Genomic DNA, 68,326 nt, shown 5'->3' on the forward strand with positions numbered 1-68,326 from the left:
ACGCTGAACTAGGCGGTGACATTACTTTTTGAGTTTCGCTTACGCAAAAAGACTGAGACCAAATTCTGTTCAGCAACTCGAAAAACTCTTTTTTCCCCCTCCGTTCTCTGGGCTGCCGCGCGTGTTAGCCCCGCTGGGCTGCCGGGCACGGCGGGAGCCCCGGGAGCACGGCGGGAGCCCCGGGAGCAGTGCGGGAGCCCCGGGGGCAGTACGGGAGCCCCGGGGGCAGTGCGGGAGTCCCGGGGGCAGTACGGGAGCCCCGGGGGCAGTACGGGAGCCCCGGGGGCAGTACGGGAGCCCCGGGAGCAGTACGGGAGCCCCGGGAGCCCTCCCGGCCCCGCGTCCTCCATTTCCTGCGCCGCCGCCGCGCCCGCGCCCTGCCAAGATGGCGGCGGCGCCTGAGGGCCGGCTGAGGGCGGGAGGCGGCCCCTGCCCGACCCTCAAGGCCGTTCCAGCCCCGACCCGCACCGCGGGCAGTGCCGAGCGCGGTACCGGCGCCTGGCGGGGTCCGGGCAGGGCGGAGCGGGGAGCGGGACGGAGGGTAAGGGAATCCCGCCTGGTGGAGACTGCCGGGGGACGGGGCAGCGGCAAGTCCCGGACAGATCTCGCTGGGGCGTGGGGGGTTTCCCCCCCGGAGGTTTTGCCCTGCCCGGCTCGGTGCAGAAATCTGTGCGGGACAGAGGAGAGGGCTGCGCGAGGCTCCTGGGTACAACATGGAGTCACCGGAGCGGACTAGGCCGGGCCGGGCAGCGACCGGCAGGCAGTGAGGTGGGCAAGGGCCGTGACCCTCCCGCCATGCGTCCGGGTGCGTGCGGTACCGCGCCGCCGCTGCCGCGCTGTGCCCGGGCTGCGCTGTGCGCGCCGCGGGCAGAAGCGGGCGGTGAGTCACGGGGAAACAGCGCGAACCGAGCGCCGCCATGGCCACCCCGCCCGCCCCCGGCCAGCGCGCGGGAGGCGCGCCCCGCCCACCCTCCGGCCGCCACGGTTGGGTGTCCCCGTCCGCCGCTCCCATTGGCCGCCCCTCAGCGCTCCTGTGCGCTCATTGGCCGAGGCGGGCTCCGGTGAGCCGTGCGCACAGCGGCGGGGCGGGGTGAGCTGTGGGGCCGTGTGCACACCGCGTGTGGCGCAGGCAGCGGGACCGGCGGGGCCGAGCGAGCGAGCGGAGCCGAGTCTTGCGGGGGCCGCGGCGGCGGGGAACCGGACCGCAGGTACCGCCTGGAGGCCGAGAGGGAACCTCAGGGGAGCGGCCGGGGGTCCTGCGGGGCCCCGAGGAGGCAGCGAGGGCACTGCGCGGGACGGTGATGGCGCTGGCGCACTCCGGCCTAGCGCGCGGGAAAGTACGGCCGGGCGGGCGCCGGCGCCATTCCCGGCCCTGTGGCGCGCCGGGGAGGCCGCGAAGGCCGCTAGAGCCGTGAGGGCCGCGGGCCTGGAGAGGGCGGCGGGCGGCGGCGGGTGAGTCAGGTCTGGGTTCCGGGAGCGCCCAGGGAGCCTGCGCCGCTCGGGGGAGGGAGGCCGGGGCGCTGGGCGAGGGGGGAGCCTCCGCTCGGCCCAGGATCGGCCCGGAGGGGTCCCACGCTCGGTCTCTTGGCCGGGGCTGGTGGGCGGCGGGGCCGGGGCAGCGCTGCACGTGGCCGCCCGGGCGTGGGGAGGGGGCGCCCGGCCGGCCGTGAGCCAGCGAGTTTATGGTAAAGAACGTCCTGTGAGTCTGGGGACTGCGGAGAACGAACTGGAATGAAATCCTTTCTTCATTCAATTGTTTTTTCTTTTTTATTATTATTTGTAATTTGATTTTGAGTGCCCGCTAAACTCCCGTCGGCGGGGCCGAGCGGGGCCGCGGCCCGCACACCACGTGGTTCCCCACGTGTGAGGCGCTGCCGGAGACCAGAGGGGTCGAGGTGTCGCAACTGTTTGCTCCGACCACAGGCACGGATGGTGGCCTGCTCTAAATCCAAATGTGACCTATAAATGGATAGGAAAAACAGCCTGTGCCATCTGCAGATCGCGGGCTGTGGGGCGGCCTTTTATTTGAGTTCCTGTCGGGCGTAGTTCTCAAGTAACCGCTGTTAGTCATTTAGGAGCCAGCATTGTCACAACGGTTTATTAAACCTAATAGTGAGTTCTGATTTCCTGTGAGCACCCAATGTGATCCAATTGCCACGCAGCATTGGGGCTGCCTAGTCCGTGTTTCCTTCTTCATTGCAGACTTGCCTAGAGAAGCAATCCTGCACGCGTCCTCAAAGTGAAGAGGTTAAATAAGTTCACTAGGGCTCTGCAGCAGCCCTGAGAGTTACAGGTTCAACCTGCCATTTAAGCTAACTTTGTTCATGTCTGGGCTGAATGTTGTGTTTAAAGCCTCACATGTTGCTCGTGCTGTTTAAGTTTAAAATTTCGTACACATAGACATAAAAATTAAAGGGGAGGATGGTAAAATGTGCATGTTTGTTCAATAAGGGTTTATCCCTTTCCCCATTAGCTAGTATGGATAGGCAGAAAGTGCTACTGAGTCACTCCTTGATGAACTTTTGTTCTCTTTCTTATTTGTGTCAACAGAGTTAGCCAAGAATTACCTGTCAAAGTAGAGTCATGATGTCCTTTTGTCCTGGTTTCTGTCCCCTCTTTGAGTCTTAGTTAATGTTCAGCAGTCCTGGGTCAGCTTGACTGTGAAATGTGTTAAAGGGTCCCAAGTGGAGTGTAGGGATTGGCTTCTCGCTTCAGCAGATTTCCTCCAAAGCTTTATTTCAGAAACTGGGATGTTGCTACCTGCTGGTCAGAACACTTAATTTTGTATTATTTTGCTAGTGAGAGCAGAAGAAGGAGACAGGAGCATCACTAACTCTGCTGTAGCAGGCTTTCAGGTTCCAGTGTGGAAATTACCTGCTAAATACTGACTGCCTTTGGTATCGCTCACGTGTCCTGAGTTGAAGAAGTCTTACAACACGTTGCTCGGGTAATAAAAACTCCTCACAGATGGTATTTCTTGTAAAATGACTAATGCTTCGACTTCTCTTTTGAAACAAAACGCTAGATTGTGATTAGCAGGTGGCTTTTCTGCCCCTCCAGTGCTGCAGAGGACAGCAGAGCTGTACTTCCTGTCCCGTGGGGCTTTCATCATGCTCAGCTCTTGTCCAGTTCAGGTGTGGTGCTGTGGGCTGGTCCCAGCAGCCCGGGATTGCTGATTTCCCAACGGGTGCCTCTGACAGAGCTCCTTGCTGGAGGGCTTTGCCCGTGCTGGCTCCAGCAGTGCCTTTTATCTGCTCTGGCCTTTGCTTGAAGGAGTGAAGTCCTGCTGATAGCGCCTGCAAGTGCTGTTGGTAGGTCAGAAGAAGCACTGGAGTAGAGTGAGGGGAGTTGCTCCTGTTCTCTTGGATCCTAAGGAACTGCTGGTATCCAGAAGAATCCTGAGTAATCTCAGAGGTGAAGTTCAGCTTCATTTTTACTATAAGGAACCCAGGTTAATTGTGTTTTAGTTTAAGGCAACTTTTTGTTTGGAGGGCATCTAGGCTAGAAGCCATGAAAGGAGGAGTGTTACAGTGGAGCTTTGAGCAGTTTTTTACATCATCAGATCTAGAAGGGCTGCTGAAAGAGTTGAATATTGCTGAATCTCCTGCATGAAGGCTGGAGATTAATAGCACTTCTCCTGTTCTAAGAATCTTGAAAATGTTTTAATTGCAAAGACACAGAAAGACACAGTCTTTCCCTTCAGAGTGTGAGAGGAATTGTCTTGTGTCAGAGGTGTCTCCTACAGCTAGGAGGATCAGCAAGAAACTCCCACTTCGAGGTCTGGTGCTCAGGTTTCACTCAGAAACTTCAGATGTGACCTGGGAAAGTGCTGTGGTGGCACAGGGATCTTTGTCATCACTCCCTGCTGTCCAGGGGCTGATGTATGACCATCACAGAGAACAAGATCTAAAATTCATTCTTAGTAATGTTCCAGCTTCCAGCTGCATTTACAGAGGTCTTTAGGAGGAGTTCAGGTAAATGATTGCATTCTCCCTTTTCCAGAAAGGTGAAGTTTACAGTGAGAAAGCAGAGCTAGACTTGAGTTTCTGGACCAGTTTTGGGAGCTAATTCAGGAGGCAGTGCCTTGCTGGATCTTGCAGAATGTGACCTGTCTCAGAAATGCTGGATGAGGCTGGAGTTGTACTTTGTTTTCCATTACTACTTTTCCTGCCCTGGTGAGGTAAAAATCTGTTTGTGGTATGTAAGAAGGGAGGGGACGATGACACATGGACAGACAGGACAGGCTGCTTTGTGTAACACATCTGAGCTGTGGAAAACAGTGATAGCTGGGACTGAAAACTTTCCAAGAAGACTTAGGTAGCTTTCTTACAGAAGGCTTACTTAAGGTGGCCTTGATAGATAAAAGGAACTGCTGGAAACTTGCCTGTGATGACAAAATGGAGGGATATTGACTAACAGAGAAGTGTTTGAACTTGGGTGGCTTTTACTGTGCTTTTTTTTTTTTTTTTTCTCTTGGAAGTAACTGAAAACTGTAATGGTGTCCAGAGTGCTTGGAGGCTCTCCATTTAAGGACTTGTCTTCTGAACCAGCCTTTTCTGGATGTTGCTCATTGAAGGTGGCTGTTGGCTCTCTGAAAACAGCATCCTTAGGGTTCACACTGCTGGGGCCTTCTGGCCTGTGTTGGGCTTGGTGGGATGCAGGAAAGTAAAACCAGTGTCAGCTGCTGCTGAACCCATTTGCAGTTCCAGATCCTTTACAGGAAGGATGTGGAAGTTTAACGTGGAAATGGTGGTGAAGAGAAACTTCAGGCAAACAGTTTGGATGTGTTTAAGGTGTCTGAGGATGGAGCAGCATGCTTTATAATCACATTTGTATGGCAGCTGTAACCTTCCACTGCTCTTGAGCTCAGGGGGGAAAGGGGCCTCTGGAGAGAGAGGGTTTTAAATGAATCTCAGTCATGAAGGATTTTTGCACAGAGAGTGGTGTTTGGCTTTGGATTTCTGCTTCAGTTTGTGTAATCTTTACCAATTTTCTGTATAGCAGAGGAAGAGAAACTTGAGGTTTTCTTTTTGAAGGGATAGTTAAAAAGGAAAAAACCTCTGAATCAGATGTAAAACTTCTCTTTTGACATTCCTCTGGGGCAGTGAAGAGTGAGCTTCTGTCCCTCGTGCAGCTCCTGACCCAGACTGGCAGAAGGACAGACTGGCTGTAGGTTGCCATTAATGTTGGTATAAAAGGTCCCCCACTGTGTGTCTGGAGCAAGTCAGACATTTGTCTTTTCCATGTGCTACCCTGGCTGGTTGTGTCGGTGCTTCCTGTGGGCACTGCCAGCAGCACTCAGCCCTGTCCCCTCCTGCTGGAGTCTCCTGGTTGGGAGTGAAGTCTCTTTGTAATAGATTTTATGTTGCCATTTGATAATGCTTTAATGTGAGGACTGTTAAAAAGAGTTGTAATGAAGTGAAGAATATATATATTTTTTTCAATTCAGAGACCCCATTTTGGCCCTCTTGCCAGTGAAAAGCAGCATCCCCTCTGGTGCCTGAGCCCAGCTCCTGCAGTTGGCTGTGCCTGTGTTTTTCCTGTTCTGCAGTGTCAACACGGTTGCTATGAAAACAGGCATAAACAATGGCACAGCGAGTGCCAGCTGCTGCCAGCAACACAGGCAGTGCTCAGCCCTGGGAGTCCTCAGAACAAGCTGGAAATCTTGAACACTGAAATGAAGCAGAAAAGACTGAGTTGTGTGTGAAATCTAGTGACTCAAGTGCTCCAACAACCACTTGCTTTAACTTTTTTTTTAGATGTGTCTAAAGTCTTATTGGAGTTTTTCACTCCAGAACTTCATTTTGAGGGCAAAAACCATCATCTGGTCCAGCTGGAAGTTAGCTACAGGATTACAGAAATGACATGCTGGAGTGTGTACCTCTGGTATTTTAAATTCTCAGCCATTTACTGAGGTTGGAATAACCACTTCTGTGCAAAAGGCCATCAGAGAGAGGAACTGTTTTGAGGGAGGAGTGGGTAAAAAAAAACACAGTAAATTTGTGAAACACTGAGGTACTTCAGAATAGCTAAATAACAATTCATGTTCAGATGCATACTCAGTATGTAAGAGCTAAATGTCAGGATGCTAATTCTGGTTCCTTCTGGAGGTCATGTGTTGTTCTGCTGCTCCTGTAGTGGCTTTCTTCAAGACTCAACTTGTGGGATGTTCCTGTAATCTGGGCTGTTGGAGGTCTGGGAGGAGGGGAATCCTCCTGCAACATAAATAAACTGCAGGGTTGGAGGGGGATCAGGTAAACTGCCAAACATGCCAGAGAATGAGTCTCCTTCTGTAGGGTAAAGAATAATGAATTAAGAGAGAGTGTGTGAGGTATTTAAAGTTCAGGAGACTTCATCAAAACAAAGCTTGACATGCATATTTTTAGACCAGCGTACTTTAAACGTGTCTTGAAGCACGCTTTAAAAAAGACTCAGTTTAAAAGTGTAACTTCCTTGTTGGTTTCTTTCTGGCTCTGAGAGTGTTGTGTGAGTGTTGTGCAGCCCAGGGGAGGAGTGGCAGTGTGAGCACAGTGCAGAACCTGCCCCATCCACCGTGGGCTGTGCAGGCTGGCTCTGCTCTTGCAGTGCTGACCTCCATTCCAGTGGGCAAAGCAGGGATCCTGCCTGTCTGCTGCTTCCAGAGCATTCTAAGGATGTTTTTCCCACTTGGCAAGTGTCTGCTGTGTTAACACCCTCAAACATTTTCTTTCATGTATACCTGGAGTGGAATATGCATCCTGAGCTATAGGTTAATTACAACTTGTAGTTTTGCTTTTCAGAGTTAAACAGCTGTTTAGGTCATAAAAGACCTAAACTCTTCAAATGTTAAGCTAAAGGGCTTTTGAATGCTTTAGGTTTAATACTCCCTATTCTTACACTTGACTTCCAGTCAATAATGGTAGTAGCTGCCAGGCGGGTGCTTCAAGAGAAAATCAACTACCAGGAGGATACTACTTGTAGAGATTAAGTAACGGGCTTTTGAGTTTAACTCTCAGCAATAAGGGAGAAGGTGCTTTAGTGGAAGGGATAATTGCATTAAGGCTACTACTACAGTAGTTAAAGGGACTTCCTTCTCTTTTTTCCCTTTCTGTGAACATTTTGTAAGTTCCTGAAGTAAAAGATGGCTACAAAACAGAGGAATAGTAATATAGCACTCTGTCTGTTCAAAGCTGTCTTACTCAAAGCGAAGTGGAGGCAAACTTTTATCAAACTCTGCAGTGGTTTCAGTAGTGATGGTCAGATACTTTACAAGAAAGTACTGACTTAGCTGGAAGCCCTGTATGGTTTGCATTGCCTTTGCTGAGGGGCTGCGAAGCCCTTAAATCTCTCATTTCGATGTTGCCTTTGGCTGGGGAAGGTGCTCAGAAATGTCTTTGTTGTTCAGACAGGTGATCTGCAGCCATGAGCAGCAACGAGTGCTTCAAGTGTGGCCGCACTGGGCACTGGGCCCGGGAGTGCCCCACTGGGATGGGCCGTGGCCGTGGCATGAGGAGCCGTGGCAGAGGTGAGTGCTGCCTGTGCTGCTCTCTTGGTGTGCACAGCACATCTCCTGCTGCCTGCTCTGTTTACTGAGGGAAACAACCTTTGGCAGGCCCAAGTGAACAGGTTGAGACTCAAATTGACAATAAGAACCAGGGAGATTTACCTCTACCTGAGAGGTCATCCAGGGGCTTTGAGAGTGAAGCTGACTTGTCAGTTCAGTTTGTGATTGATTCTTAAAAGTATTCTGAACTTAATAGTTACGCCTGTTTTCTTTCTTCTCCCCATTTCAAGCAGGCTTCCAGTTCATGTCCTCGTCTCTGCCGGATATCTGTTACCGCTGTGGTGAGTCTGGCCATCTTGCCAAGGACTGTGACCTTCAGGAGGATGGTAAGTATCACTAAATATTCCATCTCTTCAGTGCCACAGGCAGAGCTCTGTGGCTGAGGAGAAGGGTGCTGGGATCCCCTGGGAACAAGCTGTGCGTGTGCCCTGTTCACAGCACGCTGCCCCTCTCGCTACCAAGGTTTTTTAGTCTTGTTTGGTATGTTTTTCTTATTGTGGAAGCCTGCTATAACTGCGGTAGAGGTGGCCACATTGCGAAGGACTGCAAGGAGCCCAAGAGGGAGAGGGAGCAGTGCTGCTACAACTGTGGCAAGCCCGGGCACCTGGCCCGCGACTGCGACCACGCAGACGAGCAGAAGTGCTATTCTTGTGGAGAGTTCGGGCACATTCAAAAAGACTGCACCAAAGTGAAATGCTATAGGTAAGGAGGCAGCTGGGAGAGGCACCTTGTGTGCTGGACGTGTTCTCTGTCTGGTTTGGGTTAGGAAATAGTTTGTTTGAACCCGTACCCACTCTTGCCCAAAAGTAAGGCTTAAACACTTCTTAGCAAGGTGGAGTAGATTCCATGATGCATCTCCAGATGGCCACCCAATGCCACCACACACACAGGTGTCATTTGAGCTGTACAGAAAGGCTCGTGTCCTTTTGCAGAAGGTAGCAGGAGGTACGTGGCTGTAGCACAGAGTTGGGTACCCTGTGTCTTCTGCAAGAGCTAAGAAACCCCAGCTGTCCTGCCCAGCTGACTGGCACAGCCAACCCCTGCAGGAACACACTGAAGATGCTTCGGTTATGGGAACAGTGAATAGAAGTGGGTGTTAAATTGGTTTGAAATGCCATCTTCAGAGTGCTGTCTGGTTTTTGAATGCAGGCAAATACCAGAAACAGCCTGTTCCTGAGCGCAGGATTCTTCACCCCCACCAACATTCCCTTTTGTGGAGGAAGGAGAGAGAACATGGTGTATTGGAGTTAAAACTAATTATTCTCAAAACAAGGCTAAACTGCAAGCATAAGCATTGGGAATAGGCAAAACCCAGTGCACAATTGGGAAAAAAACCTGCAAACACACAAAGCTGATGATGTAGAGTGATTCTGGCATATACAGTGATTAATGTGAGTTGATCATTTGGGAGCAGTTCATGGCTCTGCTGAAGACAAACTTGTTTGATGTCAGAGAATTCCTGAATGCAGAACTAGCGTTGCATGAAACCGAAGTAGACAGTGTCCCGGACAGAGTAGGGCTGCTCCTGTGAGTGTTGTGGCTGTTGTGACACAAGCTTTGCTTTTGCAGGTGTGGTGAAACTGGCCATGTAGCCATCAACTGCAGCAAGACCAGCGAAGTCAACTGCTACCGCTGCGGCGAGTCAGGGCACCTTGCACGGGAATGCACAATTGAAGCCACAGCCTAATTATTTTCCTTTGTCGCCCCTCCTTTTTCTGATTGATGGTTGTATTATTTTTCTCTGAATCCTCTTCACTGGCCAAAGGTTGGCAGATAGAGGCTACTCCCAGGCCAGTGAGCTTTACTTGCCGTGTAAAAGGAGGAAAGGGGTGGAAAAATCAACTTTCTGCATTTAACTACAAAAATGTTTATGTTTAGTTTGGTAGAGGTGTTATGTATAATGCTTTGTTAAAGAACCCCCTTTCCGTGCCACTGGTGAATAGGGATTGATGAGTGGGAAGAGTTGAGTCAGACCAGCAAAAACCCTCTCTGGGTTACAGGGAAGTGATCCTATGCAGGAGGAAAGAAATTCTGGAAGTGTCTTTACTTCCTCATAACTTTTATTTTATTACAATGGCCTTGGATTGTCTGACCTCAGTAGCTGTTAACACCAAGTGATATCTGCATCAGGCCCTACCTAGAGCATATAGCTGAGTGGGAGTAAACAAAGATGCACATGCCTGTTAATGGCCATGAGAGCGAGAGAGAGAAATCTGAAATAAATCTAAAAGTAACAGTAATTCAGTCAGTGAATGTTAATGTTGGAGATACAGAACGCAATGGGAAGCTTTTGAATAAATATCTCAAAGTCAATCTGAAACCCAGACATCAGTGCTCATAGTATAAACAATTTGGAGCTATTCAGGAGTTGCAAATAAATGCATTTTCACAGAAATCAAGATGTTATTTTTGTATACTATATCACTTAGACAACTGAGTTTCATTTGCTTGTAATCGGTTTTTAAAGTAAGATGGTAAGAGCAATTGAAGTCCTAGAACATAGAAAATGTAATTTTAAACTATCAATAAAGCTGGAGGAGGAAGGGGAGTTTGGCTAAAGTTCCTTTTGTTTATTTTTGGTTTTCCTGTACACAGTGCAAAACAACATATTAAAAGGGGTATGTGGAGGTTCAGCTTGGCCTTTTCTTTTGTATTGTCTCATGTTGAAGTTCTGTCTGCACATGTTTGTGGGAGTGGGCTCTGGGTGGGGGGCTGGGTGCATCTGTGCTGCTGCAGTTCAAGCACTTAATGGGAAAACCATCAAAGGAGGAGGGTGCTGGAGGTGCAGGGAGTTCCAAACTCTGCCTGGGTCAGTTCTGTCCAGCAGTGCTTTCACAGTGGCACTGAGAACTTAAAGCATCTGCATTTGCCCTGTCCCTCGGTGGTTGTGCGGTGTTGGGTCCCTGAGGGTCAGGGACCAGCTGAGGCAGGAGCCGAGGAACCCTGGATCTGCACAACCACTCAGTGGATAAAGTCCTGGTGTGCAGCAGCTCTTTGGCTGCCCAGTGCTCCACCCTAAGGCAGGACCGGAGAAGGGCTGTCCTGACGTCTGGTGTGAAGGGTGGCCTTTGCCTGGATGCCTCTGAGCTGCTGGCCGTGCTCAAGCTCTGCCAGCTCCTGTGCAATCTGCAGTAGGGGCAAGGATGGTGTGCTGGACTCTGCTTGTGTAAGAAAAGATTGAAAAGCTGAGGAACACAAACCAGGCTGGAAGTTTCAGAAGGAGAAAATAACTTCAAAAGGGGATGTCTCTTCCTTGGTCATCTTTCTGAGAGAAAATCGGTGCTGCTGCTCATAGTCAGTTTTTCCCAAGTGAACAGGCACTGGACAAGCAAGTGTTGATTTCATGCATTGTGGCACATGGGAAGAATAAATTCTTCATGTGTTTCATGTTGATGTGTCTCGTTAGTACTGAGGCATCTCCTCATTCGTTGTGGCAAACTCATGAAGTGGTTACAGAGGAGGACTGTTCATCGGGAACTGAGTGACAGGACAAGGCCAATGGGTACAACTGAAAGCGGGCAAATTGAGGAGTTTCCTTGCTTATGAGGGTGGGGAGGCCCTGGCACAGGGCGCCCAGAGAGAAGCTGTGCCTGCCCCTGGCAGTGCCGCAGGCCAGGTAAACGGGGCTGCGAGCAGCCTGGGATAGCGGCAGGTGTCGGTGCCACGGCAGGGTGGCACCGCAGTGTCCCCAAGGTCCCGTAGCTCCGAGCCCCGCCGCGTTCCCCCGCCAGCTCCAGGAGCGCGCATGCGCCGCTCGGGGTCACCGCTTCCTGCCCGAGCGGAGCGCGCAGGCGCGCTGGGACCGGGGCCGCCTTCACTTCCGGGGCGGGCAGCGGCGGGCACGGCGCGTTCTGAGGGACTGAGGGGCTCCGGGGCACGGCGGGACCATGGTGAGTGCGGGACTGAGGGACTGAGGGGCTCCGGGGCACGGCGGGACCATGGTGAGTGAGGGACTGAGGGACTGAGGGGCTCCGGGGCACGGCGGGACAGTGGTGACTGAGGGACTGAGGGACTGAGGGGCTCCGGGGCACGGCGGGACCATGGGGACTGAGGGACTGAGGGACTGAGGGGCTCCGGGGCACGGCGGGACCGTGGTGAGTGCGGGACTGAGGGACTGAGGGGCTCCGGGGCACGGCGGGACCGTGGTGAGTGCGGGACTGAGGGACTGAGGGGCTCCGGGGCACGGCGGGGCGATGGTGAGTGCGGGACTGAGGGGCTCCGGGGCACGGCGGGACAATGGTGAATGCGGGACTGAGGGACTGAGGGGCTCCGGGGCACGGCGGGACAGTGGTGACTGAGGGACTGAGGGACTGAGGGGCTCCGGGGCACGGCGGGACAGTGGTGACTGAGGGACTGAGGGACTGAGGGGCTCCGGGGCACGGCGGGACAATGGTGAGTGAGGGACTGAGGGGCTCCGGGGCACGGCGGGACAATGGTGAGTGAGGGACTGAGGGGCTCCGGGGCACGGCGGGACCGTGGTGAGTGCGGGACTGAGGGACTGAGGGGCTCCGGGGCACGGCGGGGCCATGGTGAGTGCGGGACTGAGGGACTGAGGGGCTCCGGGGCACGGCGGGGCGATGGTGAGTGCGGGACTGAGGGGCTCCGGGGCACGGCGGGACAATGGTGAGTGAGGGACTGAGGGACTGAGGGGCTCCGGGGCACGGCGGGACCATGGTGAGTGCGGGACTGAGGGACTGAGGGGCTCCGGGGCACGGCGGGACCATGGTGAGTGCGGGACTGAGGGGCTCCGGGGCACGGCGGGGCCATGGTGACTGAGGGACTGAGGGGCTCCGGGGCACGGCGGGACCATGGTGAGTGAGGGACTGAGGGGCTCCGGGGCACGGCGGGACAATGGTGAGTGAGGGACTGAGGGGCTCCGGGGCACGGCGGGACCATGGTGAGTGCGGGGCTCAGGGGCTCGGAGGGGGCCGCTGGAGGCGAGGAGCACGGCGGGGCCGGGGCTGACCGGGGCCGCTCTGTTTGTGTCTTGCAGGCTCGGAACGCGGAGAAGGCCATGTGAGTGCAGCGGGGGCACCGCTCCAGCCCTGGGTCACCTCGGCTCAGGCCGGACCTGGTCTCACACATCCGTGGCCGCTGGCCCTGACTGTACCTGATCTCACCATCTGTGGCTGCTGGCTGTGCCTGGCTGGCCCACAGAACTCGCTGTTCAGCCTCTTTTGAAGCACTGACAGTTTAATGATGCTTTTGTGTACTCATTTGTACATGTGGTGGCCCAGAGGCAGTGGGAGTTGGAGGGCACACATGAACCTGGTGCTGTGGAGCTCCTGTAACTGAGCTGGGTGGTTCTGTGCAGGAGAGACCCTGCAGCAGTGTACCTGTCCCCCTGCAGGCTGAGGGATAAATACAGTGAAATGTGTTGTAAAGGACCCATGTGGTTTTAGGCAGTTCCCATTTTGGGAACAGAGATGCCAGGCCAGAAAGAAGGAATCAGTCGGCATTGCTTTACTTGAGAAACGAACCACTGAGGATTTCTAGTGCTGTGAAGTTGTTAGCTGGAAGAGCTGGCGGTGGTCAGTGAATGTGTTCAGTCTTTTGTTTTCTACAGACTGTAATTAACTCCATGATAAACATCCAGAGCAGAACTTGTTCCTGTTGGAATGTGGATTTGTGAAAGTAAATCTGTTTTCTTCTCTTTAGGACGGCCTTGGCAAGGTTTCGGCAAGCCCAGCTTGAGGAAGGCAAAGTCAAGGTGAGATGTAAAAGCCCTGGAGGATTGGTAGCTCCAGTCAGGGAGGAAGACAGGTCTTGTTCAGAGCCCAGGTGTCCTGTGCTTGACTCCAGTGAGGAGGAAAATGCTTCAGCTGACTGTATTTCACACTCACAGGGAAATTCTCCACTGCAGTTTCTCCAAACCTTTTATACTTTTTTGTTTCATATTGCATATTATGCAGAGGAAACAGGTTTAATACTTTTTAATAAAAGGTGGAGCTTTAAGTAAAAAGGTAGAGCCTTTTAATAAAAGGTAAAGCTGTGGGGAAAGGGACAAAATGACTGCACACAAAACCCTAGAAGCAAGATGATGCATTAGTTTGTGTAAGCAAGACAATAGAATGTGAAGAAGGTTGAGAAGAAGGTACTCTGTACAAACTGGAAAAAATCACATTATTTAGTAGTCGCAATTGAGAAAAGCTTAACCTTAATGAGCTGGTGTGTGCTGAAAACAGTGAAACTGTCCTGAATGGAATATTTGTTGTATTGGAGAGGATTATGGGGTGCTTTGGAAAAAAACAGGTGAAAGATTTTGGTTTGGATAGAGTGGATTTAAGTAGATTTTTATAGTCTGTGATAGTTTCATTTGTCCAGGCTGTAAATAATTTTTGTTGTCCACTTACTAAAAATCCATGGGAGCTGAAGGCCCTGGAGCTTGGTAGCATAATTAGGCGTTAATGGAGCAGTAAAGCCTGTGTGAAATGTTGTGTGTCAGTGCTCAGCTGAATTTGGTGTGTGTGGTTTTCTGTCTGACAGGAGCGAAGGCCTTTCCTTGCATCAGAGTGTAATGAGCTGCCCAAAGCTGAGAAATGGAGGAGACAGGTAATGTCAACCTGTAGATTTTCTAATTCTAGAGGAGGTAGAACTTTGTATTTCCTGTTTAGACAGCCTGCTTCCAGGGTTTTTTTTTTTTTCCACACTTGTCAGTACCCTGACAGTTAAATCACAGAATATTTTCTAAGATTGTACAGCTCAGTGTTCAAAGTAGCTCTTGCCATGTCAGGTTGCCCCAGGGCCATGTCCAGCTGAGTTTTGAACACCTTCAGGGATTTAGATTCCAGGGTTTTGGGGCTGCTGTTCTAGTGTTTGATTATCTTCCTAATGAGTTCTCTCTCCTTGAATTTAATCAGAATTTCTCTAGTTTCAGCTTGTGCTTTGTTGCTGCTATTGCCATGCACTTCTTAAACAATCTGGCTCTGTCTTCTCTGTTCCCTTCACTAATTTAAAAACGAATTTCTGTGTTCTTATTTGACTAGATCATTGGGGAGATTTCCAAGAAGGTGGCACAGATCCAAAATGGTAAGGTTTGTCTAACTGTGTTTTATTTTTTTGAATATCCAGTCATAAGCAGTTACAGTAAAAATCCCATTTCATGTGAACTATGCTTTCCATTTGCTTAAATTCTGAAATTCCTCTGGTGTTTCTGTGAGCTGCCTGATTTATTGGGTTTTTTTTCCTCTCTAACAGCTGGATTGGGTGAATTCAGAATTCGGGACCTGAATGATGAAATAAACAAACTTCTGAGGGAGAAAGGACACTGGGAATACAGAATAAAGGAGCTGGGAGGTCCTGATTATGCTGTAAGTGTGGAATGTGTTGTACTACATGGTCACAAACGAAGTGACTGCTGAGAAAAATGTGTAACATTTAGTTACCCGAGGATGGTTTGGCCAGTGTTATTTTTATTTAGCCCCTAAAATGTTTGGCTGTGTTAGAACAAACTTCTAAACTATGAACTCCGTTTATTTTCCAGAGGATTGGCCCGAAAATGTTAGATCATGAAGGGAAGGAAGTTCCAGGAAACAGAGGCTACAAATACTTTGGGGCTGCAAAGGATTTGCCAGGAGTTAGAGAACTTTTTGAAAAGGAACGTAAGTAAAGAGCAGCTCTTCCCAGACATCAGTCTGTGCAGTGGAATACCTTGAGTAAAATTCTGTTGGAGTTTGTGGGGAGCATTGGTAACAGCATTTCTGAATGTCTTAGGTCAGCTCAGTGAAACACTGAGCGCAGGTAATTAATTAAATGCTAAGAGCACCTTTGGCTGTTTGCAGTTAAGGAAATATAGAAAGGATTAAACTGGTTTCTACTGAGAATTCCAAATGGTGAGGACTGATGTCCTACAGAAACTTTCCAGCATTGGAAGTTTATTCTGAGTATTATTTACAACTTTATTGAGAAGTTGTAAATAGTACTCAGAGTTCAGGACTCGAAAAAAATGAAGAAAAAGGGCAAGTTGGGTTGAACATAATTTCAGAAGCACAGATGAGTTTTCATAATGAAAAACTGGATGCAAGGGGATGAAACTTTGTCATGGAATGAGTAGCAATTGCTTGGGCCTGCAAGTGAGGGCAATTTATGGAAAATTATGGGAAGTACTCCAGGATGTGGGGAAGCATTGGGTCATGTACTGGAAGTGGCAGAGGGTGACAGCAGCAGCTCCATCGTGCTGGGTGCTGGCTGGTGTGAGGCAGCTGTGGGGGCTGAGAGGCTGGGGACATCAGCAGGAGGTGGAGGGGACCTGGTGGGTGACAGTGGTGTCCCTGCAGCCCTGCCACCCCCACGGAAGACTCGGGCTGAGCTCATGAAGGACATTGATGCCGAGTACTACGGCTACAGAGACGAGGACGATGGCATCCTGGAGCCCCTGGAGCAGGAGCATGAGAAGAAAGGTATGTGAGATTCCAAACCTGCACAGAGCACCCAGGCAGGGGTGATGGTGGACTCTGAGGTGAGGGCACCTTTCTTTTCCTCCCTCTGGGCCTTTTCTTGTGCTTAGGTGTCAGACTTTTTCTGTCACATGAGTATCCAAATAAATCATTTCAGGAAGGAAATGCTAAAAAGCATTTTTAGATTTGACTTTCATCTTTACTGCTGTAAATTATTTAATATTTTAGCAAGCCATTTACTGCCAAAGCAAAAACTCCTTCCCCTCCCTTCTTTTTCCTACTTAAGAATGTAGAAGAGTAGGTTGCAGCAAGATCTGTGGAACCCAAGCAGTTCTCTCCCTCCCTTGTGAAAACTGACCCTACCATCTGTTTCCTGTCTCACCTCATTATTTATTTATCCATAAACATAGCTGGTTACTTTTCTACCAGATTAGAGGCCCCTGCTGGAAACCCTGCAGTCTGCGTGGGCTCTGTTAATTTAACCATGTCATCTCTCTTGGAATTTTAACACTTTCTGAATATTTTTCCCTTTGGAGCTTAGTTTTTCTCAATAGAAAATATTCACCCACGTGTCTGCTGACAAAGTTTTCTGGCATTGTTCCTACTGACTTCCCTGGTGAAGACACCGGGATTATGAGTCTTAATTCCTGAAACTCTCTTCAGAATTCAGCACTGTGTGCCATTTTCTGGGATTTGTGTTGCTCCAATCCAGAGGGCACAGACCACTTTTAAGTTTCCTAAGTAGTTCTCTTGGTGCTTCTGCTGAACACTGGCTGATCCTCACAGTTCCCCCTTCTTCATGGCTGAGGCATTCACAGAATTCAGGGTTGTGCTTTGTTGGTTGGATGGGGGGGCAGGGAGGAAGGGAGGATGAAGGAAATCCTCACCTATCCGTGTCCTGCAGCAGAACCTGGAGCCCCAAACCCTGGCAAGGGGAGGTGTCTGGAGACACTGGATAGTGCAGGAAGGGAAGTTGTGTGGTGAGAGCCCAACAGCTCCCACTCAGAGTCCATCTTGCTTGTCTGGGGCCTTGCAGTTTTTACCTCGTTAAGTCAAGTTTTTCTGAAATAAAGTTTTGAGAAAACTTCTTAAACTGGGGTTCCTTTTCTGTTAGGGAGTCACACACAAACCGTGTGCCACTGGTTAGGTCTTGCTGTCTCAGGGGGACAGTTTTAAATGTGTGATCTCTGGGAGCTTGGGGAATGCCTGCTGGCCCTTCTTGCTGTGGCCATTTCCTCCTGCCAGGATGCATTAATCTGGCACCTCTGTAGGATCTTACGCACTGGCTGTGTCACTGATGAAGCTTTTCAAAACTTGTTTTAGTGCTCTTATTGTCACTCTGCTGTAAGAGAGATGCAGCAGCCCTGGCAGCAAGGCACAGAACTGGGATTGTGCTGCAAAATAAGAGAAATACCCTCTGAGATGGAAAAAGAGACTTCTGTGGGTGGTCAGTGTAAGGAGCATAATCATGTTTAATTACCCACAGGGTGATCAGCATCCCTATAGCTGCTGACAGGCTACAGAGCTGTAAGAGCCACTTAGGCTGCTCATGTGACCCTGGTGCTCAGGGCAGAAAGTAGGCTGGTGTTCATCTGTGGCATTTAGAGTCCAAAATGTAGCCAAATGAAGGCATTAGCAAGTACCACACTGGGACAGTGTGTCAGCATACACTGATACATTTTATTACATGGCACATCAAGGGGATGTTACTGATGTAGAGGATTTAGGCAAGAATTTTAAGTCCATTGGAAAAGCTCCAGCAATAAGAGCATGCTGCTCTGACTGGCTCTCAGCCACACTTGCCATTTTCCTGTGCTCCCCAGTTATAGCAGAAGCAGTGGAAAAATGGAAGATGGAGAGAGAAGCACGACTTGCAAGGGGGGAGGAGGAGGAGGAAGAAAACATCTATGCTGTCCACGAGGAGGAGGTAGGGCATGGCTCAGGTGATGTGACTTTTCATGTGTCTTCTGTCCTCCCTGGACATGGTGTCCAGAACCAGTCTGCTGCTGCTCTGCCCCTCTACACAGTTCAGTAAGAATCAGTGGTAGGGGAGTGCTCTTGGCCCACATTCAGGGAGTGCTGGAGGCTGGAGGTGAGGACAGGCCTTTCAGTGCAGTGAGAAGCACCTTGCTGTGATTGTGTGGCACTGTGTTTGTCAGGGGGTGTGTTGGTAACACTGCTCAGTCTGGCTCCTGAGTACAACCTGCCTCAGTGACAGCACAAGCAGCTTTGGGGACAGGATAATGTCACACTGCCACTGTGTGAAAACTCACGGGCTGCACCTCACACTTGAATCATGATGCAGCACTGCTTTGCTGGTGCTTCTGTCACTGCTCTTGTTTCTTCTCCCTGCTCCCAGTGAGATCTGGAGGAGGGTACTGGGAACAAGTTCTCATTTCTCTCTGTATCTAAGTGGGTTAAGCACAAGAATAAAAAGGAGGAATCCATCAGGTGGAGCTGGTGGCTCCTCCACTACCTGTTTTATTTGTATTATCCCATGGTTCATGAGCCCAGCTCTTAGGTGTGCACCAAAGCAGTACAGAGCTCTACAGGGAACTGGTACCCATGCTTTTAAAGCACTTGCTGTATTCCTGCTTAGCTGGCTCTTCCTGTGTTCACAGCTTTGCTGTGGCAGCCAGAGTTATGGAAGGGGAGGAAATACAGCTTTACATTCATGCCTGTGCCACAGCAGAGCAAAGGCCATTTGGGAAATGGAAGCAGTCATGCTGAAAATTTAAAGGAGCAAGATCTGCATGCGATCCTTGTGTTCCTTTGGTGCTGGCTCCTCTTCACTCATTCCTGTGTTTGCAGTGTTGACCATGTTTGTTCCTTCTGGGAGAGCAAGTGAAAAAGGGTTTGTTATGACCTCTGTAGAAAATAAACTCGATGTGATTTTTTCACTTTTTAGTCTGATGAGGAAGGTGGCAAGGAGAGAGAAGGTGAAGATGGCCAACAGAAATTTATTGCACATGTTCCAGTGCCCACTCAACAGGAGGTAAGGCATAGCAGCACTCAGCTGCAGAGATTCACACTGGCTTTTGCAAGACACATCTCAGTTGACATCAGGTCATCAGTAAAAGTGCTCGAAATTTGTGATTTCTGTGACTTGACTCTGCAGCTGTTTAATCCTCTTGCAAATGCCATAACCCTTTTTAACCTGAGATTTTTCAAAACCCTCCTTAAGTCCTCCATAAATTGGGAGGTGCTGTGCTGAGCATCTCAGTATTTCAGATGCTGAGCATCTGAGCTTTCAGCATTCTCAGCTGAGCCGAATCCACCCTGGTTTTATCTCTGCAGATTGAGGAGGCTCTTGTACGAAGAAAGAAGATGGAGCTGCTCCAGAAGTACGCCAGTGAGACTCTCCTGGCACAGAGCGAGGAGGCAAAGACACTTTTAGGATTGTGACATTGCACCAGTGTCTTGGTTTGTGTGCAATCCCTCTGAAAGCAGCAGGTTCCTAAGTTCTGGTAGTTGTAGGTTTGAGCTCTGAAAGTTCCTTTGGATGTGGAGCAAACTGGAACGACAGTGTGGTGTGCAGAAGGAGAAATCATCATTCTTGTACTCCAGTGCTGGAAAAGGTCAAACCTTGGTGAGCTTGTCTCTGCATCTAACAGCTGTCCTCAGTTTGGGAAGGGGTCTGTGCAGTGGGGCCTCTTACAGATAGAACCACACCCAGTGAGCTCCTAAATCCTGGAAGAAACCCCATGGTGTTCCTGCCATCCTGTCTGCTTTGGCCTGACTGTAAGTGTGCACATCTCCTCGTGCTGGTTTTGTTGAGCTGAGAAGGAACTTACACTGTCACACCTGCTCAGTTTACCTGAATAACCTGGAACCTGTCTAGAGATGCCTTGAAGGCAGATCTTGTGAGTGGCTTTGGAGGAGATTTGATTCTAAACCACATGCCATGTGTAAAACCTGTTACCCTTTTTGTGGTTTGTTACCGTGCCTGGATGAATTGCTTGAATGCTGGATATTCCAGCAGCTACTGTAAAAAACTTTGCAATACCTTGTTCAATTATTTTTATTAAAACTTATTTACAACCTGATGTCTGTTTTATTCTAGCTCAAAGGATTGTGATGATTCCCTAATGGTAGCCAAAGATTGGGATCATAGACAGCCATCCCTGTGGGGATTTCAGTCTTGGTTTGTGAATCCTGGGACAAGAGGCAAGGGAGAGCCTGCTCTCTCTCTCTATAGCTCTGTGAAGCATTTTTGAGCTGAGTGCTCTTGGCTGCATCTGAGGGAACAAATTGCAGAGTAATGATTTGCCACAGTGGCCTATAGCAGAATTCCCGTGTCCTGCCAGGCTGTGGAATTGCTGGTGGAGTCAGGGTAGAGAAGCTGCTGTGGCCACAGCCAGGAAACTGATCCTGTTTGTCCTGGAGAAAGGAGGAATGGGCAGGCTCTGCCTCAGCTCTGGGATGTGTGTGTGCTGCCAGGTTTATGGCTCATACCATCTCTGGAATGCCTCAGCCCTGAACACATCCAGGGAATGAAACAAGTTCTTTATGTCCTCTTACATGTCTGCTTCAGAGTTCTGCCCTGTGTGTGATCCTGGCTTGAGCACCAAGGGGATAAACTCTCTGTTCTGTCTGCTGCATCGATTTGGGCCTGCTTTTGTCTCTTAAAAATGCATCTGTGTGTTTCATTTAATGCCAGCCACATCAGTGGTGCAGGTGGAGCCACCTTCCTTTTTCCGTGTCCTGGTGAGCACAGTACAGCTGCTGAAGGATCAGTTTCTCCTCACAGTCAGAGGGGTGGTGAGGAATATTTGTTGGCAGCACTAGGAAATAAGTGGATTTACCTAATCTGCATTAGCAGATGAGCAAGTTAAACAGAGACAGCTTTGCAGAGTATCCATTAACTAATGGATATATCACTTTCAAGTCTAGCTGCAGGAGTGCAGAGCTGAGGGACTGTGGTGTTTGTGCATAATAGGCTTTTTCCCAAAAAATGAATCAGAATGGGTCAGGCTGGAAGGGACCACCGTGGGGCATGGGGTCCAACCTCCCTGCTCCAGCAGGACCATCCCAGAGCACAGGACACGGGATTTGTCCCCACAGTTGGTAGCTCCAGTGAGACCACCCTCTCTGGACAGTGTGTTCCAGTGCTCAGTCACTGCACAGGGAAGAAATTCTTCCCGGGCATCAGTCCCTGCCCGTTCCTCGTGTCCGAATGGCTGGCACCACCGGGCAGAGCCTGCTCCATCCTCTTGGCTCCCCTCTCAGGCCGGGCATGCCCGGCTCCCTCAGCCTTTCCTCCTGGGAGAGATGCTCCAGTCCCTTCACCCCGTGGCCGGGCACAACCAGACAGAACGTTTCTTCTGCTTCGTTACTAAATTAAAAAAACAGTTATTTCCTCCGTCGGAATGTTGTACTGACTGCTCCTCGCACCGGTGCGCCGGAGGGGCCGAGCCTCGGGGAGCTCGGCGGGCGCGGAGGAGCCGGCGGGGCGCGGAGCAGGGCGCGGAGCCCCGGCAGGGCGCGGAGTTCGGCAGGGCGCGGAGCAGGGCGCGGAGCAGGGCGCGGAGCAGGGCGCGGAGCAGGGCGCGGAGCAGGGCGCGGAGCCCGGCGGGGCGCGGAAGATCTCCCGGGGCTGACGTGGGCCCGTGACGCGGTGACGCTGCCCCGTGGGCTGACGCGGGCCCGGGCGGGGCGCAGGTTGCCGGCCCCGCTCTCGGCTCGCCATGCGCCGGGCGCTGCCGCCGCTCCGCGCCCTGCTCGGGGCCGCCCGCCCGCCGCGGCTCCCGGCCCGGGCCGTGTGCGGCCGCCCGGCACAGCGCAGCGGGCACAGCGCGGTGAGCGGGGCCGGGACGGGCGGGGCGGGGCGAAAGCGAAACGGGGCGCGGGGAGCGCGGCCCGGGGATGCCCGGGGGTGTCCTCGCTTCCCCGGAACGCCGGGATGGATTTCCCGGGCGCTGCCGGCCGGAACTCCTGTCCCGGGGCCGCGTGTGCTCCTGGTGTCACAGAGCGGACGAGGGAAGCTCGTTCCGACCGCCGCCGGCTCCGCGCGTCCCTTTGACCGTGCGCCTCCTGTCACCGACAGTTTCTTTAGGGCCAAAAGGGAAACGAAGCTCTTGGCATCATTATTTCTATCGTTATATCTGTCATATATATATGCTCAGTTCTTTCCTTACTGCTTTTCCCCCCTGTAATACTTTAATTTTCTTTCTGCTAGCGTTACTGACTGTAAAATTCCCATTTGTAATCTGTTATCAGTACATCTGTTATTTATGTGTTGCAAAATTAACGTAAAGAATCGCATCTGCTACAGAATTATTCCAATACCACTGTAGTTTCGGCAATTTCATGGACCCATTCCCAAAGTCTGGGGAGACTGCTGGATATTTATTAGCAGGCATTTCAGCAGCATGTCTGCAGCAGCTGGGTTATTTCTGCCAGCTTTCCTGCAGCGGGTGCAGGCTGTGTGGAGACAAGGACTTCAGAGATTTTGTTCTTTAAGTTAAAAGGGTGATGATTCTACAGAGGAGAGGGCTTCAGGAGGAGTTCTTGCGCGGAAAGACAAAACCCCAGCCTAATTGAAATGAATGGTAATGCAATATATTTCCAGTGTTGACGTTATTAACTCGGGCTGTTTAGGGGAGCAGATTTTCGCTGGCACTTGAGCTGCATCCCCATTCCCGGCAGTGCCTGTCCCCGTGCTGTGGCGGGTGAATAACTGATGTGGAACCAAGTGCTGCTTGAGTGGGCAGAGTGCCCTTCCCCTGCACAGGAGACACGGTGGCCGTGGGTGTGTGTGTCCTGGGACAGCTCCGGCAGCAAAGGCTGTCCCACGTCCCGTGGCTGCAGTCCTTCCTCTGCCTGTTCCCCACCACGCTCAGCCTCGGCCCTTGACCCCTCCCTCTTCATCACTGATCATACAGCCCAAGGTCCTGGTTTCTGTTTTAGGCTCGGGAGAGCAATGAGCTTTAGGTGATGGATTTTGTTCTGTACATTTCCAGCCTGATGCAGTAGCAGTTCCACTGCTCAACAGCCCTCTCTCTGTCTCGGCTCCCTGACCTTTATCACCCAGCTCATCTTCCTCACTCCCCTCGCTGGGGCTCACCAGGTTCAGCTCTTCACTGCCCCAAAGGCAGGCAAGGAGATGTATTTTAGTAACTGGAGCAGCACCTTTGTGCAAGGAGGTGCTGACTTTCCCAATTAGTCTGCCCCGTGTGGAGCTAGGACTGAAGCCATGTGTAGGAGCACGGCAGTCACTTGGCTGTGATCAAACCCTTGTGGAACACATAAACACCTTGTGAGGGGGGAGCCAAGTACAATACTTGTGTCCAAGACCTGCCCACTGCTGAAAATTTTACATTTGTAAATCTTGTTAGCATTCTGTGGGGATCAAGTCATTAAAGTGTGACTCATTGGCACAGCAGAATGTATTTTGTACCTCTTGGAGTCAGTTCAAGTTAATTTTTCCCTATCTTCTGAAATAGTCTGGAACTATTTGTAAGGCAAAAAAGCTCTCGTGGGTCTGTATGCATAAGGCACAACTGCTCCTTTTGTCAACATGTGTTTAGGATGAAGATGTGTCTGTAAGGCACATTGAGATGTGCAGAGTTACAGATCCCTGCTCTCACTGGAGGTTCTTAGGAGGCTGTAGCTGCTGTAAACTCCATTAAATGTGTCTAAAGATAGACATAACTAATGCACCCTTTGATTTCCCTCTCCTTCTAGCTCAGCGTGCTGCCATCCTTTGGATTTCTCTTTGACATTGATGGGGTGCTGGTGCGAGGGAAGACCCCCATTCCTGCTGCCAGAACAGCCTTTCAAAAGCTGGTCAACTCTCAGGGACAGTTCCTGGTGCCTGTGGTCTTTGTCACCAACGCAGGGAACTGCCTGCGCCAGAAAAAAGCTGACCAGCTGTCTCACCTGCTGGGGGTTCCAGTAAGTCACCTAAATCCCATTTATTCCCTCATCATGTTGAATGTGTCAGGTGTATTATCCTCCTTTAAATGCTGTGCAGTTCATCAGGCCTGCTTTTCCCTTAAAGCTTTGCTGATAGTAAAAAACGCTGTCCAAAGCTAATGGAATTTCCACTGGTAAAGGTACTGGTTTTTCCAGTAGTAAAGCTAAAGGTATTTCTTTGGAAAGGTGGTAAGCAGTGATTCACAGGAGCATCTTTCCAGGATAATAATCTTACTGGTTAATATCTGTTCTGTTGAAGGGGGTGGAGATATGTAAACTAAAATCTTCCAGTCAGCAATTAAATCAGAGCTGCAGTCCAGCAAAGGGCCCACAAACCAGGGCAGTTCTGATTCTCCTTTTCTGTTTATTTCCAAATTAATTGGGTGATTTTATAAAATTGGGAGGAAAAAAAATTGTTCATGTTGAGTTGAGCTGGGATATGTATGATAATTTGTCAGTAAGCTACTTTTTTTCTGGCATATTATCAAATACATAATTTGAGAAAGGAGAAACTGCTGATTGCTTTGTAATTCCTGGCAGCTGTTGCATCTGTTAATTGAATCCACGTATAAACAACTTCTCTGAAAAACAACAGACCCCTTTTGGTTTTGAATCCCAAACAGATTTCACAAGATCAGGTGATGATGTCACACAGTCCTCTGCGGATGTTCAAGCGTTATCATGAGAAATGTGTCCTGGTATCTGGACAAGGACCACTTCTTGATATTGCTCAAGAGTATCTTTTTAAAAAAGAGTTTAATAAAACAAGAACTTTCTGTCAAAGGGTTTTCCTTAATCAGGTTCAGGGGTTCCTATGGATGAAGTGAAAATCAAATATTTCAACCCTACAAACGCAGTAATAAATAGTAATGATAGCTCCTAGTGTGGTGCCAAATTTATGTTTGGAATGTGGTTTTATACTAAGTGCCCAAAGAACTTGAATTATATTGATTATATTGAATTATATTGATATCAAGATGGTATCAAAGCTTCAAACTGTAACTTAATAACTTGAAGCTTTTTTGAATAAGCTTTTCTCAGCCTTCCATTAAGTCCCTTCTGCACTTCTTTCCTTTAGTGGGATTTTCATTAAAGCTAGTGTAAAAATGTATATGCAGCTTTTAAGCACAAGCTCTATTTGAAGTCCAAAACTGAGAAAAAGATATTGAAGGAACTTTGCAGTTAATGGTCAAAATTCATCAGGCTTGGCTAAGAGAGACGCAGGTGAGAAGACTGAGAACAGAATAGAACAACTTCGGTCTCTCATTTATCAGCAGTGGGACACGATCTTTTTGTCTCACAGAAGGAAAATCTGTCTTTGATGTTGCCTTCATTCCTAACGAATTTGCCAGTTGAATACCTTTAGTTGGTTGAAGGGGAATTAGCAGTGTGAAAAGCTTTTCCTGGGGCAGCTGTGTGTCCTTAGCTGGTGTGTCCAGCCTTGGCTTCTGCCAGCCCATCACCATTGACACCCTGAGGGAGAAACGCCCTCTGCTCGATGCTGTTGACCATGACAGAAGACCCAACGTCCTGGTGAGTGGAGATTTTGTGTTTCAAACCTCTCTGTTTGCTCACTGCATGACACCCTATAGCAGGGGGTCAATATTTAACTACCAAGCTAATGCTGCTGTTCTTACATTGTATTTTGACTTTGCTTTTCTGTTTCCTTATTTGTTTTATTACAGCCTTCTCCAGAACAACTCTTTTCTCTCAGCAGTAATTCTTTAACCCAGCCTTTGATTTTTTTTAAGCTGCTGCTGTGGGAAAACTCCCAATCTTATACAGATCCCTTATGCAAAATCTGTCCTGGAAAGCTGATTAGCTTCCTCACAAAGTGTGCAATATAACATCAGTTTTTCCCTGAAAATATGATTGTGTTGGTATTGTTTCTAAGCCATGAGGTTGCTTTGATTGTAAATGAATCCTGCGAAGAGAAATAATCTTCCCTTGAAAGACTCCCATTGCTGTGTGTAGCACTATTTAAATGTTAACAGCAGGTACAGTGGTTCCAGTTGAATTGTGCAGAATTTAAAGCAGAAGTGAACAGCTGGGTGTGACTCCCTTTGCTGTTTATAGCACTATTTAAATGTTAACAGCAGGTACAGTGGTTCCAGCTGAGTTGTGCAGAATTTAAAGCAGAAGTGAACAGCTGGCTGTGCTGTACATGTTCAGGGCCAGCCTACAAAGTGGATTATCCCCACCTGGGATAAGGACATTCCCTGTGGCTCACAGAATCCCTCACTCAGCTGTGCCACCTTTCCCCAGGTAGATGGGGAAGGTCAAGAACCTGTTGAAGTGTTTGTCACCACAGAAAGTAAATAATGAAGCGCAAAATCTTTATTGTTGAGCAAATATATTACATGTTATACAGTGCATTCTTTATTAGAAGTGTTAAAGAAACACATCTCAAAAACTGTTTTTCAGATGTTTTGGTACTACTGGAGGCCTCTTACTCCTCTGGAAAAATAATCATCCATACTTTTATACACAGGCATTTAAGCAATTAATTAAACAAGTAATTTAAACAACTAAAATGACAACACCAGTAATTTTAACGACTGCAGTTAAAAAGCTCCAGAGGCAGCTGAGGAGGAGCAGGAGGCTGGTGCAGGTACAGCACAATCACTGCTGTCCCTGTGCAGAAATGTCACTTCAGAGTGGAAACACAAGTTCTGAGTGAACTGACGTCAGGTATTTACCAAGACAGAATTTATTTCCTGTCACAGTGGCAGGGGGGCAGCTATGGGAACTGTGCTTGGGTTTATTCTGTTAAAAATAGATGTTTAATGTCGTAGAAAACTTTCACTTTTTTTCTTATTGCAGTCCCCCTCTGCTGTGGAGCTTCCCAAGATTGAGGGTCAGTTATCTTTCTTTAACTTGCATCTATCCATTAATAAATGAAGTATCTTTATTTTATTTTATTTTTTGATTTGATTTGATTTTTGTTTGATTTTATTATCAGAAATTATTTTTACCTTGTTGGGCACTTTAGAAATTTGTCTGAGACAATCCTGAAATTTCCTTGATAATGACATCTGTCATCACGTGTTGTAAAGCTGTTTTCTAATGGGTGCAGCTTTCAGCCACTGGGTTTTGATGTTTGAAGGGTATGTGAGGTCTCCTTTCCTTTTCACCTGCCTTTAACAGGCCATTGTTGCCCTCCTTTCAAAAATGAGGAATGAACTGATGTTCATTATTCAGAAATAATTGGTCTTGTTCTTACAAGATGGAGTAGTGTGAGAAGGGTCTTGTGTTCACTCTCATCTCATCTGAACTACAAGAAAGTAGAAATTGCCCTTTAGAATTCAGGATTTAACAACAGCCATGTCAGATTATTGCTGGAGACCAAAGCAACTTTTAAAAACAACATCCAAGTTTCGTTCTGAGATGAACAAATCAACGTCTCTGGTGGTGCATTTAATATTGTGTGTCAACAGAGAACTCATGAGTTAGACTTAAAAATACAATTTAGAAGTTAATATTGTAACTTCTGGAGAAACTTCCCCTGTAAAATACAATTCCCAAACCTGTAGACTTTGCAGTGGCGTTTTGTTACTGCTGCCATGTTCTGTGAATGGATTGGCATGGGATACATGACCCCCCAAATGAAGGTGACTGTTTGATCTGTTCCTGGCTCTGTTCAATGCCTTGTTCAGTCTCTTTAGGCCAAGTTTCTGAGCCGGTGTCAGAGATTCTCTGTTAACAGTTCCTTTCTGTGCCTGTGCTTCTCCCAGCTGTGGTGCTGTTTGGGGAGCCAGTGAGATGGGAAACCAGCCTGCAGCTGATCATCGATGTTCTGCTGACAAGTGGCTACCCTGGGAACCCCTACGAGCAGGAGAACTACCCTCACATCCCTGTGCTTGCCTGCAACATGGACCTGATGTGGGTGGCCGAGGCACAGTCCCCGAGGTAAGTGCTTTATGCCTTTAATTGGGATTTATCTGGACCTTCCTCAGTTTTCCAGCAGGATTCAGAGTCAACACTTGAGTACAGAATGTTTGATGAGGCTTCACAGCAGGGCTTGGCTTTGAATGCAACTTCTCTAATGCATTTCCAGCTCATGTTGCCTTGTTGCTGGCTGCATTATTGCAGCCAGGAAATCAGTTCTCAAGAGAAAAGCTGATTTTAAGCTCTAAACCCCTTTGTTTCCTCACTCCCAGAACAGTGGAGGAAGAGAGGTTTTTTTTTTTTCCTGAGGACCTGAGAGCCTCGGTTCAAAGGCAAAATATGAAAAAAATATCAAGGCCATTGTTTCATTTTCATTAGGTCCCTCTTTGGTATTTCTCTTTTCCTGATAGGGTAAAGATCTGACTCTGCTGGTTGAAAGCAGTGAGTGGCTCTGAGCTGAGGACAGTGCAGTGAGTCCTTTAAGGAACACTAGAAAAAAACAAGTAGAACACACAGAACAAGGTGCCAGGACCTCTTAAGAGTGGTTTTGCTTGATTTTGTTTTCAATAGAAGGTACTTTTTTAATAGGTTTGTTTCTCCTCCCTTCCCCTCAGCCTGTAATTTGAAATAGAAACTCTTTACTGTGATTTGATTGCTGCCTGAGTCCTGGGTCAAAGGTCTGGCTGCACCCAGGATACCTCCAGCGAGCAACTTTAAAATCAGATAAATCTGTTGTGCCATCCCAGTAATGTGAGTTTGTTGTGGTGTCTGTTGTTCAGTTAATCAGCCCTTAATTTTCAGTGAACCAGCTGCTGAAGAACCATGCTGAGGGAAGTTTGATAGTTGCAGGACACGATTTATTCCTAAAAAACATCATGAAATCAAAAGCTTTGTTCAATGTTTTTAACCTGTGCTTAATGTAATTTGATTTGGTTTTACATCTCTATAGGTTTGGGCACAGAATGTTCATGGTTTGGGTTTATATCTGTGTAGGTTTGAGGATGGCGTGTTCATGATTTGAGTTTATATCTGTGTAGGTTCGAGGATGGAGTGTTCATGGTTTGGGTTTATATCTGTGTAGGTTCGAGGATGGAGTGTTCATGGTTTGGGTTTATATCTGTGTAGGTTTGGACACAGAATGTTCATGATTTGAGTTTATATCTGTATAGCTTCGAGGATGGAGTGTTCATGATTTGAGTTTATATCTGTGTAGGTTCGAGGATGGAGTGTTCATGGTTTGGGTTTATATCTGTGTAGGTTTGGACACAGAATGTTCATGATTTGGGTTTATATCTGTGTAGGTTTGGGCACGGAACGTTCATGGTTTGTTTGGAAAACATTTACAAGAAGATCACGGGCAAAGAGCTGAAGTACGAGGCGTTGATGGGCAAGCCCAGCAGGCTGACATACCAGTATGCAGAGCACCTGATCCGGGCCCAGGCCCTGCAGAGGAGCTGGGACCACCCCATCCACACCCTCTATGCTGTGGGGTAAGGTGTGCTGAGCCCCACAAATACCCCAGGAAATCCCAAACCCTCTGTGCTGAGCCTCAGAGGTAGAGCAGGATATCCCAGCCCATCCAGACCCTCTGTGCTGTGGGGTCAGGTGTGCTGAGCCCCACAGGTACAGCAGGAAATCCCAAACCCTGTGTGCTGAGCCCCACAAATACACCAGGAAATTACTCACAGTGTAAATGCCAGCCAAGAAAAACACACAACTCCAAGTCTTACCGGCTTGGTTCTCCTGCTGTTAAGACCATCAAACTTCATTGGTGCTATGGTTTTTATCGTCATTTTTGTGAGGTTTCTAATCTTAAAAATTAATGATGCTTTGCTCTTTTATGTGTAATTGCTACAGAAGCACAAAAGGTGTTTTATATGCAACTAAGATTTATCCTGGGTTTTTTGTTATTTTTATTTTTGTCTGTAATAGGCTGTGTCAATTTAACAAAAAGGGGTTGCCTGGATGATTATTCTGTTAGTTTTAGTGGTGTAACACCAACTGCCTTTGAGCAAAGCACAGTTAGAGACTGTAGGGCTGGACTTTATCTCTGAGGTTATTTAGGTTGGTCATGTGCTGCCACACCATAGAATCCTTCTCAGGGGAGAAGATAAAGCTCTATTGTATGAAAGACTGCTCCAGAGTCTCCAAGATATTTGGAAATATAATGAGCTCATTCTTGGGCTGCTCATACCTTGATTTTCTCTCCCCGGTCTGCGATATGAGGAGTGATTCATTTTGATCCTGCCACGCTTCAGGAAAACGCTGCGATAAAATCGCTGCAGGGTTGGATCTCTTCCTGCCCGCCCGATTCCACATCGAGTTGTGTAAAGCAGCCAACAAACTGCTAAATGGAAGCCGTGGGGATGTGTGTTGGCAGCTGGGGCTGCAGTGCTGACCGCCTCTCTCCTCTCCTCTGCAGGGACAATGTGATGACGGACGTGTACGGCGCCAACCTGTACAACCGCTACCTGCAGGAGAGCTCCAGGACAGGCGCCGTGTCCCTCCTGCAGGCCCAGGTGTCCGGGGGAGCAGGCGCTGCCCCGCTGCCCCAGCCCCAGGACATGGGCCCCAGCTGGCAGAAGGAGCTGGCCGGCGCCGCGGCGGCACGCTGCAGGTCGGTGCTGGTGTGCACAGGGGTGTACAGCCCGCACGGCCAGGGGACACTGGGGCCCGGGGACAGCGTCACCCACAGCGCCTTCCACGGCCACAGGGACTTCAGCTTCGACCCTGGCCTGGTGGAGCCAGACCACGTCGTGCCAGATGTGGACGCTGCTGTGGACCTGGTCTTCCAGCTGGAGAACTTTGCGCCTCATTGAGGTGAGGGCAGTTCTGAAGGATGAAGGAGGATTTGGTGCTGTGCTCTCCTTCCCCAGAACACACTGTGCTTCACCAGAGTGCCACAAACTGCTGCCTTCGACAATTTTTAACCTCTAAATGAATAGTCTTCTCTTAGGTACGCTTATTAGTAGTATAGGCAGGTACACGTGTGTAAGTGTACTATCAATAGTGCTTTTTATACTGCTTTTAAAGATGTAATTTATGGCATGAGTTGCCCTTTATTGTCTTCCTCTTTGTTGTATTAGGTTCTTTAATAGCAATATTTCAGAGATTTCAGGTACTGGTACTTAAATCCCTCCAGGACAGTACCTCCTTTGGTTTGCTGAAGAATTAGCTTTTAGGTGCTGGGATCTGGAGGATCTCAGATTGTGGTGCTGGGGTCACTCAGTCCATTCCAGGTGGGCTGGTACAGAGCACATCTATTAGTGCCTGGCGTTCTGCAATACTGAATGCTCCCTCCACTCAGAGTGGAGTTCAGTCTGTTCCACGTTGGCTTTGCCCTCATCTAACCTTTCCTTGTGCCTCTTTTCCCATGGCCCTGGAGTTTGATTGCTCCTCTCTGCTGTGTCAAGCCTTAACTGTGTTGGAATTCCGTAGTCCTGGAAGGGAAGGAGCAGACCTGGGTGCCCTCTGTGGCCTTTTTGCTCTTTGCCTTTCTATCTGTTCTCTCTTTTTTTTTTTTTTCCCTCTCTTTTGAGAAATTTATAATCCTTTAAAGAAAGCTTTAAGTTTTGTTTCAGGTGTTTCTCTGAGTTGGGACTTTACCACTGGATCAGGGACTACTGCTTGGCCAAAAAGTGCCTAAATTACTTGAAGCCTCATACCACTGTGGTAATTAACTGGCCTTTAGTGTAATATACTTCATCTCATGTCAATGTTATATGTTGTTTTGGTTCGTGGATTTTATAGCTGTTTGTTTAAAAAGTAATTTATTTTTTTGTTATTTTTGTAAAATACTTCCAAAGTTTTCATCCCAAAGATGTCTTTGAAAATATTTCTGTGGTTTTTGTTATAACACAGTATGTGTTGTACTTGTGACATAAGCTTGGAAAACGTAACCCAATTAATTGTTTTAAAACCAAAGTCAACTTACACACAAAGATCAATTCACATCAGGGACTAGTCAGGTTTTTAGGGCTGGGGTTTTTTTTAGGTGGGTTTTTTTTTGTTTTTTTTTTTCAAATTAGAAATTGTACAAACAAAAACCTGGGTTTTCATTTCTCCCAGGTTCTTTGCAGAGCTGGCAGAATAATTTTGTGGCCAAATCCTTCACTGCTTTTCATCCCAACAGAACCCTGAGAGCTCCCAGCTGCTGTGAAGTCAGATTTTGTTCTTGTGTTTCCTCTGTTTGCAAAGCACTGTAATCCCCTCTCCACTGGCAGGATTGTTATTTCATCTCCTCTAATGTTTCCTAAGTATCTTTCAGTGTCCCACTGGATCCAGTGTAAGGACACTGCTCTAAACAGTTTATTTCCTGCTTCTTCACTGGAAAAGTATTTCCAGCAGCACATTCTTGCCTTTTTATCGGTACAATAAACAGATACTTACCTGTTTCTTTAGCACTTTCCTGTAATATGCCAAGTATTTGCAAAGAATGCCAACTCTTAGTAAAGGCTGTAATTTTGCAAGGTCAGGATGGTTTGAAGTCACGTTGTTTCAGTACTCAAGCATGTTGCAGAACTCTCTAACTTTACCAGAACTGGTGAAGGAAGGAATAAAAACGTTGGAAATTGCTGAAGAACAGAAAATGTTCAGTTTGTTTCTCCTTTTTTTCCCTCTACAATGTGGACAAGCACTTCAAAAGGTTCACAAAGAAACTGTATACAGACCTCTTAAATCTCATCCCTCATGGAAGCATTAACATAAAATATGTTTGCAGAAAAGGAAGACGGTCCCTTTTTCTCTGTCACATCACCAGTACAACCTACAAGCCTTGCCCCCAGTGCAGTCCTGCAAGCATCAGGGTATTCCAGATTCCCCAGCTCCATGGACTGAACTCCAGCTTGGTGAGTGGCAGTTTGGGCTTGGCAGACCCTCAAAAAGCCAAAATGATGAAAAAACCAGATGAAGGAAGTAAAGGCAATTAGAAATAGTGACCTGGATAACACTACACAATGAGGCAGTGGCCTAAAGAGGTGGGAATCTCTTTCCATCAGGGTAAAGGGGAGAAGCTGGGAGTACAGGAGCTCCTCTGAAACTCACTGGTGTCCTTGTGTGCTCTGTAATTTGAACAGAAATGAGTACTCCGAGATATCACAGTGTGTCTCACACAGTCAGGATTAAAATCTTTTGTCTAGACCAGGATGAATTCTTGGGTGATGAAATAGATCCTGTTTTCAACCTTGACAGAAACAGGCTGCACTCTTAGACCTTTCAGGGAAGTGTTTCTGTGGTCACTTCTGTGAATAAAACAGATGAGTGCATATTCCAATAGCACAGGTGGGTTTATTTGGTGTAAAGATTGGTTTGTCGAATTCAGACCACCTGGGACTCAGCTGGTCTGAATTCAAAGTTCTCCTCTTTGCATTGTGTTGGTCTGGTGTGCCAAGCTCAGAATCCAGTACTGGAATCTGGGCTCATGCTAAACGTGCCTTACAGTTTAACACCCACCAGGTGATTGATTTATTTATTGGTTTATTTATTTACCTTTCTCCTGAAGCAGAAGCAGCACCTGTTGTACAGGTAAGAATCTCAAAATCAGATTTTCAATAGGATTTGGGATTGGTGCCTCGTTTTATGGAATTGTATCTGGTTTAACAGCTAACTTCCTGCCCACAGATGTGGAGAAAAAATATTCAGTGAGCTTAAACTATAAAAAATACAGGGTTGGGTTGTTTTGTTTTTTTTTTTTGCAGGTACATAATGAAAGGTCAGTTCACCAGAGCAAAAGAAAAATGGTTGTAGTGTGTGTAGATCTCTTGGTTTGTATCCAAACCATTTCACATTCTAAGAGAATTCCAGGGAGAGTTCCCAGAAACGGGAAATAATTTTTAAGTGTTCACCACATGCACTTATAAAAAGTCATTAAAAGGGAAAAGTTGTTTTTTTCTCCACACAGATGTAGAAACTGCGGTATAAATGTGTAGAACACATGAGAAAATGCAGGTCAGTCCCTCCCAAGAGCAGGTAGATGTTATTGGTGACACCTGCACTATTTCCTCTCTCACCCATCCTCTCACCATCCTCTCCAGGGCAGTTACAGCCACAAGTTCCAGCAGTAAAAATGTGTCCTTAAAGGGAACTGACTGACAAATTCAGCAGTGTGAGGAAGCAGCTCTAGAGCCTGGCCATGGCATTGACAACCCCTCTTTTGACACCTGAGGCTGTTACTAGAGCAGCAGACAGTGCAAACCCAGTAATTCAATATTTGGCTCCTGCGGATCACAAATACCCATCTGCTGACGTTCCAGTTAAAGAGCCAAGCAAAAACAAAGGGGTGTTGCTTTGTTTAATTTACAGCACTCCAATAAAATCCAGGATCTAAACGTTCCCCTGGGGAGGTACAGTTGTAACTACATTGTTCACACTTAATTGCAAGCACTGAAGAAGTTATTTGCACTTCTCCAACAATGCGCATTTTGGGGTTCATTCTTCATCTTCCAGACAGCTCTGCTGGAGTTTGCCAATTGGGAACAATTGAAGTGCATGCATTTCTGGAAGTCATGGACAGTTGGGAGGATAAGAGAAAGTTAGTTCAGCACCATTTGTTGAATTAAGGGTACATTAGGTCATATCTTGTGTAAAAGTAGACCATACACCACTGTAGGACAGGAGCCATAATTTCTTCAAATTGATTTTGTTTCTGATCATCTACCATGACAAGGTACATGCATAAAGTAACAACAAAGGGTATTAATTGCCAAAGTTTTACTTTTAATTAAACCTTTTTAATGATACACAGTACAATGTATCCACTACTTTGCTAAAACTCACAACAAAAGCAGGCTTCATGTTTAAAAATACTTTTCATAATAAATTCATAAATAGATGAAGGTAAAGTATAAAAAATTACCGTAGTATGCAAGCTTGCTCCCTTGTCTCCTCATATTCCAAATCATTTCAGTCAGTATTGTGATAAGAAAGTTTAAAAGCAAAACAGTTACTGATGATTAGAAATGTACAGCCTGCATCTCTCAAAGAAACCTTGGAAAGCAACAGATTTGACCTAGAAAAATGCAGAACCATTTTAACACTGTTATCACCCAAACCCCTCAAATAATTTTGGAATGCAGTGAATGAATTCAATATGAATTAAGAGATTTTTACCTTCCCCCCAGGAGGTGTGTGTGAGCCAGACTGGCTGGGATGCTCCCTGCTCTGGAGTTGTGGGGTTTTCACCTGTCAGATCTCAGCAAGTGAGGCACAGAAGAGGGAAAAACTGGCTGATAGCACAGAGCACATCTGCCTATCAGAAATCTAAACCAGGAATCTTTAAAGATCATTACAAAGAACTAAATTCACCTTCTGCTCAGTACATGCCTGTGTATCTATTTTCTGGCAGGCAGGCAGGACAGGGTCTGGTGTCCCCCCGTTTTGGGAATGGTTTTTGTGTCTCACACCATCCCAACACAGCTCTGTGGGGAATCCCTGATACTGCACCACCAAACCCTAATAGCAAAGTTATTCTCCTCATCAATATTATCACTCTCATAAGAAAGCATTTATTTTGTCAAGTATCAAACTACTTTTCACACTTTATCTATTTTCATATCATTTATAAAGGGAAAAAAAAACCTTACTTATGCACAGCATTGAAACAGGAAATGAACATGAAAAATGCAGAATAATCAGGATGCTCTGCCTTTCACATTAATGATTTTTTTTCTCTGATAACTATTTCCCTTTAGTGCAAAAACCTCTTCCACACAAGTTTTGTGCTTGATTTGCAGCAGTACCGAGATGCTTTTAAAGACTTTGGGAGGCATCTGTCTGCAGCTTTCATGTCTGTGGAAATGCAGCTCTGGCTCACTTTTAAAAAAATGTCTTCAAGTTTTCAAGACAAGTTTGCATGCTGTGTCCAAAGGACAAGGTTCCAAACCCTTGTTTTTACATATGAGAATCTAGGCACCCAAAGGGAGCAAGAGCTCCACTTTTGGTGAAGTTCTTGGAAATCTGTCAGTATTAGCTGATAGGAAAGCTACGGGTGGTTTTAGCTGGGCTTCATTTAGATTTTTCCCCCTGAAAAACCTGCTTTCCAGTGCAGCGAGAGTACGGAAATCATCAGGATTTCTCCTCTGTTCTTAGGTGTTCTCATTTTTCTCCAATTTTGTTTTGCGAAGCAAACACCAGCAGGTTTCTGGGCCGACGTTCATTTGATTTTATGTTTACATAATTATAAATATTTGTCCAAGTTCCATCCGTGATGATGGAACTGGATGAGAAACTGGAGATAAAATTAGCTTAAAATCAATACAAAGGGTAACAAAGTCTCCTGGGAACCACATTGTGCTGATGGTTTCATTTCAGTATTTGCCTCTGCATTGCACTCCCAAGTGCTGCAAGGCAGAGATCAATATCCCCTCCTGTGCTTTTGTAATATTTTTGCACACTTTGGTACTGCCAAAAAGAAATGATAAATACTAATGCAAATACATGAGCAGCCAAGAGGATCTGCTTAAAAGCAGTTACTGCACCATAGCCTTGTTAATGTTCAACTGGCAGTAAACAGATTTCTTGGCAAATGCTTATGCTGTGAACTCTGAACAAGCACTACTGAATTATTCACCTGATGTCCATCAGTGCCCATTTATACCCTGGCAGCTGAAACTCAGGTTTTTACCCGTAAATCACAGGTTTATTGCTCCTCACTCTCTTCACCCAGGCATCCTTTTGGCTGCAATAGGATTAATGGAGTTAAACCAACCATCTTCCTCATGCCTGAATTCCACAGCTCCCAGGTCTGAGAAAGTCTTCAGCAGGGCAGTGAAAAGCTCTAAATTTACTGTTTATTTCTGGTCAAGAAGCTCCCTGCCTAGTGGGCAGTGAACAAAGGAAGGGTTTGGTAATCAAAATAAATTTTAACTGCTGACAGCCCAGGCACCACCAGCTGCTAACCTAAAAAATAAACCAGGTCTTCAGGTTTCTTCTGAATAAAAAATGAACCAGGTCTTCTTTTATTTCTTTTGTTCAGTCAGGAGGGCATGCAAACTTGTACTCCACTTGCTACAACGTGGAAGAGCCAAGAGTTAAAAGACAAAAGTGATTTAAAGCCACAGCTTTAGTTTTCTGCAGGAAACTGAACACTAACTGGAATTGGTGCCTTCATTTAAAGTACAGCAAACCCATCACTGCTGCTGTATTGAACATTTTCTGAGTGAACCAGGCGGACCTGCAGACAGAGCCTCACCCTTCAAGCCTAGTTTAAGAGATACATCCAGGCAAATTGTAAAGAGAAGTGTAGTGCCTGGTCTAATTCTACTTTTGACTAGAAAAACTTCATAAATGAAGAAAATGGATCAATAATTCCTCAGTCCTTCATCTACTGTAAAAGCACAATCATTCACTGGCTGCACTGGAAGCAGGACTTATATTAATTTTGCTTCTTGTTCCAGTTTCAGGATGAGTTACTATGTAAACTGTGGATTTCAGTCTGAGAAGTAGCAATACTGTTCTTAAATGCATGTGGATTTTCCTCAGCATTAAAATAATTTGGCACTAATCCTGCAGGTAATGGGGGGCTGAGCTCATCTGGGGGTCCCTGTTCAAGCAGAACTGCAGGACCATGACCTACAGATAGAAAGTGAAATGTCTGCAAATTTTCTGTACCTTAAGGATCTCACCAGGAGGAAAAGCAGTCACCAGCACTGAGTTTTAGCCTGGACTGTCTTTCCCAGTTTCTTCTGAGAGGAGAATATAGGGAATACACCAACTAGGGTATGGAAAATTCCCATTTTCATCCCCGTTCCCAATTTTAAATCCCCAAATGTCTAGCTGGACATTTTTTGCCTCCTGTCTTTGGAAGTAGGAATATCCTGGAAAACTATCCAAAAACACAACCAAGTCCTGCAGCTCAGCCTGCCCTCCTGTAGAAAATAGCAGAATTGTGAAAGCTGTACTAGTTGAAAAAATTTAAGGCCTTTTTCATTCTCACAACTATAAAACTTGAAAACTAACCCCTTAGATAGAAGCAAACAGGCTACAAAGCACACAATACTCCTCCGTTATCTACCTCACAGTTTAAAAAAACAGAAAGAGGAGAGACTGGTTTCATATTTGCTACAGGAAGATGAAGAGTATTAAAATTGGTATCCATTAGCCCTTTCCTAAATCGTCCTAATTTTCATGACACTGGATATGTTGGATGACTAAACTGGTGCAGCCCTAGTAACAAAACAGTTCAAGTCCTTTTTGATCTGGATTTTTCAAAGAGACAAGTGACGTCAAGTGAGTGCTTTTTGAAAAGTAACTCCTTCAAATTATCAGGATTGCCATCCCTGAACACATTTGCTTTATAAAATATTGCTGCTCCTGCTCTCCTTGCAAATCCACTTTTGTAGGGTGCCTGAGAGTGTAAATGCAGAGGAATCCATCAGTACCTCAGCTACATCTACAAGATACTCTACAGAGCTGCATCTGAAAGAACTGGATTTTGAAATCTATTTTACTTTATGTAGACTTTTGATCCACTATGAAAGATTTTTTTCCTGCTGAATCCTTTAAAGAAATGAAAAGCAACTGGTAACTTGTGCTAGGGAGAGGGGAACATTTGGGTACAAAGGGAATTTGGGAGGGAATCACTCAAAAAGACACTCGTTTCTCACAACCAAGAAGTTGCAGTCATGCACTTCTCAGCTATTCTGAGGTCTTCTTCCCCATTATATGCCCATGTAGTATTTAAAGAGATGGTTTAAAAAAACAAAACCAATAAAAAAAAATCAAATCCACTCATGCCACTTATGCACTCTGGTACCATAACATCAAATGTTTGACCAGAATGAACCCTGTATTTGACCATTAGGCACATGGCAAGAGATCTTGGCTACAGTCAGTTCAAGGTTTCTCCAGTTCCTGTTCCCAGTGGTGCAGGTCTTGAGTTGGGGAATGAAATGATGAGACCTGAGGGCAAAACCTCAGTGATGCTTCCACTTGGAAAAAGGAGCTATCACTTGTGCAAGTAACAGGCAAATGAAATGCATCTTCCCTCTCCTCAAGGCTGTTTTAAATCACCACCCTGGTCCAATCCTGCTTGTGACAGAGCTGAGGCTGCTTTTGGTTTCTGTTAAAACACTAACTTCAAATGAGAACAAAACCTGAGAGCAGCTCCCCCACCTGGGCCTGTTCCAACAGCAACTCATGTGCCCTAGGACAGGTGACTGCTATTTGGTCCTATAATCAAAATCTTGGCTATTATGACCCTTGAAATACCATCATCAAAGCACTGACACTTTCTGGTCACTAGTGGAGTGCTGAGGATTTGAAGAGACACTGTCAAGATTGCCTACTCCAAAAACGACCTCCTTTGCCACCAGTCCCATGCTAAATGCTTAGATCTTTGGGTTTGCATCAGCCTCTTCCCCAACCAAATGTCTTCCCACCCCAAAATACCAAGTTCAGAGTAGTTTCCTCCATTTTTTTGTAACTCGTATGAAGGTTACAGAAAATAAAATGGTGGGGACAAACGCTGAGTAAGTTTTTCAGAGGGTTTGACTTTTAGGACTACCTCTCCAAAGTCCCTTTTTAAAAATAAGACACTGAAGCAAACAGGATTGTGTGTCTAACTTCTACAAAATTGCTGGTTTCACAGGAGGAGGAGGAGAATATGGCTACCATGCTACTCAGCATTAGGGTGAAGCACCATCTAAATTCCAGTAAAGTTAGGGATATCAGCTAGCTCTTATCAGCAACCACACCCCCAGCCTTCCACAACGTCCTTGCTGTCGAGCTTGATGCTGTCAGTGCTCTTCTCACTGAACATGGGCCCTCCATGCCTCATCATCAGCTCCGTGGCCACCTTCACAAAAGCCTCCTCCACGTTGCTGGAGTCCTTCGCAGAGGTCTCTATGGCACAGATGATGTTGTCATAGTGTTCAGCCAGGCTCTGAGCTTCCTCCAGCTGAACCTCTCTAAGGTCACTTAGGTCAGACTTGTTTCCTGGAAGGAAAGGAAACAACAGAGCCATTGATCACGGCTTGTTTGTGTCACAGGAAGCGCTTGGCAGGAGGTTCTCGGGTTGCCCAAGGAAGCTGAAGAATTTCCATTCCGTAGATTTTCAAAATGTGGCTGAAAAGGCCCCGACCAACCTGACTCTGGCCTTGGTTGGACTGGATAATCTCCCCAGCCCTTTCCAACCTGTATCTCTGTGTTACCCATAAGGAACAGAAAAAAGTAACTGAGCAGTGGTTGGCTGCAGACCCTAACAGAGGAGAATTGGCTAGAAATTGAAGTTAAAACCATCCTGTGAGAACAGCAGTTGTCTGCTGATTCCCAGGGAAATCTAGAATGGTACTGCTGTTGTATCAGCAGCTCTACAGGCCCCAAGAGCCACATCTGAATCCAAAACATTTGGGCTGGAAAGCAGAACTTGTAGCAAAGGACTGGCAAACTCTGATTGCCCCAAAGTCCTTCCAAAATTACCTCTCTGCTGAATTATGTATGTGTGTGTGTGTTCCAACCCACCAAAGCACACCAGCTTGCTACGGTGGAGCTTCCCTGGACCCTGGAAACCTGAAGATCTTTATGAGGAAATGCAGTGCAATGCAATGAGATGCAATGCAACGAGATGATGTGAAATGCAACGAAATAACTCCACAGCAGCTGTGCCTCAGAACTGGGCACCCCAGTTCTCTATTAAATGAGATGCAAAGGACTCAAAGTCTATTCCTTAACAGAAGTCAATCAGAGCAAAGCAAATCAGCTCTTTTGGTAAAATTTCCAGTCGGGTCTATGGCACACGCCTTAACTTCAGGCAGAAACAAAGCCTGTGTCCACATTAAAGAAGCCCTGAGATTCCCAACTCACCAATGAGTAACTGCACGATGTTGGAGCCAGCGTACTTCCTGACATCCTCGATCCAGCGAGGGATGGACAGGAAGGAGGCCTTCTTGCTGATGTCATAGGCCAGGATGGCCCCGTTGGCGCTGCGGTAGTAACTCTGCGTGATGGTCCTGAACCTCTCCTGGCCTGCTGTGTCCCAGATCTGCAGCTGAGGGGACACAGCACAGCGTGAGACACAGCACACAGTGACACATGGCCACAGACACACGGCACACAGTGACACACGGCCACAGACACACGGCACACGGTGACACACGGCCACAGACACACGGCACACAGTGACACACACAGCACACGGTGACACAGCAGCTGCTCTCCTCAACCAAGAGAGAGGACTTGATCCAAGGGCCTTGACCCAAATCTCCTGTAAGCTGGAATTCTGGAAGCTGAAAATTTAGGGTTTAGGATACAGGAATGTATATGGGGCAATATGGAGGATTTAGGGCATTGTCTGAGTCCTTCTTCCTCACCTTCTTCTTGGTTTCAGGTGTTTTTTTCTAATTGGGTGAAGTGTCCACATTGCGGGCCTTGGGTGGTCAGTTATTGGGTCAAAAGTATAAATAATATAGGTGTCATCTTGTTATTGGGTGATTAGCACTTAAATAACCTTGGAAAGAGTTAGATCCATCCATTTTACCTCAGTTTTCTACCTTGCTGGTTAGAGCTCACAACTCCTGAGGCTGTGCTATAGATAAAAATTAATAAACACTGAGTCCAAACACGAAACTGTGATTCCTGTGTGTGAATCCTGGCTCTAACATGACGAAAAGAAGATAAAAACCTCACACCTGTATATGCAATACATTCTAGCCTTTTGATCATGATCTAAGGATGAGAATCTATGCTTGAGAACCTTGATATAAGCAGATATATAATAATTACATATATATAAATATATATGTAATCTATGCTGAGAACTTGGCTGCTCAAAGTTTGTACCTGCCTCACTTGGGACCCTGGTTTCCTGCCAGTGAGCTCCTTCTGTGGCAGACTTTGGAACTCTTTGGTGTGCCCAGCCCTACCCTTTTGTCACCAACTGCAGCAGAGGCAGCAGAACAAGGTGCCAGCCTGCACCAAGGTCACCTGGTGTGTCACTGAAAGCACAGGTGAGTTTTGGCTACCACACCACCTGTGGTTCTGCCAGTTCTGTCACGGACTGGAACGAAGGGAGCAGGATGTGGTCACACAATCTGAGAGCACTGGCGCTGTGTTAGAAGGAAATACGACACAATTAAAAGAATATAGATAAAAGAGTGTGTAAACAAAATGCCAGCAATCCTAAGTTTCAATAAAGTCAGTCAAGGATCTGGCCAGTCTAAATCACTTGTCCTTTTCTGGATGGTAAACCAGACATTACATCTGGACGGGAAAAAGAAATGCTTGGCTTATATACTTTTGCCTAAATCCAGCAGCAAAAGAATCATGAGTTTAGTATCAGAGTTTGAGTTCCCAGTACTAGATGTTCCAGAGGAAGAATAATTCAGAGTGGACAAACACAATATCCTGCTCATAGGGAATTTCTTTGTAAATCCTGCTGGTTTATAGGTTGTCTAACGTCCTGGAACACGATGGCTTATATTCCAGGATCTTTTAATCTAAAGTAACTGTGGATGTTCTCATCCTCCATATAAATCTCTAATCCTTTCTGAATCTTCCAAAGCTCTTGGCTTCAATATGCAGTCTAAAGAATTCTCCTTTATAAATCTATATTCTGTTGCACTTTCATTTCTCTATCCCCAAATGATAAATGAGAGACCAGAGCTTGTCTATTTGTGCTATTCCTTAAATCCTGCATCTCCACTGAAAAAGAACATAAGCAAACACTACTGGGGTTTTTAATCTTCCCATAGCATGGACCTTTTATTTATGGCTTTCCCCTTCTCTGAACCTCCTTATTTTAAAGTGTTGTCGACAACACAATGTGCCAGTGCTATTTTATCCATACCAAATAATATGGAATCATTTTTCCTTTTACTTCTTTTGCACAGGAGTGTTTTCTTGGTATCTTCTGACTCTGCTGCATTTTCGAGCAGCACATTTCACTTTGGAAAAGGCTGTGCTGATAAGATCTCATTTCCTGTGCTAAGCAAGCATTCAGATCCCAGCTGATATATGTACAGCTTAGAGGGAATCAATCCAAGGAGAAAGGGCTTCTCAGTTCTGGTAAGATATTCTCAGAGAAGGGGAAGAGACTGTAATGGCCTCAGAAAACCACAGAGCAATGATTGTTAATGACACAGATAATGGTTCAGAGCAGTCAACAGCAATTAGCAGAGACAAAGAAACTGGGGGCAGGTTCATGGATGATCTCTGTACCCAGGTCTCCCACCAGACCTTTGTGTTTGTTAAATCTCAATACTTGATTAGGTCGAGTGCTAGAAAATGCTAATTATGATTACTCAACTCCTGGGAAGGGCCTGAGGGATTCTGTGCATACAGACAAACTGGAAACACCTGAATTAAAAAATAAAATTGTTTTCGCTTACACTTTTCATGTGGTGTAAATAAAAGTGCAGAATGACTGAGCTAAGAACAACTCCTCCCTCAGTTTGGATGCTTGAAAACCTTGCCTTGTCACATAGTTTGTCATTTGAATACTGTCATATCATTAAGAATACACACTACAGACCCAGCAGGGAAGTATTAGGAACCAGATCACTTAATGTAAAGCAAGTGTAAAGGAAAAACTCAGGTAGTCTGCTTGACAGCATCTTTAGGAAGTGCCAAGAAAAATATTTCCATGTAACATTAATCAGTCTGACATATGGTTAAAAGTATAATTATAAATTATTTTTATTTCTAACTACTAAATTATAAATTCATTTATAATTACTAAATAATTATTTAAAATTGCCAGTTCTGATGCTAAGTAACCAATACTTTCTCCAGCATGTCTACAGAGATACATTTCACAGAGTTCTACTGAAAAAGAACCATGACAACTATACAAAAATACCAATCACAACTATAACTTTAACCAGCTTGTGCATAGTACAAGTTTTACATAGTATTTCTGTTAAACTATATTTACTGTAACTCTTGACAAAAAAATAACCATTGAAAACTCTTGGGGAAAAAAAAAATCTAGTCTTAGTATTTCTCATTCCAAAATCCCTCAGTTTAAGTTAAAATTTAAATACCAAAAGAACTGTACTAGCCACAGTTTATTTAGAAAAATATGCTCGTGTATGACATATGTTGTAAATGACACAAAGTTCTTAATTATTTATTCCCTTGATTTAAGTGCTTCGGCCACGTCTGTCACTCAGTAACCTCTAAAAGCAGTTCCTGATTTTGTAATTTGGCAACTCCTCTGGTGTGAGAAAGACAGAGAGAAGTTGAGATTGCTGCAGAATTGTGCTGAATTCATTTAAAACCACTAATTAAAACACCTCTGAAATCAGAGATTGGGGGCAGGCCTTCAGGGGAACCAGTGCTAGGAACAAAAGAGCCCAGGGTAAAGAACAGGGAATAAATACTCATTGTTCACAAGGAATATGGCAGAATCAAGGAGTCACATTTCTCCTGATAATTGTTTCACTACTGAACGCTCATTTCCTCACAAAACCTGATTATTTTTATCTGCTCTTAGCTTTGAACTTTTTGGACAGCCACACTCTTCATGGTGCCACATAAAGGACAGTGAGAGACAGCAGGAAAAAAATCTGAAACAAGGAGTGTTTCAATTGGAAAACAGAAGGTGGTAAAATTCACAGAGGTTCTCTGGAACATCATTCTGGGATGTCTGCTCAGAAAGCAGATTTTGAACTACAGAAACAGACAAAATGTTGAAGATGGTGAGTGACAGGTTGACCAAAGAGCACAGGAAATGTTCATTATCAAACGGGCCAAAGTGGCTGCTTTTTGCATTGATAAACATATTGTTTATCAGAGGTTAATGCTTAACAGATGGCCCCAAGACACATTAAATAATTTTTCCCTCCCTCACTTCCTACATAATTTATTAAGTACTTTCCTGATTCTTCTAAAGTATCACAGGAGTTCAGGTGTACTCCTGCTTGTGGAGCAGCATAAATAATGACTAAGTACATCCTCCAGCTGATACCTTCCTTCACAAAAACAGAGATGTCACTTTTGCAGCAACATTCCAAAAAATTTCCCAGCAGTGAAATACTGGACCTAAAGACTGTGCTAAATGAGTCTTAACCAACTGTGTCTGAACCCTGTCATCTCAAATGGCAAACAATAATATACATTCCTGCAGGCTGGCAAATCACAACACTGGCTCCTAAAAACATTTATTGAAACAGCCTTGCAACTTAATCCATGCAGTTTTTGCCAAAAGCAACATCTCTGTGGCGCTGTATTTCAATTTAAAGTGATATTCATGGACAGAAGAGTCAGGATGAACTGCTCCATTCAAAAGTTTCCCTACACAATTCTCAGACAATGAGGAATTCCTCTTTTTTGGGAATGTAGCATTCCCATTTGCTCCAGGTTATGAGTGTCAAAGGAGTTGACAGAGAGCTACATTTTCCTCTGGATATCAAAGAATATTGCTTCCAATAGCTCTGCTTTTATCTGTGTAGCAAAGTTATTAAATCCCCAGTCAGGAGACAGGCCAGTTAACAAGTCCCAACTTTGTGTTACTGGCAATTCAGCCAGATCATGACACAAAAATACATTTTTGGCCATTCTGAAAGGAATACAGTTCACAGCCAGGAGGCCTGAATCAAAGCCAATAATCTTGATAACATATGGGCTGAAAAAGCTTGTGAATGAAGAAGTGCAGTGGTACATAAAGAAGTGTTTGTTGTAAAAGGAATGTGTTTTCAACTGTTCTTCTCTCCTGCTACTTTCTGAAAGTTATGCTGAGGGAGAAAAAAACTATGGCACAGAGGAAAAAATACTTTATGTAAGACACTCTGAAATGACAGCATAAAGTAGACATTAAAGACAATCAGCTCACAGGAGGTAATTCATCAAAAGAAAAAGACTGTTGTTATTACTAACCATGATTTATGGACTTGGACTTAAGAATGTCCTTGCCTATCATTATGTAAAATCTTAGTTCCAGCATTTTATAAATATCTTTTCTTGCAGTGACATAACAGTTATAAAACGGTTTTGTTCTGTTTGCCAGATTTTTTCTATCACTCCAAGAACAAGTAATTATTTTATCAATAGGACTTTAATCACCATGCATTAAGTGATTAACGCCACTTTTAAACACTTTTGGGTGATTAACAAGACCAACTTTGGGGCGCTACAGTCTGTACTCCAGGATTTAGCCAGCCAGGAAGGATGTCTTTTAGAGAAAGCAGTATGCCACAATTTCCAACAGCATGTACTAGAACATTTCTTGAAATGAAGACAGCCTGCAGACATTTCATAAAGCTGTTTTCTTTCTATATGAAGTTTAGTCAGCTTCAGCAGCAGTGTATGGAACACCACGTGAGACACTTGAAAGAACACAGCTTCAAGGTGCAAGGAAAGCCTCAAGTTTCATAAATATTTAAAAAAAGGAAGTTATTTGCAGCACCTTAACCTTCAGTATTCCAACAGGCATCTTTTCCTTTACCCAAAAAAACCCAACACATCAAAGGAAAGTGAGACCTAAAATTCTTGGTTCTAAATGTTTCAGAAATATTATGTAACTGCGACGGGAACACTTGAAGGTTGAAACAGAAAGGGGCACATTTAACTTTAAATTGTTTGTTTCAATCTCAAAATAAGTGTTGGGTTGCCATACTACCCTTAGCCAGACTGAAAATGAAGTTTTGGCCACTGGGAAGGTGGAACAAGTAGCGTTCAAGAGCTCCCTGTTTCTTTCTTTTTTTCTTTTTTCCAATTTTTTTTCTTGTAGACACTTTGTTCTGAAGGAACTTCTAAAGATGAACCTCTAAAACATTATAAAAACAGGGGTTTTTTTTCATTCCTGCACTATTTGTTAAATAGGAAACAATACTGTCTTGAGTAGCATAAACCCCTAAGGAAATCAAAGCAGCAATTACCTGGCCTGCTTTTGTAAGGCAAGAAGTGCAAATAGTGTGTGTAAGGGAGCCCAAAAATTACTTCTTTATTTCCTGTGTTCCAAGAGCATGCTCAGCAAATCTGACCCAGGTTAGACGGGCTGCTGGGAAATCTCAATCCAACGGGAAAAGTCTGAATTAAACTTCACACACCCTCCAAACTTGAACAGACCAAACAAGAAAAACATCCCTTCAAGCAAATGCTTTCATATTCAGCCTGTGTCCCTGACTCAGCAGCTGACAAAAGTATCTGTAAGGTAAATCAGCAGGAGTGTTGGATTAATTTCCCTAAAATAATACTTAAAACACTCTTCTTCAATATGTGCATTCCTTTTTTTTTTTTTTTTTTTTTTTTTTTTTTTCCCAAGTGGAAGTACAGAACAACCCAAACAAAAAGTTTCAAGACCTTGCACTTCTTTACTTGTTTTTTTGTAAAATACTTAAAAAATAACACACAGGCTTTGCTACAGACAGGCTCCTACTCCAGGAATATTCAGGCGTAAGTAGTGACAACGTGAAAAAGCACACCTAGGAAGTTTGGCTGATTTCCTGGGGTACTCCTGGCACCAGGAGCAGACACATTTGTCACTTTCTGTGTGCCCGGCATTTAAACGCAGCCAGGTTTCAACCTTAAGGGAGAACCCCACTCGTCACTTGCCACGAAGTGTGGAAGAGGCACTGACAGCTCCAAGAAAACCTGAGTTTCCTTCTCAGCTCCCAGCCCCAGGCAGACGTGCCAGGGAAAAGTGTGACACTAACAACAAAATAAACACTGCTAAATAAACAAGCAGGGTGTGGGACTGCTAATCCCTCTCTGTTCCTAAAAACCAGAGGCTTCATTTCTTCTCTTTTCCGCAGCTTTCTCACCTTAATACTCTGCTCACCCAGAGAAAAAAACACAGCAGAGGACTTTGACACCTCCTCTGCGAAACACAGGCCAAAACTTAACGGCATCCCTGTGTTTGTGTGTCACCAAAAGCTTCACAATTCCATCGCCTTTCCCCAGGCAGTGCCCGGATTAAATGCTTTTTAGTCTAACCTGGGGAAAGGGTAGTTGTTCGATCCCTTTCTTGGGGGGGCTGGTGACGGGATTGAGCCCAGTTTAAAGGATCTACTATAAACCGCAGGTGCTTTAAACATTTTGTCCGCACTGTTTGCCGGCGCTCACAGGGTGAGCCCAGCCCAAGGGGATCTGTGCCACTGAGAATCTGAGCACAGATCCACACGTCCTAGGCTCCTTCCAACCCTAACAACCAGCTGATTTCCTCCAGCATGAAAAAAAAAAAAAAAAAAAAAAAAAAAAAAAGAAGAAGAAGTAGATGTCAAATTTAGACTATATTGGTTCCATAAAGAAGAACCGTAAAAACGGCACTTCCTGTGACACTCTGTAAACCGTGTCTCAAGATAACAACACGCCTAGTTTAAGAACCTTCTCTCAACCTGCCAGTTCCACATCCCTTTCGGGAAAGGCGAGAGCCCAGCTGAGCTTTCCCGAGCCCTGTAAACACGGCCGGCAGCCCGAGGGAAGGCACAGGGAGCCCAGGGCAGCCTGAGGGAGGATTTCCCTGCCCGGGCTTTCGGCGGACCCGGCCCGGCCCCGCGGCCACTGTCCCCGGCCCGCTCGGCTCTCCGGCCCGCCTGAGGGCCCCATGGGCCCGGCGCCGCTCACCTTCACCCGCTTGCCCTGGATCTCCAGGCTCTTCATGGTGAAGTCCACGCCGATGGTGCTGCCCTGGCGCTCGGAGAAGGCCCCGGTCTTGAAGCGCTGCACCAGGCAGGTCTTGCCCACGCTGGCGTCGCCGATCAGCACCAGCTTGAAGAGGAAGTCGTAGCTTTCCTCGGCCTCGGGGCCGGCGCCCAGCGCGGCCGCTCCGGGCATGGCGGGGGCGCTACGGCCGAGGGCAGCCGGCTCTGCGCAGCGCCCGCCGCCCCACCGCCGGGGACCGCCCCGGGACCGCCTCAGCACCGCCCCGGGACCGCCCGGGACCGCCGGGGACTGCCCGGGACCGCCCCGGGACCGCCTCAGCACCGCCCCGGGACCGCCCCGGGACCGCCTCAGCACCGCCTCAGCACCGCCCCGGGACCGCCGGGGACCGCCCGGGAACGCCCGGGAACGCCTCACTCCGCCCGGGATTGCCAGGCACGGCGCCGGGACCGCCCGGGAACGCCTCAGCACCGCCCCGGTTCACCGCCGGCACCGCCCGGGACCTCCCCGAGGCCGCCCCGCTCCGCCCGCCACCGCGTCGGGATCGCCCCGGGCCCGCCCCAGTCCGCCCCGGTTCACCGCCGGGACCGCCCCGGGACCGCCCTGGATCGCCAGGCACGGCGCCGGGACCGCCCCGGGATCGCCCGGGATTGCCCGGCATCGCCCGCGGCCGGGCTGCGACGGCTCCGAGCGGGGATCGGTCACCGGGCGGGGATCGGTCACTGCCCCGGGATCGGTCACCGGGCGGGGATCGGTCATGCCCCGGGATCGATCACTGCCCCGGGATCGGTCATGCCCCGGGATCGGTCATGCCCCGGGATCGGTCACCGGGCGGGGTCGGTCGCTGTGTGTGCCAGCAGGCGGTGGCGGCTCCGTGGTGCTGATGAGCCATCAGCCGCTCCCTGGGCGGAGCCCCGCACCCTCCGGTGTCGGTCCTGGGCCGAGTGACAGTGTTGTGTTCTGCTGGGTTTGTGTATTCCTTTCGCAGAAATAAACAAGTGCAGTCAGTTGCCATTCAGCCTTCCAGGAAGTGCAGCTGGCTCGCCTCGCTGGCTTTTCATTTTCAGGTCTGGGCTGGGTGTGGTTTGTTTCCACAGGCACGGGCCGAGGCTCGGGGCTATGGTTTTTCACCCTTGCCAGGTCCTGTGCTGTCAGGCTTTAGAGCTGTTCACATCCAGCTACGCGTCTGACCTGTGCACATGGATGTGTGTGGCTATTACGTCTGGTGGTTCTGTATGAAGATAAATGTATCGCAAGAGTCTGGAATGACTTGTTTGAACTGCTACCTGGGTATCTACAAAGTAAAGTGCTCTTTAACAGGTGCTCTCCTTTAGGTCACGTGGAAAATCAAGATGCTAATAAAAATAAGCTTTAATAAGCTTATTTTTATTTAATAATAAGCTTTAGCAATGTAATAAAATACATTGACAGAGTGCATTTTGTCGTTCCATTCTTTGTACCAAAGATCAGCTAAATTCTATCCTCATTGTTTCAGGTTATGAAAATGTAAAATGAAAGTGTTTCATGGCAAAGACTGAGAGTTAAATTGTCCCGTAGGTAGTTGTGCAGGAGGAGAACAATCTTTGAACCAGCACAGGCAACCAGGCCAGCTTGGCTTGAATTGCCTCTGAAATCCATCTGGTTTTGGGTGGCTCCATGATTATTCCTTTTGAGGTCTGGATATGTATTTTTGGTGATCTATGGTTGCCTTCCAGCCAAGGGCAGAGGTTTGAGTACTCAGTCAGGCTGGACCAAGGGCGTTCTGTTTCTGTAGGTGGCAGCAGAACCATCAATTTATAAGGAAATTACTGATACACAAACAGGGATGAATTCGGGGTCCAAAACTTCTCCAGCCAAGCATTTGTATTGAGTACTACTTCTAAGCTTGCAGAGCCTACCCTTGTTGTGAGAAAAAATGAAAATGTTCTCCCTCATGGTGACTCCTGGCAATGAAATTGTTTCTGTTCTGCAGCTGTTCAGCGAAGCGTGTGACTTTGTCATGTGTGACTTTGTCACATGTGACGTGCTCCTCAGCCCATACGGGTGTTGTGTTTGTTATCAGCCAAGTTCCAGAACAAGCTGGGAAGAACAAATTTAAAAATTGTAATTGTATTCATGAAGTTTTCCATGTTAGGTGTTTTTAGTTTTAGAAAGCATCAGCTATTTCCAGTTCTTTCAGATGACTCAGTTGTGGAGACTGGCCTCTTTGTCGTTTGAAATACTATATTCATATGCACAGCTTAATTATCTTCTGAATGAATGAAGTGCAAATCCTCCTCTGCTTGCCTTCTGAAGGCTTTTATCAATCTTACTCACCCATCCATTTTTCCTGCTCTGTGCTGTGTAGAGGATGAAAGGCAGTCATGGCACGGGTTTTATCTCACGGGGTGTGAGGACACAGGCACACCACTCCAGACCCATGCCAATTACAGAACTAATTTCTTAAACCTTCTGCTAATCAGCCGTAGATACTGAAGACTGGCTGATGAAATGAAACCCCTCGGTTTATTTGGCCCATCCTCACAGCCAGTCCCCTTGTTTTGGGTGTCTGTGCAGTTCCCTGAGCTCCAACCTGCAGCACCTTAGTTGGAGCTGCACCTTCAGGAGGGCAGGCTCAGGGAGTCTTTGGGTTCCTTTAACAGCATTTGCCACCACCAGGATTCGTGCTTGGCATTTCCAGCACAGCCAGTCCCACAGAGCAGCAGGCTACACATAAACTGGGATTTACCAACTGGCCTGAGGCTGTGTGCCCAGGAAATACTGCACGAAGTGCTAAAGACTCAGTAAAGAAACACCTGGAAATCTGCAGCATTTGCTGGCTCCTTATTCTTTTTATCAGACATCCTAAAATCTGGGCCTTCATTCTCCTTGTGTCTGTTTGGGATCCCCTGATATTGTCACATTTGTTAGACTTTTTGATGGTAGCTTTTCCCTGGTACAGATTGCTGAGGGAGCTCAAGTTGTTTTAAGATATTTGGGGCTTTAAGCATAATGTCGCTGCACATCAGTTCGGTAAGGGAATGGTAGAGACAAAGACCCACAAAGGGATTTGATTTTATTATTTTGTTTCCCTTAATCTACATTTTTTCCTTTTTTTGTTTTATCGCACTTTGATAGGATGAAGCCATTGTACAAAGTTGTTAGTCTAATTTGAATTTACATCAAAGTTCGTCATGATTTTAGGAGAACAGAAGAAATAAGAAATAAAACCTCAGTCAAATTGCAATATAAATATTGAGCTGTGACTTTGGGAGTTGTAGCACCAGAAAATTCCAGGCATGTCTAAAAATGATGAATCACAGTGAAGAAAGCAAATGGAGATTGCATTGCCCAGTGTCCAGAATTAGGACAGTTCCAGGTTTCTGTCTTTTCGTCTTGCACCTTCAGGACAGGAAACTTGGCTGGGAACTGTGGGAAGAGCTGGCAGCTTTGTTTGGGAAATCTCAGCCCACCTCTGAGGTCTTGGGAAGGGTGACAAACTTCAGGGAACTTCTGTCCCTGTCGAATTCAGCAGCCACTAGGTGCCAATGTTGGTCCAGTTTCAGAGCAGTCAGACAAAGCAGCGCCTGGCAAAGGAATCCCTTCGGGGGCTCTGAGTTTTTGCCGGGCACAATTTGTGTCCTTCCCTTCAGGTTGAAATCGTTGCTGGTTTAGTTTTTGTCTTTCCGTAATCCAGCTTTTGCTAAGTGCAGCTGCTCATTAAATTACTGGGTTTTGCAGTGTCCTTGCAAGCTCAGGGAAGTCAAAAATACCCTCAGGTCTAAATACTCTGCTGTCCTGAGGGCAACCTTTGGTGGTATGGCCACTGCCACAGCCTTCCTCTGCTTTGCTGGTGGGAGAGACTCGCAAAGGTCGATTTTATGTGGATGTGTCAAGTTCCAGAGCCCTTCTCCATGGCTCCAAGAGGCAATCTATGAATCCTTGTCAAAAAAAAAATTATTAGCTGAGAGGTAAAACCCTTTTGACCCCTAAGGAGGAGAGAAGAAAGATGATTCAAGGTGGAAAGGGAGGCTGCAATCCATCCCTGCTGACACTCCCTTCCCTGGAGATCAAGGTCATTTAAGAAAGGGCTTCATTTGAATTTTTCCCCCTTGGACTAAGACAAATGCTCTGTATTTCTGTAGCCCTATTCCTTAATAGTATTCTGGGGGAAGAGGCTTTAATCTACTTTTTCCAGGCAACGTCCTGATGCAAAACAGCACCATGCAATTTTAACAACTCTAGACTGCTAGAGAGCTGGATGCTTGCTGGTCAGACAAGCCAAGCCAAATGAAATCTGAGCAAAATGCTGTCAGGCACATCCCATTCCTTTTGCCTTAAACGAAGATGCCAGGTCAGGCAGTAGCTGTGACATCACTGGGATAAACACTGGGAAGTGCTGCTGGGGAAGGCACTGGACAGGCCACGTCAGGAGCAAATTGCCCCTGGGAAGGAGCTCAGTATAAATAGCAGCCATGTGGCCATTATGCAACTGGAACAATTTGTAGTCACACAGCCACTATTGAGTGTAATCTGAATTTCACCGGAGTCAATGTAATGGCAAAATATTTACGTGGGTCTCAGCAACAGAGCCACAGCACTTTGGGAAACCGTTTTGTGCTCTGGAGAGAAAAGCATTGAGATAAATAAACTTAGCATTCCCGAGCACTACACCATCAAAGGAGTCATTAGGTGGGAATTGTTAATATTTCCGTGCTGACATTTCACCTGTTGGCAGAGAGAGTAAAATCCTGTAATTCGGGTATAAATCATGCCGCTGTTTTTCCCACTTGCTCAGCTCCACCCTTGGCATCTTTTGGGCAGCTCCTGCCCAGGCTCCCCTGCTCCTGCTCTCCCTGGAGCTCCAGTGACCTCAGCAGCTGCCACTGCCCGAGGGCAATCGTGCTGTTGTTTTCTTCCTGGATTTGGGAAATTCTCCTGTCTTATAAACCAGCAGAAGGGCTTCAGTTCTTTCAGTTCTAGTGCAGAAAAGAGTATTTGCAGCTGACTTAAGCTGTCAGCCCCAGAGTGGCTGCACCCAGAGGAGTGACACCAGTGATGCAGAGCCAGAGAGTTGGACTCCACAAGGCAGAGCCACTTTTACTGGGCGGAATTGAGCTGCTCTATTCTATTGGCCAGAGCTGAGCTGTTTTATTTCATTGGGTAGATCTGAGCTGTTTTATTTCTTTGGGTAGATCTGAGCTGTTTTATTTTGTTGGGTAGATCTGAGCTGTTTTAGTTCACTGGGTAGATCTGAGCTGTTTTGTTTCACTGGGTAAATCTGAGCTGTTTTATTTCATTGGGTAGATCTGAGCTGTTTTATTTTGTTGGGTAGATCTGAGCTGTTTTATTTTGTTGGGTAGAACTGAGCTGTTTTATTTTGTTGTGTAGATCTGAGCTGTTTTAGTTCACTGGGTAGATCTGAGCTGTTTTATTTTATTGGGTAGATCTGAGCTGTTTTATTTTGCTGTGTAGATCTGAGCTGTTTTATTTCACTGGGTAGATCTGAGCTGTTTTATTTTGTTGGGCAGATCTGAGCTGTTTTATTTCGTTGGGTAGATCTGAGCTGTTTTGTTTCACTGGGTAGATCTGAGCTGTTTTATTTTGTTGGATAGATCTGAGCTGTTTTATTCAGCCTGCTCAGAGATCAGACAGGGTGGTTCTTAGGGATTGAGCTGCCTTGTGTTTTATAGAGCTCCAGAGCTGAGTGTGAGCACATTGATCATAATAATCACGTTCTGGCAGGATGGTGGCCCTGTAGCACAAAGGAGAACAGCGTTTTGTGGTGATGGAGCCTTGCAAACTGCTCTGGTGCATGAGCTCAAACAACAGACCTGGAATAAACTCAGAGTAAAGCCTGGCAGAAAGCAAGAAAGAAGTTGAACAGAAGTAGTTCAGCTTGAGCAAGTCTGTTTGCTCCAGTGTTAACAAAATATAGAGAATTTACGGGCAAAAAGGTGATTCACATACTGTGTTATTTAATAAATGACACTTGTAAATGTTCTTCACTTTGAGTTTCAGTCTACACAGAATTGCTGTTCACACAGAACTTCTCTGGGTGCTACACTGAGGTTTTGGTCAATAATGCTGACTCTGATGACTTGTCCTGCCCAGTGTGGAAGCAAACCTCATAACATTTTATTTTATTTTATTTTATTTTGTTTTATTTTATTTTCATCCCAGCAGTCACACCTGTGCTCCCAGACTGTGCCAGCAGATACAGCCACCAGCTTGCCCCTGGCAGGCAGGATGCAGTGGCAGTTTCTGGGATGTTCCAAACCCATTTTGGGAGTGCTGCCTGCCTGTTTCATTTTGATAGCTGATGTATTTTCCTGCCTTTGCACATTGTTAGTAATTGTGGTGTTATTTATGCAGTTTGATGGAGTCTGTGGCTTAAGCATGACACAGTGGCCCTGCCAGATAAACACTGAGTGTTGCTTTTGAGCCTTCAGTTAGTTCCAGCTGTCCCCTTTGCAGAGGGTTTTTTTTCAGATAAAACATAAATGGATGAAAAGTTATAAAACACAGTGCTGTTCTGGTAGAATGTGAACTACTGCTATGGAAGAGATTCACTCTTCTTTCTTCTTATAAGGCCAGAAAAGTTCTCTCAATTATTTTTTTTCCTGCATTCTGTGCATCTTATTTGCTGTGTTGGTTGGTATAAGCAGAAATGTTTGCTAATTGCTCATTTTTAAAATATTTGTTTGAAGCCATGCCATAACGCAGTTTCCTATTCTATGCATATCCAGTTTATAGGCACAGAAAAAAGGGATAAGCTTTTAGTGTTAATGATTTATTTCATTTTGGGGAAACAAGAAATATCATGTAGGAAATTCCATGAGGGATGTCAGAGTGCATTTCTCCTGCAATATTCTGCATTCGTACAGAATGGAGGCTGTCCTTTAAAAAATTGAAAAGCTCAGTGCAGGGGAAATATTCTATAATTATCTCCAGAGGACAAGTTCTGGAAATATCTTAGAAATTTAATCAGAAATGTTTAGAATTGTGAAAGAGATCAAATTTGGGTCAATATGAATGTTCAAGAAGCATCCATTATTTCAGTTTCACATAGGATGCTTTACTATTTTTCACCCTCCACGAAATTCAGTAAGATTTGAAATTATTTGGCTGATTATCTCCTCATTACCAGTCCATCTTTATTCAATAAGGGATGTTTTCAGTGTCTGGTCTATACGATCTCGGTGGTTTTGGTGGCAGGAAGCTCCTGAACCTGAGGAAGAGATGGCTGAGGTGTTCTGCACACAGGAATGGTCTTACCAAGCCCACTGGGACACCAGGAGATGGTGATGGGCTGGAAACTCACAGAGCCTCAGTGAGAAAAGACTTGTTAAAATATCACAACTGGGGTTCAGCAGGATGTTGGGGTGTAAATCTTCTTTCTATAAGAGCTGAGAATTCAGTGGGAAAACACTAAGTTAAATGACTTCTTTAAATGTGGAGATTGCTCTTCATATGAGTAGATGGCAGCAGGATGAAACTTGCCTGTCCAAACCTCAACAAGCTTCTTTTTGGATGAAAATAATAATCCAAGTTGCCAGACTTTGAGCTTTTTGAGCATTGACTATTCAGACCAGAGCTACCAGAGCTCTTGCTCTTTTGTTGTGGAGGAGCCTGAGGTTTCTGTCAGCCTGGTGGCAGGGCAGAGCTCAGTGGATCTTGTGGGTTTTGGGGATGTTCCTCCTCAGCCGCCGGCGCCCGAGGACGAGCTGGCAGACCAGCTTCTTGGCAAACTTCAGAGCCCACGCCACTAAAATAAAGGTAACGACCACTCCAGCAATTAAAACGAGGTCTCTCCAGAAGAACTGGAGACACTTGGTTGGGAGGAGCCTGGTACAAACCCCCAGATCACTCCCGGTGAGCTGCCCCAGGGGTTTCATCCTCAGGTGAGTGGGGCTGGCGCACCTGAGCCGGGCGAGCGCGGGCGCAGAGAAATCCTCCAGCCACAGCTTCAGGTACAGGATGTGACAGTCACAGTGCCAGGGGTTGTCCCAGAGCTGCAGCTCCTGCAGGTGGCCCAGGCTGTCCAGGGCTCCGGCAGGGACGGAGGCCAGGCTGTTGTTGTGCAGGAGCAGGCTGCGGGTCAGGCGGGGCAGGGCGGGCAGGGACACCAGCCCCCGTGAGCTGCAGTCCACCCCTGTCCCCCAGGCCTCCCCCAGCGACCAGCAGCTGCAGGCGGATGGACAGTCCTCAGCCAGCATCACGGGGAGCAGCAGGGCACAGCCCAGCACGGCCAGCAGCTCCATCTCCAGCTGCACAAACGACAATAAATGAGGTTTAGCGCCGGGGTTCGAAGAGCAGAAGTGAGGACTGAAGTTTTAGCTTTCATATTTTTCAGGTTCTGTGCTGCATTGGTACCTAACTGAACTTCATATGAAGTGTTAGCAAGTTCTCCTTACAGCTCAGCCAGGCAAAACAATTCTTTTCCAGCCCAAGGACACCACTGCAGCTTCGGGCCCCAAAAGTGCAAACAACAGGGAATTGAGGAGAGCAGACTGGGAGGAAGCTGAAGCTGTAATTGGACAATTAACCCCAATGTGTAAATGGACCAGAACTCACAAAAGTGTGAAACCTTGTGACTCACTGTCCATCTTGTGTCCATTTTTTTCCCTTCATAACTGTACAAAAAATGTTATTGTTTAAAATTCTGGGACAGAATGTCACCAGGAGGTGATGGGAAAAACGAGTTCAATTTTAGGCAAAGGTTTCTTTTCTGCTTCCATATCTGCATAGATCTGGTGTTAAAATTGTGTGTTTAAACCAGCTTTCAAAATGAAGCTTAAGGGATTGAATAATTGTAAATGCCTGAAAATCTTTTTTCTTTCTGAAGCTGAAATGCTCATCTTAACCCTCTCCTATGTCTTTGTCAATGAGTTATTCCGAGTATCTTTGCTCTGAACCCAGATATTCATCCATAGTGGAAAATTACCAGAAAAATCTGGTAGATTTTTCAAGAAATCTACCAGAGCTCTTTTCCCCAAAGTAAACATCTTAGAAGGACAGACTACAACAGCTGGCTAAAAAAGGGAAAAGTGATATTTAAGGAAAAGATGATCTCTTTTGATTTAATATAGAGACAGCAAGAAACCCAGACTCAAAGAGAAACAAGAACTGTGGCAGAAAGGTAGAAGGGAGAGCTGGGCAGGTGCCTGGCTGCACTTACCCTGTCTGATCCCTCTGGATGCTTTTCCCTCTGCCTGCTGAAGGGCTGCAGCGTGGGTGGCAGTGCAGGCTGAGTGCTCAGAGGCCCCAAGGAAGTGTGGCAGGGAAGATGAGCTTTCCCCAGCTTTTCCCTGTGCAGGATGGGGCAGCACCCCAGAGCAAGCTGCTATTTATGGCATGGCACAAAGTGCTTGGGGTGGGTCTTGTGTTTGCTGCCAGAGGATCTGCCAGAAGCACCAGGCATTGACATTTCTGATTTTTAGGGCCGTAGCTTTTTGTAGGCCAAATGAGGATTCTTCATTTAAGAGGATTTATTAAGAGCTAATATGGAAAAAAAAATTAGTTATAATCTGCTATAATCTTGTTAGGCTATGAAAGTATTTTTTTTTCCACACGGAGAGAATCCATTTGAAGTTTTTGTGAATGAGAGAGGCTCTGTCTCCTCTCAGTGGAGAGGGATTTCTGAACACTCCTGTTTCCCAAAGAAGCCCTCTCTCCTCACCTCACCCCCTGAAAGCATTTTTCTCTGGATCAGCTTTCTCTGGAGGCCTTGGCTTGTCCAGTGAGTTCTGTGTCTGATTATTCAGGGAGAGGAGATTTCTACTTTCCTTGTGCTTCAGAACAAAAGCTGCAAGCTGGAGATAAAAGTGCAGATCAAACGTGTGACCTGCTGAGAGCAAATTCAGGCAGAAGATGCCATTATCTTTTCTAGTCACTTTTAAGGAGTTACAGTCATCTATTGCTGTCAGTGACCTGTTCTTGACCTAGAAAGGTAGAAGTTTTCTCCGGCACTGTTTCCATCTCCAGTGCTGAAAATTCCCACCTCACATTGCCAATGGACAGCTTCTCATTTAAAGTCTCTCACCTTGATTAATTCTGTTCTTTTGTGCTTTCAAATAGGTTGGTGAGAGCAGCCTGACCAAAATACATCTCTGTAATTGGATGTGAATCACTGGTAATTAATTAATTCTACAAATAAGCAAGAAGAAGGATTTTTTTTTAAAAAAATCAATCACAAAATTCGTTCTCACATCAAAGAATATTGCTGGCAGAAATGAATTAAAGAAAAACTGTTGTTTCTCTCAAATCTTTCTGCCTGAAGGCCAAAACATTCCTCTTCCCTACTTCCCTCTGCAGAAGTTGCTGTCAGAGCCTTCTGAGCATTTCCACACGGGAGGACTCAGACTTTCCTCCTGTCCATTATTTTTTTCCTCCTGCACATTTATCGTGGCTTTGCCTAAAGGGGTTTTGCCTCCTGTACTTTTGCCTATGTCAAATCAAAAATTCCATTGCTTCAGGACATTCCACAGTCAGATAAAGTCTTGTCGTTTAGGAAATTCTCCTCCTAAATTGTACTCCACCCATTTTATCAAGAAATTCTTTCTCCTCCCGCCTGTTCCCGTGAGGACCTTCCCTCTTTGCCGTTTTCCCCCTTCAGAATTTCCCCCAGTGGTTGCTCATTTTCCCACTAGGTGTCATCCGAGTCATTTTGTTCTCAAATGTTGAGCATCCCCCCGAATCGGCCCTTGAGCTGTAATTTCTCAATTCAAAAAAATTGCCCGAAAGAACGAAACATTGTGCTCTTTTTAGGATATTATTTTCCATTGTCTCCAAGATACAAATAAATCCGAGATACAAAATGTATTTAGTGATCTGTCTGAATCAGAGGGCTAAAAGTACATGTTTGTGTTTGATGGAACTTGGAGGGGTTTGAGCCTGTTAATGAAAATATTCGTGGTCAATTTGGATTTTCAGAGCCGTGGGCTGGGCAAACTGGAGGCTCTGTGCCCCTCTCTGCCTTGCTTGCTTTGCTCTGATGAAAAGCTGGTCTTTCCCTGGCTCTTTATGCACAGTCACCATCATTAAAAATACAACCCAGTGCTCCAGGCAGGCCCAGCACAAGGCTGCATTTCTGAGAATGTTTTATCTAGGAGTGGGCTGGAGCTGGCAGAGCAGATCTCCTGCTCTCTGGTTTCCTTGCGTGCCTTTTGTATTGAACTAAATTGCAATATTCACTCCGGCAGTACCTGGGACTGGTGCTGATGGAGGTTCAGTGCTTGCACCAGACTGAAGATAGTGCAAATCGCCCCCATTTTTACCATTTCCTGCTATAAATGGCTGCATGGGGAATTAGTTCCAGTTCCAGATTATTTCCCTGCTCTGTTCCAGCTGTTTGGGCCGTTGTTTGTTGAATTCCCAGTGTGACCAAGAGCTGTCCATGAATCTCCCTTGCTCTGCTAACCCTTCTGGCCAGCCTGCTACGGTTGTTTAAGCCCCTTCAGCAATTTCTTGCACAGCAGCTGCAGCAGGGCTGTGAAATGCAGGAGACTGTTCAGCACTCCGAGGGTTGTGGTGTGGTCCTCCTTTGAGGACAGTGGTGACAAACAAAATCAGCTAAACTCTCAGCTGAACCCTGCTAGTTTCTGCTTGAAGGGTTGGAAATGTAGGAGGCAGGGCACTGAGCTTTATGGCCACACTGAGCTCTTGGAGAGATCAATTAGATATTAATTAGTGTCTGATGTAAAAGAGACACTGGGAAAGCCCAGGTGAGGAGTTGACTGTGGGAACTCACTGCAGAATTCCACTCACTGTCCACAATGGAGAAAATGGTTATTTTTATGCTGCCCTTTACAAAGCTGTGACTTCATGGGGTTTGAAATAAACCAGCCAGCTCTGGGTATCTCCTCAGTGATGAATTAATTCTCCCCAGTGAGAGCAGCTCCAGTCCCATTGCTCCTGCCCCACTGATGCCGTGTTTACACCCTGACTGTGGGGCCCAGCCTTGCAGATGTGCCCAGATGTTTGCAGGAGAGTTTGCCCGGACTCCTGCTCCCTCATCACTGCAGACAGATGTGAGCCCCTTGTGCTGAACTCCTGCTGCCAGCAGCTGGATTGTGGGGCGTGTTTCACCCCCAGGAGATGTCAGAGTGCAGAGCTGGCCTGGACAGCCCTGAGCAATCTCCAGCTCTGCAGCCCCACAGTGTTTGCTGCATTATTGCCAACCCCAGTTCCCAGTTCTTGCATTGCATCCTCAAACCCTGAGATTTGCACTTCAAAGCAATGTAGAATTTTTAAATTTTTTTTCTTTTTTTTTTTTTCTTTTTTTTTTTTTTTTTTTTTTTTTTAACGAGCTTGATATTTTGAGCCATTAAAGTTCACATTTTGCAAGTCCTGCTCCTGGTCCTTAAGGCTGCAGATTGCTAATAAAAGCTGATCAAGTGCCTTGGGTTCTGAAAGAAATCCTTTATATAGTGTGGCCTGTGATAAAATCTCAAGAGCTGAAAATGCTGCTGTGCTAATCCTGTTATTTCCTATCACCGAGTGCTGATATACAAACAATTTAGAGAGTCAGTTTGATCAAGCTGGCAGCTGAATTAATCACGTGGTCACTTTTATGAGGGTATAAATAAGCAGCAGTTCCTCTGAGGAGAATTGGGCATTCATTAAAAGATGCTGCAAGCCTCTTCCTGCATTATCTGATTGTCTCTTTCCCCTCATTTGGTGTCTCCAGCCCAGTGCTGACGACTGCATTCAGTGAAACTTCCCTGAGCTGCTTGGAGGTTATTTACAATTTATTTCCTCATCAGTTTTGCTAACTCCTGGTGGTTTGATGATGCGCTGCAGTGCCCCACTCGTGGCATCATTCTCTCCACGCTGACAGGCACAGCATCCCTGCCTCTAACAGGGAGAGCAGAGCTGTTAAGATAGGGTTGATAATTTCTGTGAGCACAAAGCTGGGAATAGAACCTCAGCTTCACTGCAACCAGGTGTTGCTTCCATTGTTCCAACCAAATCAAGTATAACTTAGCCTGGGTAATCGGGATGGGGGGAGAAGGAAAAGATTGGGATGACTTGTACTTGGAAATGAAGCTATCCTTTACTGGGTCGGGTGAAACTGTACCTAATCATCATAAGATAGATGATCGAATTGTAACGATTGTTGGTAGCTGAACGTGATTATTATTTCAAACTAGAATCATGAGAATCACAAGGGAAGATATTTACCAAAATTCATGCTTGGGCGGATATATAGAACAATGGAGGTTTAATGATTAACATAGAGTTGTGTAACAAAAGGGTATAATATTGGGACTTTCTTGGACCCTCGTTGGAGTTGGATTTGGGTTTGTACCCCGACTCGCAGAGCTCTCAATAAAGCACCCCATAATCATCCGTGATTCTGTGTTTTCCTCGCTAGCAGAGCCTGCAGTGAGAGGAGAGCTCCCTGTCCCCTCTAAAATCACTCTGAAATCACTCAGGGTTTGCCTCGTGCCTTGGCTGCTCCTGCACCTTCAGCTGCTCCAGCCAAAGGGCTCTGCTCGGGGTTGATGGCTACAGAAAACCTGTCAGCTTTGCTTTACAGGTTGGTTTTTTTTTTAATGAGGACTCATCCCCTGAACTGTTCTGAGATATGAGGAGTTTTCAGCCGAAAGGATGAGGAAAGAGAAATCCCTGGACTTCCCCTTCCCATTAAGTGGTGCTCACTGCCTCCATTTGGTGACACTTTTTGCTGCTTTAAGGACCTTTCACTGTGATCTAAGCATTTTTGTGAGATCAGAGTGCTTTTCCCCAGGTTTTTGCTTCCATGCTTTGCCTTTTTTGCCTTTACTCATCATCTCCATTCCTTTGGATGTTCCAGCTGGTTTCCTAGTGAACACAGTGATTTTTCCTTTTCTTCTCCTTTGAACTCTGAGGAATTTTGAATAAATCTCCGTGAATAAAACCAAACTTGGAGCAGGGAGATAGATCCCCTTTCCAGAATACAAGGGCCACTTACCTCCAGTCCCACCACTGCTGCAGCTGGACAGAGCTTTCACCACAAATCCCAGCTCAGTTTGCACGTCTGGCACGTGGGAAAAACACACCAAAATCCCATGAATTCTTTCTTAATCTTGCTCTGAAATTTAACAGGATGAGAAGGAGTGTCCCACTGCTGTGCCTGGAGGGTTTCACTGAGACAGGGACGTGCAGGGGTTGTTTGAGGTGCTCTGTTCAGGGATGTTCCTGGCATTAAACTGAGGCCAGGCAGCCCAGGTCTCTGAGCACCAGTGTGGTTTGCACTGGGCTTTTAAAATAGGTATAAATCTTGTAGCTTTTAATATTTAACCCTCCAGATTGCTGAAATAAGTGCACAAAACATGAGCAGGAGCAGCATCATCAGTCTGAAAAGCAAACGAAATTAATTCTCCCCCACACTTGGATTTTGGCAATAGCCCTGCCAAAAAAAAAAAAACCCTCATCAACCAAAATTTATCACCCAGGTCTTTAGGCAAAAATCTGTGACAAGGGCTCAGTCCCTTTTGCTGTTTTAAACAGCAGTTAATTGATGCTGATATTCCAGGCCCCAAGCAAGTTCCTTTCAACTCCTTATATATCTCACATCCTTTTGTTTTCAGGCCAGAGGTGATTCTTCTTCAGGTGTAAGGAGCCAGATAAAAACCAAAGGAAATAAGGATAAAAAGAATTTCCAGGTCCTGGGGAAGAAAGGGGGAGAAAAGTTCAGCCTGGAAGAGAGTACCAATTATCTAACAATAACATTGCAGTGCAGCCAGTGGGTGAAGAAGGAATTGTGTTTGATCAGATTGTGCCAGCAGGGGAATTGGAAGTGTGTGCTCACTTCTGTAATCTAAAAATTCGCAGGGATCTTTTGATGGATCTGTAGCTCTGCTTTTTTTTTTTTTTTTTCCTTGAAAACCAGATGATTTATTTGGGTGAGAAACACAAGGCCCTTCCCCTACACCTCTTTTTTCCCCATTAGCTTCCTCAGTGACCCAAGACTTTGACAATTCCAGCTGTTTCTCAATGCCTGACATTGTGCCTGGCTGAGTTTATCTGCCTGGCTTTTCCTTTGTGTCCAAGTTTTTTAAGAGCCACATTCCCAAACAACACCCACATTGTTGCTATTTTTTTTTCCAAAACCATTTTCAGTCAAGTAACAAAGAATAGGGGAGATTTTACTCCCTTGTGCTGCTTTGGAGCTCCAGAATATCATTTCTCAAATGCTTCAGCACAGGGATGCATGTGTTGGCACTAACAGACTGACATCTCTCTCAGAAATTATTCAGAATAATTTTCTTTTCAAAAAGAAAAACTTTCTTATCTAAAATGAGCAATTCCTACCAGCCCTAATTTGCAGAAGATGCTGCCTGACCCCCCTTTGAACTCAAGGTCAGCTTAAGCTCTCTCTGGGTAAGAATATAATAGAGAAAGATATATGTATAAGTATATAGAACTCTATAACCCTGATTGTGTTTCCTTTGGTTAGAAAGGCAAAATAAAGATTTTGAATCTTTTATTAACCCTGTGGAAGGTTTCTTAGGTTGGTTTTAAATGGCAGCTTCTTTGCTACTTTTTTTTTTTTTAAATGTATGTAAATATATAAGAATCTCTCCAGCTTTCTTTGATCAGAACTGCAGGAGATTTACATTTATTAAACGAGGTGAAGGTCAGTGTTCTTACTGGGAGATTGCATTTAAAGTACTGAGCTGCAAAAGGGAAATACTGAAAATTAGATGCTTTTTAAAACGATTGTAGCGTTTATTATAATTCTATAGGCATGGAGTTCTTGACAGGAAGGAAAAATCTAACTAAAAAAATTGCATTTCTATATGGATAGGTATTTTAAAGGATATTTACCGTGTTTTAACCCTGAAGCACCCCATGTAAACCACAGGCAAGAGGAAATCTAAACCAGACTGGCATGAAGTGAGTGACAGGTAGAAGTATTTAAAATGTCTGAAACAACAGGAACATAATTTTAACCATCTGATTATTTCAGATTTGAGTTGTTTGGTGTGATTTAGATAACTAATTCTTTATTTCAAAGTAGATTTAAACTGGTGGGCTGCCCCATTGATCAGGGCTTTCATTCAGGATATGGCAGCACTGGGTTTAATTAAAAAAATGCAGTTATTGCTGTAAAGTGAAGCAGCTCCAGTGGGGAAGGTTGAAGAGAACCCAGCAGGCCAGCAGTGTAGAGGGCAGGGAATTCAGGATCCAGGGAATTCACAGGAATTCAGGATGGTGTGGGACAAATCCCTCCTCAGTCACATCCAGTGTTCCACCTCCTGGGTGAGAACCACAGCCCTGCTTGGACTGCAGAGCTCTTGGAGCTTTCACATCAACAAAACCAAGGTCAGTGTGATAAAATTCACTTTTTCTGGCCTTTTTCACTTCAGGAAAATTCCCGTTCTGCTTGCCAGGTTTGTCCTGGCTCCAGCTGTGTGGAGGGGCTGGGGCATCACCTCCTCTTCCTCCTCCTCTGCCACCCCCAGGACTTCTCCTGCCGGGTCCTTGGTGCTCTCTGGAGGGCAGAGGCACAGCCCAGGCTCTGACAGGTCCAGCCCTGGAGGATTTTCCTGTCACCCAGCAGATTTCTGTCACCCAGCAGTTTTCTGTCCTGCTGGGTGCTTTCCCTGGTCCCCATTTCTCCTCTCAAACCAACACCCAGCATCATTGTTGAATAATTTTTAACACAGGTAAAATAATTCTTATTTTATTGCTCAGCACCAGAGCCAGGATGAATTTGGGGGTGTCAGGTGCCCAGGGACAGTGTGGCTGTGCTGTCACTGTGTCCCCTGGTGTCCCCCCTGTGCTTCCCTCCCTCTGTCCCCCTCTATCCCCTTGTTCCGAGGTCGCTGCTGGGATCATTCCTCACCCTCCCTGCATTGATTTTCCACCTTTCTCAGACTCCCAGCTCCTGCTGGGAGCTCCCAATTTCCATAATGATGTGCTTAGCAGTCGTTGCCATGTGCAGGATTAATTTCAAAGTTTGGGAAGGGCAGGCTCACTTGCCAGACTGGATTCTTTTCAGTGTCAGCTCTGCTGAAATGGTGACATCATTTTCTCCTCTGTTGTCTGGTAACTTTGATTTTTTTTTTCCTCTTCTTGATTCTTTTTTTAACTTTCTGAACAGAAATAATTCTTTCCCTCCTTATTATTCAAGCCAGATTTTTTTTTTTAATTGCAAACAAATCATCTCTTTTTTCACATGAGCTAAGGCAACTTTTAGGGTGTCCTGGCTTTCTGCTGGCCCTGGATTGGGGTGCCCCCAAAGCCCTTGGGCCATGTACACACTGTGCACTCACAGCCTCACTGCCTGGAGGTGGGCAGGGATTAATCCCTCTGCATCGAGGTAATTTCTCTTCTCAAAATTTTGTAAAATACTTCCAAGAGTTTTTTTGGGGATTTATTTAGCACCCTTGCACTGTTCCATGGTTGTAGTGGGGCCGTGAAGTGATAAATCAGCATTTCTGTGTCCACACCTGGTGTAACTTGTGTGGAAATTTTTATTTGGCAGTGGCTGGACAAGGAGTGATGGGGAGGAAAGAAAGAAAAATGTGACTTACATTTGCTCTTTGCTTGTGTGACAATTTATGAGTCAGCCACAGCCTAAACCACAATTCCAGTGCCCTTCAGAGTTCTCCAACTATTCATTTCCAGCAGGAGTTAGCACCAGCTCTCCATAATGTTATCATTCAGCAGCAGATGCAGCTTTAAAACTATTTGTGGTGTTTATTCATCTGGGCAGGAATGAAGAGAATCTGCAAGAAGGAATTTCCAGAGATTTCATACAAACTGCTGGAATTAGTTCTCTCCATTTTTAGTGGCAGTAGTTTGTAGACCTATATGCTGATTTTTGTAATTAACTCTGTTTCTGATTATAAGGCAATGTCAAATGTCCTGTAGGATTTGAAAAGCCTTCCTACTTTTTACTCTTAGGTTCCTTTTTGCTTAAAGAATAGGAACAGGTCAGCAAGCTTGGAGGTGCTGTTTCCTTGCATGAGCAAAGGAATAAAGAAAACCAAGGGTTTAAAGGCCTCCACATTGTAAACCAGGTTAGATTCTCATGACATTGTATTTTTCCCCATCACACAGTGGGATTCAGTGGAAGTGGGAGAGTTCAAGTGAGTTTAAAGAGCTATTTTGTCAAAGGGAGAGTTTCTGGTGATGCAGATTTCTCCTACTTATTGCAGAGTTTTTCCTCTCACAGTTCTCAGCAGAATCTCCTTTTCTGTAGACTCAGAATTGCCAAGTATGATTTATTTCAGAGTCTCAGCCCTGTTGTTTCCCTCTCTTCCTGCACTTTTCAATGCTCTGTGATCTTGGCCGTGCCCAGCCCTCGGGAGTTTGGGAGTGATTCGTGCAGTCAATGAAATCATGGCAAAGGCTGAGCTCAGCCCACTGGGACTTGAAACAATTTCCTTGGATGGAATGGGGGTTACTGGGTGCACCATTTATTCCTGACTGGGGGAAAAGAACACAACAAGCTGTGGAGCTGCAAAAAAGAAAACAAATGAAAGCTATAAAAAAATGACACTTGACTGTGCAAGGAAAACCTCCAGCAGCAGCTTGCTGCAGCCAGAGTCAGGGAATGGCTGGAGTCAGGAATAAAGAGGAATAAACCAGTTTTTCATGCTGTGATAGACAGGAATTCTGTGTCTCAGCTCATTTTCACCCTCGAACAAGAGGGCTGCAGCACCAAAGGTGACCTAGGAATGGTTTCCATGGCAGGGCAGGAGAAAATGATATTGAAAACCTGAGCCCATCTGTGAGTGACTTTGAAATGACTCCGAGGAGCTGGTGACATTTTTGGGTGCCCATCAATCCTGTGGTGGATGAGTCAGTGGCGTGTCTCAGCCCTGGGCATGACAGATGTGTGCTCATGAGCAATTAGAGGCTGTTCTGACTTCTGCTGTCCCCAGAGCTGATCTCTGCTGCTGGAGCCTGACAGGAGAGCAACTCGTCCTGCTGTGGGCTGGGCTGGCACTGCCTGGGAAAGGGATTTGATCCCCACCATCGGTTCAGAAACAAACAAACAAAAATCCTCCCATGGGTATGGCATGTTCTTTATTTTAAAGTAACTTTTTTTTTTTTAATCTAAATGGTATTTTAAGTTAAGTTGTATCAGCCTCCACATATTTTTTCTCGCTTTTTTATTTTTCTTTATCTGTTTTTGGCAACCTTAAGAGGCAGAAAATTCCTCCCAAAAGGCCGGACCTTGCCTTTGTTAGAGATCATTTTTCCACTTGTGTGAAAAAAAACAAATCAATGAGAAGCAATCAGCAAAACCAAGGCCACCAAACAATAAAACCTTGAAGTACAGAAATTATCTCCAACTATAATACCAAACCCTCAGCTCTCCTGACCTTTCTGCTTTGCAGGGGTGCACGTGAGTGAAACCACTTGAAATGCTGATAATTTTTCAATGTTACCCCCTCAGTCCTTGTTTACTCCTGGCCAGAGATAAGTTACCTTACACAGCTCTCAGAGGCAGCATCACAAACCAGGAATTCAGGATGCAGTTTGGTTTGTGCAGCCCAGGGAACACAGGGAACTCTGTGGTGGGGTTTGAGTCCTGCCCACTGTGAGCCAGGTGAAGCTGCCTGGAGGGCAGAATTTGGGCTGCAGAGTGAGGATGAGGAGGAGTTACACCCTGAGGAGGAGCAGTGCTCACAGGAGCAATGCAGGACAATTTGTGGAATATTCGTGGAATCCCGGGATGGTTTGGGTTGGAAGGGAACTCAAAGCTCACCTCATCCCACGTCCTTTCACTACACCAGGTTGCTCCAGCCCAGCCTGAAACATCCCCAGGGGAATCCACAGCCTCTCTGGAAAATATATTCGAGATAGATTTTCCACCTTTCCAGTAAAGACTTTCTTCCCATTATCCATCTAACCCTGCTCTCGGCTTAAAGCCATCCCCTCTTGCCCTCTCCCCCCCAAAACTCCTCTCCAGCCTCCCTGTGAGCCCCTTTAGGCACTGCAAGGGCTCTCAGCTCTCCCCAAAACCTTCTCCTTGTGCAGAGTTCATTCTGCTTTATCTCCTGGGTTATTATTGAGGTTAAAACCAGTCTGTATTCTGTGCTGCAGGTTCTGGCAGAGGAAGGAA

General features: G+C 46.2%; 5 protein-coding genes across 11 annotated transcripts; 3 read left to right on the top strand and 2 right to left on the bottom strand.

Moving 5' to 3' along the window:
- Positions 1–1,058: 1,058 nt before the first annotated feature.
- CNBP (CCHC-type zinc finger nucleic acid binding protein) lies at positions 1,059–10,176 on the top strand. 6 transcript variants are annotated; one of them, XM_066326961.1, is made up of 5 exons: positions 1,059–1,208; positions 7,385–7,504; positions 7,774–7,868; positions 8,043–8,245; positions 9,113–10,176. In XM_066326961.1, exons 2-5 carry the CDS (start codon positions 7,402–7,404, stop codon positions 9,228–9,230), a joined length of 519 nt encoding a protein of 172 aa, XP_066183058.1. In that variant the 5' UTR covers positions 1,059–1,208; positions 7,385–7,401; the 3' UTR covers positions 9,231–10,176. The 6 variants fall into 6 exon arrangements, with proteins under 6 accessions (XP_066183058.1, XP_066183060.1, XP_066183063.1 ...); XM_066326963.1 differs by having other exon boundaries at positions 1,060–1,208; positions 7,774–7,869; positions 8,047–8,245; XM_066326966.1 differs by having other exon boundaries at positions 1,060–1,208; positions 7,777–7,869; positions 8,047–8,245.
- Positions 10,177–10,309: 133 nt separating this feature from the next.
- On the top strand, positions 10,310–19,985 carry ISY1 (ISY1 splicing factor homolog). 2 transcript variants are annotated; one of them, XM_066326960.1, is made up of 11 exons: positions 10,310–11,433; positions 12,537–12,559; positions 13,202–13,253; positions 14,030–14,095; positions 14,530–14,572; positions 14,741–14,853; positions 15,027–15,144; positions 15,820–15,942; positions 17,763–17,866; positions 18,848–18,934; positions 19,237–19,985. In XM_066326960.1, exons 1-11 carry the CDS (start codon positions 11,431–11,433, stop codon positions 19,342–19,344), a joined length of 840 nt encoding a protein of 279 aa, XP_066183057.1. In that variant the 5' UTR covers positions 10,310–11,430; the 3' UTR covers positions 19,345–19,985. The 2 variants fall into 2 exon arrangements, with proteins under 2 accessions (XP_066183057.1, XP_066183056.1); XM_066326959.1 differs by lacking the exon at positions 10,310–11,433 and adding an exon at positions 12,406–12,440.
- A 1,641-nt stretch (positions 19,986–21,626) lies between these two features.
- Positions 21,627–30,591, top strand: LOC136366185 (haloacid dehalogenase-like hydrolase domain-containing 5). Its single transcript, XM_066327084.1, has 8 exons — positions 21,627–21,737; positions 23,626–23,835; positions 24,480–24,592; positions 25,296–25,389; positions 26,680–26,713; positions 27,591–27,765; positions 29,046–29,234; positions 30,167–30,591. The coding sequence occupies exons 1-8, from the start codon at positions 21,627–21,629 to the stop codon at positions 30,561–30,563; spliced, it is 1,323 nt and encodes a 440-aa protein (XP_066183181.1). The 3' UTR covers positions 30,564–30,591.
- Positions 30,592–34,437: 3,846 nt separating this feature from the next.
- Positions 34,438–48,518, bottom strand: RAB43 (RAB43, member RAS oncogene family). The gene is made up of 3 exons (XM_066326967.1): positions 48,241–48,518; positions 40,543–40,726; positions 34,438–39,675 (listed from the first exon to the last, which is right to left on the bottom strand). Exons 1-3 carry the CDS (start codon positions 48,448–48,450, stop codon positions 39,422–39,424), a joined length of 648 nt encoding a protein of 215 aa, XP_066183064.1. The 5' UTR covers positions 48,451–48,518; the 3' UTR covers positions 34,438–39,421.
- A 6,514-nt stretch (positions 48,519–55,032) lies between these two features.
- On the bottom strand, positions 55,033–57,586 carry GP9 (glycoprotein IX platelet). Its single transcript, XM_066326968.1, has 2 exons — positions 57,437–57,586; positions 55,033–56,525 (listed from the first exon to the last, which is right to left on the bottom strand). The coding sequence occupies exon 2, from the start codon at positions 56,517–56,519 to the stop codon at positions 55,923–55,925; it is 597 nt and encodes a 198-aa protein (XP_066183065.1). The 5' UTR covers positions 56,520–56,525; positions 57,437–57,586; the 3' UTR covers positions 55,033–55,922.
- Positions 57,587–68,326: the final 10,740 nt, after the last annotated feature.

The sequence above is a fragment of the Sylvia atricapilla genome, chromosome 11 (genome assembly GCF_009819655.1).
Source record: "Sylvia atricapilla isolate bSylAtr1 chromosome 11, bSylAtr1.pri, whole genome shotgun sequence".
NCBI lineage: Eukaryota > Metazoa > Chordata > Aves > Passeriformes > Sylviidae > Sylvia > Sylvia atricapilla.

Coding starts and splice junctions, on each gene's coding strand:
- RAB43 (XM_066326967.1), bottom strand. CDS start 48,450: ATGCCCGGAGCGGCCGCGCTGGGCGCCGGCCCCGAGGCCGAGGAAAGC. Junction 40,727..48,240: donor TCCAGGGCAAGCGGGTGAAG/GTGAGCGGCGCC, acceptor GTGTCCCCTCAG/CTGCAGATCTGGGACACAGC. Junction 39,676..40,542: donor CATCGTGCAGTTACTCATTG/GTGAGTTGGGAA, acceptor CTTTCCTTCCAG/GAAACAAGTCTGACCTAAGT.
- CNBP (XM_066326961.1), top strand. CDS start 7,402: ATGAGCAGCAACGAGTGCTTCAAGTGTGGCCGCACTGGGCACTGGGCC. Junction 7,505..7,773: donor CATGAGGAGCCGTGGCAGAG/GTGAGTGCTGCC, acceptor CCCCATTTCAAG/CAGGCTTCCAGTTCATGTCC. Junction 8,246..9,112: donor ACCAAAGTGAAATGCTATAG/GTAAGGAGGCAG, acceptor TTGCTTTTGCAG/GTGTGGTGAAACTGGCCATG.
- GP9 (XM_066326968.1), bottom strand. CDS start 56,519: ATGGAGCTGCTGGCCGTGCTGGGCTGTGCCCTGCTGCTCCCCGTGATG.
- LOC136366185 (XM_066327084.1), top strand. CDS start 21,627: ATGCGCCGGGCGCTGCCGCCGCTCCGCGCCCTGCTCGGGGCCGCCCGC. Junction 23,836..24,479: donor CTCACCTGCTGGGGGTTCCA/GTAAGTCACCTA, acceptor AATCCCAAACAG/ATTTCACAAGATCAGGTGAT. Junction 24,593..25,295: donor CTTCTTGATATTGCTCAAGA/GTATCTTTTTAA, acceptor TGGTGTGTCCAG/CCTTGGCTTCTGCCAGCCCA.
- ISY1 (XM_066326960.1), top strand. Junction 13,254..14,029: donor TTGAGGAAGGCAAAGTCAAG/GTGAGATGTAAA, acceptor TCTGTCTGACAG/GAGCGAAGGCCTTTCCTTGC. Junction 14,854..15,026: donor TGGGAGGTCCTGATTATGCT/GTAAGTGTGGAA, acceptor TTTATTTTCCAG/AGGATTGGCCCGAAAATGTT.